This window comes from Mustela nivalis, assembly GCF_964662115.1.
Source record: "Mustela nivalis genome assembly, contig: HAP1_SCAFFOLD_1951, whole genome shotgun sequence".
NCBI classification, from domain to species: Eukaryota; Metazoa; Chordata; class Mammalia; order Carnivora; family Mustelidae; genus Mustela; species Mustela nivalis.
Genome location: NW_028134713.1, coordinates 1 through 72,089, shown reverse-complemented (window position 1 = coordinate 72,089; position 72,089 = coordinate 1). Strand labels below are relative to the sequence as shown.

At 37.5% G+C, this 72,089-nt stretch overlaps 1 protein-coding gene across 1 annotated transcript; it reads right to left on the bottom strand.

The window, feature by feature from the left end:
• Positions 1-24,712: 24,712 nt before the first annotated feature.
• Positions 24,713-69,824, bottom strand: LOC309858164 (mitochondrial ribonuclease P catalytic subunit-like). Its single transcript, XM_082750854.1, has 3 exons — positions 69,780-69,824; positions 68,955-69,087; positions 24,713-24,898 (listed from the first exon to the last, which is right to left on the bottom strand). The coding sequence occupies exons 2-3, from the start codon at positions 69,057-69,059 to the stop codon at positions 24,728-24,730; spliced, it is 276 nt and encodes a 91-aa protein (XP_082606980.1). The 5' UTR covers positions 69,060-69,087; positions 69,780-69,824; the 3' UTR covers positions 24,713-24,727.
• Between the last annotated feature and the right edge of the window lie 2,265 nt (positions 69,825-72,089).

Here is a 72,089-nt window from a genome sequence, read left to right as displayed (position 1 = left end):
AGGCCTTGCAATTACATAAAACAACTGGATAGATGGGCCAACTTCACTAGCACAGGTACAGATAACAATATTAATACAAAAATAACCAAAGATTTTGAGTACATTGGGTGTGGGGGGAAAGTCCTTAAGTTCCAAAGCATTTCAAACCACAGAAAGGGTAAGTTTTTTTCTTTGCATTTCCACTGGTTCTAAAAATAAACCTTTACTATTTTCCACATTATAAAGGAAATGTAAGTTTGTTATTTTAAAAAATTCTAACACTACACAAATATGTAATATAGAAAGCCAATGTTCTATATAACCTTTCCCTTTGGAGGTAACTAGTGTTTACCAGTTGGGTACCAGCCACTTTCTTTTTAAAATTTTTTTTATTACTTGAGACCTAGTAATAGAAGAGTTGCTTTGAATAAGTTTATACTGATGATTTCAGTTTCTCCTTTGAGCTGTACCTTTGCTACTCCACTGCTAAGGAAACAAAAAAGGAAAAAGAAAAATCCAAAATACACGCTGATCCTCCAAAACAGGCAAGTTACAAGCAAGACTAACCCCTGAAGAAAAATCAAAGGTGACTGGACAAAACTGCTACACTAAGTGGCAGAACCAAATATTACTTGATATTGAAAAATGGAGTAAAAAAAAAAGTACTGACCTTTCTTATTATTCTCGGTAATCAAAAACGGGGACAATATCTTTTCCTTCATAGAAGACTGAACCAGCCTACCTAATTATCTATGTTTTTTAGTTTTTAAAAAAGAACGGTGTACAAATAAGGTTAGGAAGTGCTCAAAAAACTGCACAATCAAGGGGAGGGTATATCAAAGAGACAGGAGCCAATAAAAAGCTTGTAATTGCCAAAGCTAGAATAATGTGAACAAAATAAGTACTAGATTATAACCCAAAGTATAAAATAAAATATCCATGAGTCCATACTACTATAAATAAAGATTAAATAAATAAATAAATGGGGGAGAATATACAAATTTCCCATGGAGAACTTAAAATAACTTACGTGAATATCCTGCCTCCAAGGAGGTAGAGCCTAACTTTCCCCCTCTCTATGTATAGCTGCACGTGGACTTCCTTCCAAAGATTACAGCATGGAAACAGGAGAGAGAGAATAACTTCATGCTGGAGAAACCTGACAAACCCTTCCTCAGCAGGTAACAGAAGTTAGTATCAACAGGGTAAGTCATGTTGATATTATGTACTTTTTATATGATGTTATAGGGCTGGTACTTTACCTCTATGGTCTTCCTCCCCAAACCTATTACTCCAGAGTAATCATGAGAAAAACATCATACAAATCCCAACTGATGGACATTCTACATATTACCTGCACATCACTCAGCAAAACTATCAAGGTCTTCAAAATAAAGTCTGAGAAACTGTCACAGGGAAGAGGAGTCTAATGAGACACGATGACTAAAGATAAGGTATTCTGGGTGAGAGCCTATGGCAGATACTATGATATCTCTATGTCATTTTTTTTCTCTCTGATGACATGTCAAGAGTGACAACCAGGGAATGGACATTGAAATGGAATTAATAAAACTAAATACTGGTGAGTAATTAAAAATTTGGTATACTTAGGATTGTTTTTACACCCATGGAACTACGTGGCTTTGCAATTTTCACTTTCAAATTCTTATTCTGGTAAAAGACTGATATTGATAAAACACTTTATGAATATTTTGCAGGGTTATTTTGGGCTATTTGAAGAGGAAGTGCTGTTTCCATTTATCTTCTCAGTTTAAACCCAGTAAGATTGCCTGTTACTTCTTTCTTAAACTGATGAGAAAATTTTTAAGTCGTTTTCCTGCTGTTTATATCAGAGTACGTGAAGATCTTTTTCAGGAGAGGGAGATCTATAATAATTGGAAAGCTTCAATGTAGACTAATTCTATAATTTTATGTACACAAGCAAGTTCTAGGCATTTATGATTTACCAAAACTGAGTGAGAAAAATGCTCTGCTGATTAAATTAAATGTTGTTGAGTTACAAACTTCTTTTTCCACATTAAAGAAATCACATTTGGGGTACCTGGATGGCTCAGTGGGTTAAAGCCTCTGCCTTCGGCTCAGGTTATGATCCCGGGGTCCTGAGATCGAGCCCCGTATTGGGCTCTCTCAGCGAGGAGCCTGCTTCCTCCCCTCTCTGCCTGCCTCTCTGCCTACTTGTAATCTCTGTCTGTCAAATAAATAAAAATCTTTAAAAAAATTTTTTTAAATGGCATTTGCCATAATTACTTAACAAAAACCAAATGCAATTCTGATATTTCAACTCACCTGTGCATCTCTTTAAATCTTAAGAGTGCTTACTACAAGGGAAACATATTAGGAATATATACTTCCTGGCCAGATTTTTTAAAAACTGCAATAAAATGATAAGTTTTTAAGAAAAGATCTAGTACTGCTATGGATTACTGTAAGTCAGAAGGGAAAAATCGGAAAAACCTATTTTCCGAAGAGGTCAGAAATCAACAGTCCTGCTACCAGGCCTCTGGCCACCCTGAGACAGCATTAGAAATACTGAGTTACTGAGGCCTGTTCTCCCAAGCTCACAACTGTTCTTCTGACACTTTTACTGCTGATGCTTACACAATCTATTTGCTTGGACCAATAAGAAGGCTGTAAAGAGCACTCAGAGTGCCCACATAAGAAATCTCTTTGGCTTAAATATTAGGAATAATGGTACTTTCTCTAAACAATTTGTTTCCATTTGATCTTGTGAATTATGTGAATCCCCCAAATCAATGACTCTTACAGTAGAAATAACTTCCTTAAGAAGTGCACCAGAATGATGTGTTTTCAAACTTCTCCACTTTCTGATATATCTTAACTCTCCCCAAACCCATCCCAGACCCTTTGAGAATCTCTTTAGGTAATGAGAGTTTTTATAAATGGCAGTGTGGAGTGCTTATGAATGATGTGTAGGGAGATAAAAGGACGAACCCCTGCTCTTCGGCAATCATGTTTTCATCTTCAAGTTTGTTGATGGAATTTATAACCACATTACTAGAGCACTTCATTGGTATGAATTTTGTGAACCAAACTCAAACCTCTTATTCTTCCTAAGTTTATTTGCCCTTTGTGCTCTTACTTTAATTTTATTTTAGCTTATATTAAGTTTATTTTATTTTATTTTTTGCAATGCATACATCATTATAACCATCTTTTATCTCACAGAACCAAGCAGGACAGAAACCATCTACAAATAAAGAGTATCTACTTTGGATTTGGGGGATGAGTACTTGAAGGAAATGTATACTCTTCCTATAATATCTAGGAAAGAAAATGTCTAAGTGAAATACTGCAGGAAAATTTAAGCTCTAAATTAATCTCAATTGTATTTGAGAGAAAAATCAGCCTTTCAATAGTTAAAAGTCTGAAATAGAAACTTTTAAAAGGAAAAAGACCTGTTATTTTAAAATAAATATTTTAACACAAAATTAATGACTAATAAAGTATTACCACTGTAATACTCATTAGGGACAAATTTATACAACTTCAAAATTTAGACAATTTCAAAAATATGTTTGAGTAAATTTACTATTCCTTCTGGAACTGCTGTGTACCTTACAGATTTAACAATATATATTTTTACATTTTGGCTCAAGTGGGTATTTTACTTTCATAGGTAGCTCTACCTAGCACATTCCTGAGAAGCATGTTTTAAAATACTGTCATAGAAGCAAGGTATACACAATAATGATTCACAAAGACAATCTCACCACACCCCAAACAGTTATCACACAAACATTATGAGTGGCACATCAAGAGAAGAATCAACTTGCCATTAAGATTTTGTCAGCGAGAAAACAGATATGGGAGCCTGGCAACACTGTATTCCTAACAATGCTGTTCTAAAACACACAATCATTTGACTGACTAATGCAATTGGGGAAATTTTGTTTCCAATACTATGCAAAGTATACCCTTTTGGGGATATCCTAGAAGAAACAGATATGAGACCAAATTCATTACAGCAAGTTTGCCTGGCTTCATTCATCTTGTACTTATTCTCTTGATTACTTCACCAAAAATCCACTTATGTGACAGTCCATCATTCACTCCATTAGCAATCAGTCCATGCAAGAATAATTCTGAATCGTATAGACTATTTCAGTAATCATGTGACAAAACAGAAGTCTTACAACATGTGAAGCAGGTGGAGCGGGTGGAATTGCACATGGATAAAGGAAGTCCCCAGCCAGTCTGGCATTATTTGATCTAGGGTAATGTGACTTCATTGAGTTACCGTGTCATGAAAGAAGGAGAGTAAGAAAAAAAAAATTTGCATGTGTTTTTCAGTAAACTTCTGGATTGGCATTCACAAACACCTATTTATTTTTCCAAGTCACTTACATCACCTCTGACTATCCAGATGCAAGTATTTTTAAAAATAAGGAATCAAGATTAGATCTACTTTTCCACTTCATGTAATAATAAGTGTACATGGGTGCCTGGGTGGCTCAGTGGGTTAAGCTGCTGCCTTGGGCTCAGGTCGTGATCTCAGGGTCCTGGGATGGAGTCCCACATCGGGCTCTCTGCTCGGCTGCTCGGCAGGGAGCCTGTTTCCCTCTCTCTCTCTCTCTGCCAGCCTCTCTATCTACCTGTGATCTCTCTCTGTCAAATAAATAAATAAAATCTTTAAAAAAAAAAAAACAAGTGTACAGATTAGAGAACACATGTCAGTCCTTCTTAAATCCTAATGAAATCAAACTTAAATGCTGCTACCAAGTTCTCTGCCTTAATATCCATAGTCCAAGTTTATAGTTCCAATTGTTTTTCTTCTTTCCTTTTAAAAAAAAATCTTAGGCTGACAAATACATACTAACAATGACTTATTTGGGTGATTATTTCAGACTTCCTCAAGAGAAAAAAGCAATTCTATGGGTTTGATAATCCACATAATCACTTTTAGTCTTGGGCCTTCCTCAATCAGCACATTCCCTTTGGCTAATTAACGTTTTTTAAAATTCATACTCAGGTACCTTAAAATTGTCAAAATGCTAATAAACTACTTGATAATATAATACTTATTATAAATATTACATATAAGTATATATAATATATAATTATAATATATAAGTATTATATATAATACTTATTATATATAATAAGTATTATATATAATACTTATATAACTACTTGATATATAATACTACTTGGTTATGGAAATATGGCAAACTTCTATTTTGAAAGTGGAAGAAGTATATTATTCTTAAGACCCAGTTTCAGTACCTTAAAATGAGTTTCATATAGTCACTTAAAAAAAACAGATTCCCAATCCAAGATTAAGACGTCTAATAATTTTGAGTGTTTGACTTTTATAAATTGCTTATTTTTGTAAAGCAGTATGAACACACTTCTGAGACACTGTTTATATAATAATGGTTCTCAAAATGTGGGCCCCCCAACCCAGAAGCATCAGCATTACTTAAGAACTTTTTAGAAACATAAATTCTCAGCCCCACCCCAGACCTTCTGAATCAGGAACTCTGAGTATAGGGCCAGCATCCTGTTTAACAAGCATTCAAGGTGGTTCTGAGGCACACTGAAGTCTGAGAATTGGTATTCTAAAGTATAGCAGAATCTTTAGTGGTTCAGTTTATAATACTACATATTTATTTATCTTTAAGAATATCTTAAGAATGGGATGCCCTGGGTGGCTCAGTTGGTTAAGCCGCTGCCTTCGGCTCAGGTCATGATCCCAGTGTCCTGGGATCGAGTCCTGCATTGGGCTCCTTGCTCATTGGGGGGCCTGCTTCTCTCTCTGCCTCTGCCTGCCACTTTGCCTGCTTGTGCGCTCTCTCTCTGACAAATAACTAAATAAAATCTTTTTTTTTAAGATTTTATTTAGTTATTTGACAGAGAACACAAGTAGGCAGAGAGGCAGGCAGAGAGAGAGAGAGAGAGAGAGAGAGAGAGAGAGAAGCAGGCTCTGCACTGAGCAGAGAGCCCGATGTGGGGCTCGATGCCAGGACCCTGGGATCATGACCTGGGCTGAAGGCAGAGGCTTTAACCCGCTGAGCCACCCAGGCGCCCCTAAATAAATAAAATCTTAAAAAAAAAAAAGAATTAAAAAAAAAGAATATCTTAAGAATATGTTAGTTTTTTCTAAAGAAACAGAATGAGTACTTGCAAAAATATATAAATTGGATAAAGTAAAAAGTGTTTTCCTGGATGAAAGTTTAAGCTAGAAATAACTGGTTTAATAACTGTGTCTATAACTCCTACCCTTAAAAACACTGAAAGAACCATTAAAAAAAATTTTTTTTTTAATTTTAGAGAGAGTCAGGGAGAGCAAGCACAAGTGGGAGGGGCAGAGGAAGAAGAAGAGAGAATCCCAAGCACGGCTCTGTGCTCAGCACCGAGCGTGACGCAGGGCTCGGCTCAATCTCACGACCCTGGGATCGTGACCTGAGCCGAAACCAAGAGTCAGTTGCTTAACTGACTGTGCCATCCAGGTGCCCCAAGAACCACTTTTTAAATTCCACTGGAAAGAAACTATTGTTAACCAGCTGACTAAAATTAAGAAAATATTTAGAAATAATCTTCAATCACTTATTTCCAATCATTAGTAATCAACAAAACTTATGAAAGTAAACTGGGAAAAATGACAAGTTTTTGATTCTAGATTTCAGTATAGAAAAAATTACTCACCTTCTCAGAGCAAACATGGGGCCAGTATATGTTCTTTGAAGGCAAGTAGCAGCATGACATCCTAGTTTTGAGACCAAAGGAACAAGGCCTTCTACCTCTACACCCGGCCCTTAAGAACTAGTCTTAAGCAGGAGGAACAATTATATAAACAAAAGTATTGAAAAGTTAAGGAGGTTTAATAAAAATACTTCAATACTTAATCTAACATTTGCCACTGCACACACAGTAAGGTATTTAAGAGTTTCTTTGCTACTTCAACATTATTGAAACATAATTTCAAGCACAATTGGTGTTAAAGTCCATAATATTTCTAGTTTGGGCAAAAAGAAATATGTCCAAGATTAAATACACACACACACACACACACACACACACACACACACACCAAACATAAGAACATATCTTAGGTTCTTTATGGTACTGAAACATTTCTAAGAGGTTATGTAAATCAACAGAAAGAAATAAAATAACTTGGGTGGCAGGAGAAAAAAGCGAACTCATTGCCAAGTAAATGCTACTGCCAAATGACCTTTAATGACTAAAACCCATGTTTCCATTTTTCTCTCACTGTAGTAAAACCAACTAAAAGATGGCAATCAAAACAAATTCGGCAATGTTTCTACCAAACTACTTTCTATTCAATGCCCCTACCATGCCATAAGAAGGAAAGCATTCAGTGCTGATCTCTGGCCATAATTCTTTTAAATTACATTATAAATTTTCATTCTGCATAAGCTATTTTAACCAATTCTCAGTTATCTACAAAAATTGGTAGTAGAGTTTTGAACAGCTAGCAAGATTATCTAAAATGATGTCCTTTTTTTCCTATATCCCCTCTACTAAAGGAGCTTATGAACAACTGAAAATCCAAAACGTAAGCTGCAAAAGGAGCAAAGAACAAAGGCACTAGGACGAATTATGGGTAGAAGTGTGTGTGTGTGTGTGTGTGTGTGTGTGATAGAGAAAGAGAGAGAGAGAGAGACAGGGGAGACAATGAGAAAACTCAACATAAGAAGCTTTCCACTTTATATCCTTTTGTTTTTTAGATGAAAGGTTAATATGGTGTCCTTGTCTCCTCAAGGCGATCTCACATTGTCAATTATTTTTTTTTAAAGATTTTATTTATTTATTTGACAGAGAGAGATCACAAGTAGGCAGAGAGAGAGGAGGAAGCAGGCTCCCTGCTGAGCAGAGAGCCCGATGCAGGACTCGATCCCAGGAGCCTGAGATCATGACCTGAGCCGAAGGCAGCGGCTTAACCCACTGAGCCACCCAGGCGCCCTCACATTGTCAATTATTAATGATGAATTGGTGACTCAAAAGAAAAACCCATCTTAAAAATGAAAGTTGTGAAAGTATATGTAAAATATGAGTCATTGAAACTTCAGAATTTCTACCTGATCACTCTAGAAAAAAACAATCAAAAACAAATGCATCAGTTCTTTCCACATAAAACCATGGTGAAAAAAACTGCTATTGGAAAAACAAACAAACAAAAAAAAAACCCAAAAAACCCAAAACCTGAGCAAAGTCAGTTTGCATGGTCATGTTGAAAACTCATTTCTAGCTCCCAGGCTAGACCTGACCCTTATATCAAACAAGGCACCACCAATCTGTGTGCCAGCCATTAGAGCTGTTCAAAAACAGTAATTCTCTTTCCTTCTGTGTACATATCATAGGACTGCCTCCACTATCTTGCTGAACTCAGGTGTACCTGCACAGCTTGTATCAGCTGCTAATTATGGGCAGAAGTGATAGGTATCAAATCTGAGCAGAAGCTTTATGAGTCAGTGTGTACTCTGCCATTGTCCCCTTTCTCTCTGCCACAGTGACTGGCAATATTTCAGAAAGTTATTCTGTGTCCTGGAATGAGGATGATGATGATGCAGAAGATCCACAATGAACATGTAGCATGAACAAGAAATAATTTGTTTGAAGCCACTGAAATCTGGGGTTTATTACTGCAGCATAACCTATCTTAATACTAATACAGTCTTTTATTTTCTCTATATGGTTAATGTATTTCCTATTTAAATATTTTGCAGAAAAGTTAGCCATTAATTTAGAGAACTTGGGGTACCTGGGAAGTGCAATTGTTAAGCGTCTACCTTCGGCTCAGGTCATGATTCCAGGGTGCTGGGACTGAGCCTCTGTGTTGGGCTTCTTGCTCAGTGGGAAGCCTGCTTCTCCCTCTCCCACTACCCCTGCTTGTATTCCCTCTCTCACTGTGTCTCTCTCTTTGTCAAATGAATAAATAAAACCTTTAAAACATTTAAGGACGGGGCGCCTGGGTGGCTCAGTGGGTTAAAGCCTCTGCCTTCGGCTCAGGTCATGATCCCAGGGTCCTGGGATCGAGCCCCACATCGGGCTCTCTGCTTGGCAGGGAGCCTGCTGCCTGCTGCCCTGCCCCCGCCCCCCTCTCTGCCTGCCTCTCTGCCTACTTCTGATCTCTGTCTGTCAAATAAATAAATAAAATATTAAAAAAAAAAATTTAGGGACTCAAGTTCAGCTAATAAGCATCAGTTAAAAAAAAATGAAGACTCCCCAAACTAAAAAACTCAAAGAGGAGACTATCCATTATATTTAAATTAGGAAACTAAACACAACATAAAAAAAGACCTCGCTGTTGTTCCTACAAAGTTAAGGCCATGGACAAATAAATGCACTCACAAGGTGACTGGTTGTTGGTTGTTGTTGTTGTTGTTGTTTTTTTCCCTATTAAAATGTATTGGACTATGTGCCAGGTACTGCAATAAGTGCTTTTCAAGGATCAGCTCATTTAGTCTTTACGTAAGGCATGAGGAAGTTAAGAGTCTTAGCTGAGATCACAAAGCTAGCAAGTGAACTAGGGTACAAAATGGTGAAACTCAAGAAGTCTTTCAGAATTAACCCTGAAGGAAAACCAGATGCTATTTCTACAGGTCATACAATGTACTTTATATCTATTTGTTCACTGTTTCATTCATTTACTAAGTATCTACTATGCAATTTATTATGTGCAAGGCCCTTTTCTCAGTATTCAGAATCTAACTGTGAACAAGATGCACAAAATCGTTTGGAAATTTAATAAAGTAAGCAACCCCACGCATATGTAGTGGTAGCTACAAAGTGTTGTGAAGGAATTAAATAAACTATTGCTGTATAATTAACTACCTCAAAACCTGGATTAAAATAACCACTTATTTTCTCAAGGTACTATGGGTTGCCAGTTTGGGTTTGGCTCAGCTAGACAGTTATTCTGCTCTACATGGTACTGTTTAGGCCAATCCACATGTTCAAAATCAGTTGGCAGATCCCAGATGACCTTACTCATGTGTCTGGAGTCTTAGGGGAGATGGCTGTGCACATGCTTTCTCTTGTCCCCTTTCTCCTTCTCCCTCTCTTTTCATGTGGCATCTCATCCACGAAGAGACTAATGTGGGATTGTTCACAAGGTGGTAGTTCCTATAGAGTGACAGCATAGCTGCATGGCCTGTGGAGCCCGTGCTTGGAAGTCTCATAATGTCATTTATGCCACATTCTACTCCTCAGACCAAACCATAAAGCAAGCTCAGATTCAAGAGATGGGAAATAAGACTCCATTTCCTGATAAGAGGAACTGCAGAGAATCTGTGGCCATTTTTTAAAATTTATTTTTTATTTATTTTCGGCATAACAGTATTCATTATTTTTTCACCACACCCAGTGCTCCATGCAATCCATGCCCTCTATAATACCCACCACCTGGTACCCCAACCATTCATTATTTTTTCACCACACCCAGTGCTCCATGCAATCCATGCCCTCTATAATACCCACCACCTGGTACCCCAACCTTCCACCCGCCCGCCAATTCAAACCCCTCAGATTGTTTTTTAGAGTCCATATTTAATGCACCACCCAAGAAAGTAAGGTGGATATAACTGAAAATATACACAGAAGGTAGGAGAGCAAACTGCAGTTACTTTAGAAGAATTAGGGAAGACATATGAGGTGCTGATAAAGAAGAAAGAACATTACAGGCTGAAGGAATAGCAAGTACAAAGACACCGAGGCAGGAAAAAGTTCGGTATGCTTGAGGAATAGGAAAAATTCTAGTGTGTCCATAATTCAATGAAAGAGGGAAAAAAAAAAAATAAAGACATGAGGCTAAAAAGAGAGGGAAAGTTCAGGTGATGAAAGGCACAATACTCCATGATCAGGAACTTGGATCTTATTCTAAGGGTAAGTGAAAGTCACTGGGACAAGGGTGAAAAAGCAAGGAGACCACTTAGGAGATTAGATGAGAGATGATGTTAATGGAGATAGAAAGAAATAGTAAGATTATGGGATATACTTAGGGGTTATGACCAATAAAACTTGCTAGTTAACTGGATGTGGGGCAAGTGAAAAAGAACAATTGAGGTTAGGATCTTTGGTTTTTGACTTGAACAATTAGGAAGCTGGTGGTGCCAATTACCTACTCACTTAAGCTCTAAAAAACACAATTTAATTTTTACTTCTGATTATCTATGCAATGCATTTCCTCAGAAGTATTATTAAGAGTCAAAACAGTATGTTGTTGGGGGATGGCTGTTCATAAAAAGATTCATGAACTTAAAACTGCTCTAAAGAGATAAGTTTATTAAAATAAAAGAAATGCAACCTAAGAAAATCCAAAATACTGTATCTTGCAGCAGGTAATGTGAACGTGCTACACAAAGGTTGATCAAAGGTTCAAGGGTACAAGAGTTCACAGCTGACGCTTTAAATTAGTAAAAATATAAAATTTAGTCAAATTTGACTTCAAATTACAACATATACTGGAGAAATGAATGTTATGAAAACTGTTTTACAATACTTATTTATTTTTTTAATTTTTTAAAAATAATTTTTATTCATTTATTTGACAGAGACAGAGCACAAGCAGGCAGAGTAGCAGGCAGAGGGAGACGGAGAAGCAGGCTCCTCACTGAACAGAGAGTCGGATGTAGGGCTCGATCCCAAGATCCCAGGATCATGACCTGAACTGAAGGCAGCCACTTAACTGACTGGTCCACCCAGGTCCCCTGTAATACTTACTTAAAACAAATTCTTATCCAAGTATTTTGGGTAAACACTATTCTCTATTCTGACATTTTAGGCAAATTTTTTAAAAAAGATTTTATTTACTTATTTGAGAGAGAGAGAGAGCACAAGTAAGCAGAGCAGAAGGCAGAGGGAGAAGGAGAAGCAGGATCCCCACCAAGCAGGGACCCTGGGATCATGACCTGAACTGAAGGCAGATGCTCAACAACTGAGACACTGAGGCGCCCCCATTTTAGGTAAGTTTTTAAGAAAAGAATCATATACAAGGATCACTATTAATAAACAACAATGTGCACAATATACTACGAATGTCTTGTTTAGATAAGGTGACCATTAGTCTAATCATGTTAGCATTAGACATTAGCATTAACATGGTTAGCATTAACATGGTAATCATGTTACCATTAGTCTAATCATGCTAGCAATTCCTAACATTTTTGGCCTAAAGACATATCCTCACATTTTAAAACTGTATCTGGCATGGAATAGGTGCTCAATAGACAGGAACTGAAGTTACATCGTGATTCCCAGCTAGGACGTTCTGTCCTCAAACTGGAGGTTATATAATTAATCTGTTGGTGATTCAGAACACTTCCCTCTTCTTCAAAATAAAAATATAAACCAGAACCTTTCTCCTTCAGAAAATTTGAAACTAGATATATATTTTTAAAGCAGGATATACTTTATACTTGAAAAACATCTATAAGGTTGGTAGCAAACCTTCTAGAACTCTTAGAAGAAAACAGAGGAATATATCTTCATGATTAGGTAATGATATTTTTAGATATGACACCAACAATGACAGGCAACAAAAGAAAAAAAAATAGATAAACTGGACTTCATCAAAACTAAAAACTTTTGTGCTTCAAAGGTTACCACCAAGAAACTGAAAATACAATCCAAATGGGAGAATATATTTGCAAATTGTATGTCTGATAAAGGTCTATTATTCAGAACATATAAAAAATTACAATTCAATAATAAAAAGACAAGTAACCCTATTAAAAAATAGGTAGATTGGGGCGCCTGGGTGGCTCAGTGGGTTAAAGCTTCTGCCTTCGGCTCAGGTCATGATCTCAGGGTCCTGGGATCTAGCCCTGCATCGGGCTCTCTCCTCTCTCTCTGCCTGCCTCTCTGACTACTTGTGATCTCTCTCTCTCTGTCAAATAAATATATAAACTCTTTAAGAAAAAAAAATAGAGGATTTTAAGAGCTATGTCTCCAAAGAAAAGACACAAATGGCCAATACACACGAAAAGATACTTAACATCCTACATCATTAGGAAATGCAAATCAAAACCCACAAAAGATACCACTTCATATGCACTAGACGGTTATAATAAAAAAGACTGATGATAGCAGATGTTGGTGAGGATATAGAGAAACTACAACTCTTAGATACTGCTATGGAAATGTAAAATGGTATAGCTGCTTTGGAAGTTTGGCAGGTCCTCAAAAAGTTAAATAATTACCATATGACCTAGCAATTCTACCTCCATGTGTATATCCAAAAGAACAGAAAACATGTCCACAATGCAGCAAAAGTGCATTGCAAGTTTATAGCAATATAGGCCTACCTCAAGAAGCAAAAAAACAAAACAAACAAACAAAAAAAAAACCTCAAATAAAAAACTTAACCTTATACCTGAAGGAGCTAGAAAAAGAATAAACAAAATCCAGCAAAAGGAAGGAAATAATAAAGATTAGAACAGAAATAGGGGCATCTGGGCACCTACCTTAGTCAGGTAAGTGTCTGACTCTTGGTTTTGGCTCGGGTCATAATCTTCAGGTTGTGAGATCGAGCCCTGAGCTGACTCCATGCTCAGCACGAAGTCCGCCTGAGATTCTCTCTCCCTCTCCCTCTGTCCTTCCCTCCACTCATACTCACCCTCTCTCTCTCTTTCTCTGAAATGAACAAATAATATTTCTAAAGAGATTAGAACAGAATTAAATGATATAGAAACTAAAAAAACAATACAACAGATTAATGAAACCAGGAGCTAGTTCTTTGGAAAGATCAACAAAATTGATAAACTTCTAGCCAGACTCATTAAAAACAAAGAGAGAGGATCCAAATAAACAAAATCACGAATGAAAGAGGAGAAATAACAACCAACACCACAGAAACACCACTGTAACAGGATATTATGAAAACCTATATGCCAACAAACTGGATAACTCAGAAAAAATGGGTATATTCCTAGAAATACATAACCAAAAACAGAAAGAAATAGAAAATTTGGTCAGCAGCCAACTGTCAGCAATAAAATTGAATCACTATTCAAAAAACTCCCAACAAACAAAAGTCCAGGACCAGATGGCTTCAGAGGCGAATTCTAGAAAAACCTCAAAAATGAATTAATACCAGGGTGCCTGGGTGGCTCAGTGGGTTAAAGCCTCTGCCTTCGGCTCAAGTCATGATCCCAGGATCCTAGGATGGAGCCCTGCATCGGGCTCTCTGCTCAGCGGGGAGTTTGCTGCTTCATCTCTGCTGGCCTCTCTGCCTACTTGTGATCTCTGTCTGTTAAATAAATAAATAAATAATCTTAAAAAAAAAAATGAAAGAAAAGAAAAAGAATTAATACCTATTCTCCTCAAACTATTCCGAAAATAGGGGCGCCTGGGTGGTTCAGTTGGTTGGGGTCTGACTTTTGGTTTCAGCTCAGGTCATGATCCCAGGGTTGTGAGATAAAGCCCCGTGTCTGCTTGAGATTCTCCCTCTCCTTTTCCCTCTGCCCTTCCCTCACCCTCTCTGTCAAATAAATAAAAGTCTTAAAAAAAAAAAAACTATTCAAAAATATTGGAGGAAGGAAAACTTCCAAATTCATTCTGAGGCCATTACCATTCTGATACCAAAATCAGATAAAGGCACCACAAAAAAGGAGAACTAGAGTCCAGTATCTTTCATGAATATAGATGCAAAAATCCTTAACAAAATACTAGCAAACTGAACCCAACAATACATTAAAAAGACACCACGATCAAGCAGGATTTATTCCCAGGATGCAAGGGTGGTTCAATATTCACAAAACAATCAATGTGCTTTGTCACATCCCAAGAGAAGGATAAAACCACAAGATCATACTAATAGATGCAGAAAAAGCATTCAACAAAGTGTAACACCCAATCATGATTTTAAAAAATGAAGGCCTTCTGCAAAGTAGGTCTACAGGGAACATACCACAACATAATAAAGGCCTTATGTGAAAAACCCACAGCAAACATCACACTCAATGGGGAGAAACTGAGATTTTCCCTTCAGGTCAGGGACAAGACAAGAATGTCTGCTCTTACCACTTCTACGGTACTAGTACTTAAGTTCCAGCCACGGCATTTAGACAACATAAAGAAATAAAAGGCATCCAAATTGGTAAAGAAAAAGTAAAACTCGCACTATTTGTAGATGACATGATAGTACATATAGAAAATCCTAAAGATGCCACCAAAAACGACTAAACCTGATAAATGAATTCAGTGAAGTTTCAGGATACAAAATCAATGTACAGAAGTCTATTGGTTTTCTTTACACTAATAAGCAGCAGAAAGTGAAATGAAGAAAACAATCCCAAGTACAACTATACAAAGACAATAAAATATTTAGGAATAAACTTAACCAAAAAGATGAAAGACTTGAAAACTATAAACTATTGATAAAAGAAACTCAAGATAACACAAAAAAATGGAAAGACATTCCACGATCATGTGTTTGAAGAAAAAATACTGTTAAACTGGCTATACTATTCAAAGCAATCTAAAGATTTAGTGAAATCCCTATCAAAATACCAGTAGCACTTTTCATAGAACTAGAATAAACAATCCGGAAATTTGTATGGAATCTTAAAAGACCCTGAATAGCCGAAGCAATCTTTTTTAAAGATTTTATTTATTTGACAGAGAGAGAGGGATCACAAGTAGGCAGAGGGGCAGCAGAGAGAGAGGGGGAAACAGGCTCCCTGCTGAGCAGAGAGCTCGATGTGGGGCTCCATCCAGGACCCTGAGATCATGACCTGAGCCAAAGGCAGAGGCTTAACCCACTGAGCCACTCAGGTGCCACGAGCCAGAGCAATCTTGAAAAACAACCAAAACTGGAGGTATCACAATTCCAGACTTCAGTCATATTACAAAGAGGTAGTTATAAAACGGTAAAGTAATGGCACAAAAACAGACACATAGATCAATGGCATAGAAAACCCAGAAATAAACCCACAATTAGAAAACCCAGAAATAAACCCACAATTATATAGTCAATTAACCTTCAACAAAGGATGAATGAATATACAATGGGAAAAAGACAGTCTTTTCAACAAATGTTGCTGGGAAAATAAGATAGCTACATGCTAAAGAATGAAACTGGACCACTTTCTTATACCATACACAGAAATAAAGTCAAAATGGATTAAAGACCTAAATGTGAGACCCGAAACCATAAAAATCCTTAAAGAGAGCACAGGGAGTAATTGCTCTCACATTGGCCATGGAACATTTTTCTAGATAGGTCACCTGAGGTAAGGGAAATAAAAGCAACAATAAACTATTGGGACAATGTTGAAATAAAAAGATTCTGCACAGTGGAGGAAACAGTTAACAAAACGAAAAGGCAATCTACTAAATGGGAAAAGACATTTGCAAACAACATATCCCATAAAGGGTTACTATCTAAAATATATAAAGAACTGATACAACTGAATATCAAAAACCAAATCATCCAATTAAAAAATGGGCAGAAGACACAAACAGACATTTCTCTAAAGAATATACACAGGTGGCCAACAGACACATGAAAACATGCTCATAACCAGTGATCATCAGAAAAACGCAAATCAAAATTACCATGAGATATTACCTCATAACTGTGAGAATGGCAAAAGTAAAAAAACACAAAATCTGACATGTGCTGGCAAGGATGTAGAGAAAAGGAACCCTCTCACATTATGGGTGAGAATGCAAAAAGGCACGGCCATTGTGGAAAACAGTATGAATATTCCTCAAAAAATTAAAAACAGAACTACCCTACAAACCAGTGATTGCACTACTGGGTATTCACTCCCAAAATACAAAAACACTAATTCAAAGGAATACATGCACCCCTGTGTACATTGCACCATTATTTATAATAGCCAAACTATACAAGTAGTCTGTGTCCATCTCCATCAATAGATGAATGGATAAAGAAGATGTGGGCTCTGTGTGTGTGTGTGTGTGTGTGCATGTGTGTGTGTGTGTGTGTGTGTGTGTGTAATGGAATATTATTCAGCCATAAAAAGAACATTGTCATTTGCAACAACATAATAGAGCTAGAGTATATAATGCTAAGCAAAATAACCCAGTCAGAGGAAAACACTTACAATTTCCCTCATTTTTAGAATTTAAGAAACAAAACAAATGAGCAGAGGAAAAAAATAGAGAAAGACAAATGAAGAAACAGACTCTTAAACTACAGAGAACAAACTGGCTACCAGAAGGGAAATGAAGGCAGTGGGTGAACTAGGTGATGGATATTAAAGAATATACGCATTGTGATGAAAAAATATCAAATAAAATTAAAATTTCTCTTTAAAAGGGGTAGTTCATTAAATATTCAGTTTGTTCGCTAGAGTCAGCTATTTTATTTTCTGTAAAAAGATCTGCTTTTCTAAAGCTGGACTTTGAATCAAGACTAACCTTTCTAAAAGCCTGTAACCCTAAAAGGTCATTTAATCTATACCCATGCCTTGGGGTGCCATTCAGGAAGGTAATTCCTCAGTGTCGATAGAGTTCTCTGTGCAACTTAAAAAAAAGAAAGAAAACACATCCACACAAACGCCTTTATGTGAAATGTTCCCAGCAACACTATTCTCAATAGCCAAAGAGTAGAAATAACCCAAATGTCTACAAACTATGAATAGATAAATAAAATGTGACCTATCTATTCAAAGGAATATTATTTTGCAATAAAAAGGAATAAAATAGTGATTCACGTTATAAATAGATGAACTTCGGAAACATTATGCTAAGTGAAAATATGAAATGTCCAGAACAGGCAAATCCATAAAGACAGAAAGCAGATTAGTAGTTGCCATGAGACTAAGGGGAAGAAGAAACTGGAAGTGACTAATGGCTATGGTGTTACTTTGGGGAATGAAAATATTCTGGAATTAGATAGTGGTAATGGTTGCAAAACTTTGTTGAATATACTAAAAAACCACTGGATTGTACATTTTACACTTGATCTTAACTAAAAAGCCAAAAATTAGTTGGACTATACACTTTATACATATTTTTAATTTTAATTTTTATTGTTTTATTTTATTTTAATTTTTAAAAAGATAGGCTCCATGCCAGGGTGGAGCCCAAGGTGGGGCTTGAACTCACAACTCCGAGGTCAAGACCTGAGCGGAGATCGAGAGTCAGAGGCTTAAAGGACCAAGGTACCCAGGCACACCTGGACTGTATACTTTAAAAGGCTGATCTCAATAAAATAAAAAGAAAACTAATGCAGATATGAAAGAATTGAGGTAGGACTTCATCAAGACCCTAAATTATGGGCGCCTGGGTGGCTCAGTGGGTTGGGCCACTGCCTTCGGCTCAGGTCATGATCTCAGGGTTCTGGGATCAAGTCCTGAGTCAGGCTCTCTGCTCAGCGGTAAACCTGCTTCCCTCTCTCTCTCTCTGCCTGCCTCTCTGCTACTTGTGATCTTTCTCTGTCAAATAAATAGATAAAATCTAAAAAAAAAAAAAAGACCCTAAATTATGCCTAAAGTAAAATCTAATCATGGATTTTACAGCTCCATTTTCATTTAGTATATCCTGCATGTATATCCTGTATTAAGACACCAGCAACTGAAGGATAAACACAGTCTAAATATTTATTTAGTAATAACTTTTCAGCAAAAAACTTCTTTTTCAGTAAACAACAAAATCATATATTAACCCATACCTTTCAATACCATATTCTTCTTTCAGATTCATAAGTAACATTTAAATACAAACCTTCACATCTAAGTTAAATGCTCTTTTGAATCACTTTTGGCTATAAGAGCTTGTATAGTCTCATGGTGATAAATTACATACCATTCTCCTTAGAAACTGTGTTCTTCATCTTTACTTCTTAGATCACTTTTAGGACCAACAGCAAAGACTGAAGAATAAGGGGGTATTATCTGTATTCCACATTGATTACTGCTTTTCTTTCAATGAATTTTGCTATTCTGCCTTTGTTTACATGTGTTGTAAACATTTTTTTTTCTTATTTACCAAGCAAGGTAATCGACTTGAATGTCTATGGGAAAGTTTTGCCAGGCAGAAGTTTGTTGCCTGAGTGACAACTTTTTAAAATGCAAAAATCAGTTATAACAACCTCTCCTTGCTTCAAAATTCTGTACCTCATTCCAAAAAACATGTCAATTACCATTACCTTTTACTGAAATGTTAGAAAACATTCAGGAAATACTTAAAGTTCAGATTAATGTTAATATTAAACTGTGTAGAGCTGCCAATTCAACGAACTCAACTGAGGTCACAAGCAGATAGACCTATGTTATGTCCCTACAGCTAAATTCACACGTACCCATGCAATGCCAACTGCCAATAAGTCTCAACTCCACATGGCAACTGGCAAGGTTCTGCTGACATCCTATATAAGACATAATCTGGCTTCAGAAAATTAAAATACAAGAAAGATATATATAAAAATTGAAAGAATAAATTCTTAAGAACTTATTTTTAGCTCCTTGACCTCTGTCACTACTAAGCTATACGCCCTGAGACCAAGATATGCAATCCCTCAATAATGAAGGTAAAAATGGTCTTTTCTTATCTATGAGCTGACTTATGGAGAACACTGTTAAGATTCGTAATTAGCAATTAATGGAAAAAGACCAAGAATTTGTAACGTATTATACATAAAGTTCATGGCAAGAACATAAATGATCTCTGCATTACGCCACAGAAAATATCCAGAAACTTCATCACGCAGATGAAAAAGCTTAAGGCACACAGAAATAGGATTCCTAGTATTTCCTTTACTCCTACTTACAGGTGACTATAGTAAGAGATGGAAATAAAGAGGACATATCAAGAATATCTTGACAAGCCAAGAATATTACCTTTCTGGACTATTTAATTTTGTTAACAAATGTTTGAAATCTAAAAAATGGGGGTGGGGGACTGTCCAGCTCTTTTCATGTAACAGATTCACAGCACAAATGTAGCTCAATAGTTGCAACAATCATGTAATAAGCAACCTTGAAGAAACTTCAATTTGGAGGCTTTGCAGGAGTATAAATTGCTACAATCATTTTGGAAAGAGCTATTTGGCAATATGTACTGAGGCCTTAAAATATCTACACTCTTTGACTTCCATTTCTGAGAATCTATTTTAAAGAAATCATCTGAAAGCGGCACAGAGATGTCCCAAACATTATTTACTGGAGTGAAAAATGGAAAACAATCTGATATGCCCATCAACAGTGAAATGATTAAAGAGCTGTGGTACATCCATAAGATACAAAGGATTATATAGATATTTTAGAATATTTACCAAGAATGCCTCATCATTTTTTTTTTAACCTGATGGTGGTTTGCTCTTTATTTTAAAGTAATACATACTCATTGTAAATTGAAAAAAAAAAAAGAAAAACTGAAATCCTCTCATTTTCTTATATACTATCTCCACTTCCAAAAGTTTTTTACTCTTAAGATTTTATGGGTACTTTCTAGAAAATTTCTGGGCATATACAAAGTTATCTAACGAACTTTTATACAGATAATCCTTTATTTTGTTTTAACATAAGTGGGGCCATATAAGCTTTTATTCTTCAAACTGCTTTTATTCTGCAAATTGCTTTTTATTCTTCAAATTGCTTACTAATTTGGCTATTATTCTATATCAGCATGTACAAATCTACCTCATTCATTTAAAATAGATATTTCAAAAGAACAAATTCATGGTTATCAGAGGGGAGGTGGATGGGGGATGGGTGAATGAGGTGAAGGGGATTAAGAGTACACTTATCATGATGAGCATTGAGTAATGTATAGAATTGTTGAGTCAGTACATTGTACACTTAAAACTAATTTAATACTGTATGTTAACTATACTGGGATTAAAACTAAAAAATAAATAAAATGGATGTTTCAATTTATATCAGGACCTAGACTGATATATATTTAGGTTGATTAGACTTTTTTGTCTACAAATAATGGTTAACTTACATACATGGTTAACTTTATGTGTTTGTGTGACTACATCAGTTCCTACAAGGAATATTTCAACATTTTAGGTATTCAAAGTTGTCAAATCACCTACCCAAAATACTGTACTGATACTCTTCTCCCTACCTTTCCAAACCATTCAAAATATTGGATGCTAACAACTTTTTAAAGTCTGCCAATCTGGAAGACAAATATTTTTTATTTGCACATCTATAAACATGAATCTACTGGATGGTTCATCTTTTTCTTACGGCTTATAAGAGACAATGGTAGTATCAGAAAATTAGCCCTTTGCCACATGTGCTATAAAGAATTTTTTCTCCTTGTTGTTATCTTTGAACAATGTTTACAGTATTTTTTTGTGTCGAGTATAGGACTCCTATACTTTGTATACGCTTCAAAGGTGCTTCTATCTCAAAATTTTTTTTTAAGTTTATCCATTTATTTGACTTTTATTAGACAAAGATCACAAGCAGGCAGAGAGGCGGCACCCCTATCTCAAATATTTTAAAAGTACATGTTTTCTTCTACTTCTTATATAGTTTCATTTTTATTGAGAGCTTTCAACAACTGTGAATTAAAATGTTGATATACAATTATTTACAAAGTTGAAGCTCGACTAGGTAAGAAAATGGAAAAATGCTGCAAGAAATAAAACACCGACAGTGGTTATTGTTCCATGATAAAGCTGTATATGATTTTCTTTACTGTAATTTCCAGATTTTCTATGTGCCTTACTTTTATAATCAGAGGAAAATAAAATTTCTTTAAGTCATATTTAAACTTTTTCTTAAGTTTTTCATGATACAGGCTTCACTTCTCAATTATTATTTGAGTATCTTACCTAGATTGAGTCTAATAAGGGTAGAGCTTTGTATTCCTTTTAATTCTATTGAATAGGCAACCTGACAGGAAAAAACTACCAAATAAGGGTCTACTGAAAGCAAGAATTACAGTTCCAGTTAGGAAATTTATCTGAATAGTAATCACAATAACAGTTATACCTATTAGATATTTACAACATCCAAAATGCTTACATATACTAACTCATTTATTCTTTACAACACCTTTGTGAGATAAGTACTATTGTTCTCTCAATTTTACACTGCAAAACTAAGGCACAAAGAGGTTAAGCAATTTGCTCAAACCATGAACACTCTTAAAAGTGGAAGAGCCAGGACTGGAATTCAAAAAGCCTGACTCCAGAATGCTTATTTTTTTTTTTTCCTTTTGAGAGAGAAAGCGATCAAGCAAGGGTGGGGAAGAGGGGGTGGAGAGGCAGAGGGAGAGAGAAGGCTCCACGAACAGCACAGAGCTAGCATGGGGCTGGATCTCAGAACCCTGAGATCACGACCTGATCAGAAATGAAGAGACGGGTACTAAGAGCCCCTGGATGGCTCAGTCAGTTAGGCTTTTGGCTAAGGTCATGGTCTCAGGGTTCTGGGATCAAGTCTTGCATTGGGTTCTCTGCTCAGTGGTGTGTCTGCTTCTCTCTCCCCCTCTGTGATCTCTCTCGCTCTCTCTTGAATAAATAAAAACATCTCAAAAAAAAAAAAAAAAAGAGTTGGATACTTAACTTACTGAACCAGTCAGGCACCCCTAGAATCCTTATTCTTAACTGCTAAACTAAAATCCTCTTTAAAAGATTAACAGAAAAACTGGGAAGCTAGTTCTGACAAGCTAGAAAGTGTTAAAGAATAAAAATAAGCCACAAAAGGGCCTAACAATAGATTTATCCAAAAAAAAAGGAGAGAGAACAGACTATGAAAAATACAATATATCTTTATTTTTTACCAATCTCTAGCTTCAGAGATTTGAGGAAAAAACTTGAGAAGGAGATGTTTTCTGTCTTCCTTATTCAGGTGGCTTCTCTAAGCTGAGCCTCTGAGCTGTGGTTTTCCAAACATAATGTCAGTGGAGCTGTCACAAGATAATGGGACTTTGAAGAGCTGAGTAATACCAATTACCTATCACATAAAGTGTTGCCCACATTAAATTATTTTGAAAGTAAAAACTAAAAGCAGTGACAGATGCCTATGATCTCACTGGTCAATTATTTGTTCTTTTCCTCTTAGTTTGCCACAATCTGCTAGGATCTTTCCAAATGTGCAAATTTTTCTCACATAATGCAAGGGAATGTATCTACTACATCATTTTCAAAGTGCTACTTTCCCCAAAAATGTTCACCCAATTTAGGGAAGTCAATTTTTAATACTTTATGTGAAGCTGAAAGTCAAAAGGTAAACAAATACAAAACTTTACTTCTCACAGGAACTTTTTAGAATGAGCCCTTCTGAGTCTGAGCTCCATCATACATTAGAGACAGTAATTTTATGTTTCATTTTCTGATTTTGCCCTCTTTAAAATTACTGCCTCAAAGATCCCTTCAAGTACCTAAAAGACAAAATATTTTCAACTTGCTTTTTTTGTTTTTTGTTTAAAAAAAAAAAAGGATTGAAAAGTATATACTTGACCACGAAAATGGATGCACAAACATAAAAGAAACGCATATAAAGAAACTTCTTTAAATCAACCTTATACTTTGTGTACTTATAAGCTTTTCTAAGTAAAAATGGTCAAAATGGACTAGTAGCATCTCTGAGAAACAGCTTTTAAGTTGGCAGCAATTTTTAAGAAATAACACTGATTAACTACAGATGAATGGCAAAAAATTATGAACAATAAGAACCATAAACTTGGTGGTGCCTGGGTTGGCTCAATCAGTTAATCATCTGAATCTTGATTTTAGCTCAGGTCATGATCTCAGGGTTGTGGGACTGAGTCCCATGTTGGGCTCTGTGCTCAGCGGGGAGTATGCTGGAGATTCTCCCCCTCTGCCCCTCTCCCTACTCTATCTCAAATAAATAAATAAATCTTGAAAAAAAAAAAAAAAGAGAGAGAGAGAACCACAAGCTTGAAACCCAGGAGCTCTCTACAGTTGAACTTCGATGTTATGACTACTTTCTAAGGATTTGCTATACAAAATTCATTTTACTTTTCTAATATTCTAATCTATAAAAAGGGGTCAAAATAATTGCTCACTACTGCTATGAAAAACTGTGACACTTATAAACTCACAGAACAAATGATCACTTTACAAAAAAAGAACTATTTAGATTTATTTATGAGTACACAATGTTTGGAAAAAACAAATATATTAATATCTCTTGATATTTTATGTTGATAAACATCAAACAGACAATGTAACACAGAGAAATGATAGAGTCATTTCTCTATCAAGCCAAAGAAGAAATGCAGATGTAGAAAAAAGGTCAGTTAAAAATTATATATGGAGGGCGCCTGGGTGGCTCAGTGGGTTAAGCCGCTGCCTTCAGCTCAGGTCATGATCTCAGGGTCCTGGGATCGAGTCCCACATCGGGCTCTCTGCTCCGCAGGGGGCCTGCTTCCCTTCCTCTCTCTCTGCCTGCTTCTCTGCCTACTTGTGATCTCTGTCTGTCAAATAAATAAATAAAATCTTTAAAAAAAAAAATTATATATGGAAAAGGTCTGAAATGGCCCTTTATTAAGTAGACTTTTTTTTAAGAAGGCTCTACATCCAGCATGGAGCCCAACACAGAACTTGGAACTCATGACCCTGAGATCAAGACCTGAGTGAAATCAAGAGTCAGATACTTAATGAACTGAGCCACCCAGGTTCCCCTATTACTTGGACTTTTTAATCACTCTTGGCCAGTCTAGAAGAGCCACTTACTTGCCCGAGACGAAAACAGTGACTCTTAGATAAGGAGTTAGTTGCTGGGACACCTTCTGGAGCTTATTTTTAGAGGAAGGAAAAATGGGGAGTTAAAAAACCCAAGGAAGATCACAAACAAGTACGATAAATATTCCTAGAGATTTGGAATAACAATATAAAACCTGTACTTACAACTTGAGATTCACGAACTTTAGGAAATGTTTTGGCAACATTGAGCCCATCAATGACGATATCGAAAGGAGGGCAGCATTTTACAAAGCTCTGAAATCTCTTGAGTTCCTAAAAAAGAAAAGCCAGACAAAATATTAATAAGAATTTAGCAAGGACTTTATTATAAGCTCATTGTTATGACTTTTATTATTGTTCTGGTAAGTAAAAATACCCCTTAAAAATACAAACTCAAAAATAACTTTGAAATGAAATCTGAAAAGACCAGACTATGAGATGAAACTGCATGAAATTATTTGAAATGCTTCTTCACACTTCATACAGCACTTCCACATGCTAATTGCCTTTGATCCATAATCAGCTCTCGCCTGCTAAACTGACTCAACGTGGCATTCATGATGAAAATGAAATGTCAGAATCTATAACCTGCTCTTAAGCCAAGGAGATGTAAATCTCAAATATGCTAGCCTACCAGTGCAACAGTGTTGAAAGAACAAGGCTCTATAATAGCCCCTCTTTGGTCATCAAGACTATTTTGTTTACTTTTAGCTATTTTGAGGAGTTGAAATAGGCAACAAATATTTGTGGGGCATCTACTATGTGCCCAGCAGTTACTAAAGAGACAAAACTCTAATGGAGCCTGCATTTTAGTGGAAGAAGACACAAAATAAACCAAATAAATCAGTTAATAAATTATTTTAAATGTCAAGTGTGATGTGTACTATGGAGGAAAGAAAAGGAGAAGTGGGAGTTTCATCACTGGTAATGATAGTGTACTCTGTACTGGACTATCACATAACATAAATTCTATATGAAAAACAACTATTTGAAGGTATTAGAAAATGACCAAAAGCAGGCAGAAATTCAATGGAATGCAAAAGTTGAAAGACAGTGTGGCTCCCTGATAGTCCAACTGAGTCCCATCCAATAGCCAGCATCAACCATCAGCCCCATGAGGATGATGAAGAATTCAACACTTCAGCCCCCTTTTAATTAGAATGGTAGAATACCCTAGCAAGAGCCACACAACTAGAGTCTAGTCAAACTCAAGAACTATGAGATAATAAAAATAGTAAGCGTTTCTGTTTAAACCCACTGTATTTGGGTGGTTTGTTATCTACCTGTGGATGACTGTACCCGGTGAAATGTGCCTGTATATGGCTTTTTCCCAAAGGGAACTCTCCAGTTCGAATGGCTGGCAGAGGTGGCTGGAAATCAAGCAGAAAACTGCAGACTTACTGGTTTGAGAAATCAGAACACAGCATTTAGGTATGTCAGAGAGGCTGGGAAGTGAGAAAGTGGATGCTACAAAGGAGGGAATCACAAAAGTCTGCATAATTCTGCCCAAATCCTTGGCTAACTCTTATTTATACATGCATGGAGAAGACTCCATGGGCCCAGGAAAAGCAACCAATGAAACACTTAAAAGACTTGAGCAGAGATTTCAGTTACTATCCATTACGAAGATGACAGAGTTTGTAGTCAGTCTAACCAACTATAACACCCTGGCAAAGCAAAAAATTAATAACCTCTGGGAAAAGATAACAGAATCTTTAGCCTTTGCATTGTGTTCCCCACAATGTCCAATATACAATTAAAAGATTAATAAACAGGGGCACCTGGGTGGCTTAGATGGTTAAGTATCTGCCTTCAGCTCAGGTCATGATCTCTGAGACCTGGAATTGAGCCCCACGTCGGGTGCTCGCTTCGGCAGCACATATACTAAAATTGGAATGAGCCCCACATCGGGCCCCCTGCTCCGCAGGGAGTTTGCTTTTCCCTTTGCCTCTGCCTCTACCCTCCATAGCTGCCCATGTGCTTGAGCTCTCTCTCTCTCAAGTGAATTAAGAATATTTTTTAAATATTCCAGAAGAATTAGGAAAATATGATCATGGTCAAGAGAAAAAGAAGTGAACAGAAATCAAGCAAGGTCTGGATGCTAGTCAGCAGGCAAGAACTTTTTTAAAAAAATTAACATATAATGTATTATTTGCCCTAGGGGTACAGATCTGTGAAGCATCAGGCTTACACATTTCACAGCACTCACGATAGCACATACCCTCCCCAATGGCAGGCAAGAACTTTAAAGTAACTAGCTCTTCTAAATATATTCAAGAATTTAAAGGAAAATAAAATCAAAGAAGGGAAATAAATAATTATAATATAATCATAGTTATAATAAAATCAAAGAAGGGAAAACAGAAAAATGTAAACCATAAAAATGAACACTCTAGAACCCAAAGCATGTATGTGAAATAAAATATTCACAAGATGGATATTAATAGTAGATTAGGGATCGCAGAAATAAGAATCACTGAACATGAATCACAAAGCAACAGAAATTATATGACCTGAAGAAAAAAAGATTGAAAAAAAAAAAGATAAAGCCTTGGTAACCTACCTCTGCAATAATGTCAAACAGACTCACATGTGGGTAATTACAGTCTAGAAGGAGAGGATAGAAAAGAGAGTAGAAAAAAAATACTTGAATAAAAGGCCAAAACGTCCCCCAAGTTTGGTGACAAATGTAACTTACAGACCCAAGAAGCAGAGAAAACACAAAGCAGGGTGAATACTAAGAAACGCAAAGTAGAATAAATCATAGGTAAATAAAACATGCAGATGTGGTATGGGTAACAACAGCAGCACAAATGACAAGAAGTGGTAAATGGAATTCTACTGCTAGGTACTACTTCTTTTTTCTTTTCTTTTTTTTCTGTTCTTTTCTTTTTGCTAGGTACCTACATTTTATGTAAAATGCTATGATCTAAATTCTAAGTCAACTAGATTAAGTTAAGGGTTTTGTCATCTCAAGTCATACATTTAAAAAATAACAAAGAAAAGGTATAGATAAAAAGTGAATGGGGGGCACCTGGGTGGCTCAGTGGGTTAAAGCCTCTGCCTTCGGCTCAGGTCATGATCCCAGGGTCCTGGGATCGAGCTCGGCATCGGGCTCTCTGCTCAGCGGGGAGCCTGCTTCCTCCTCTCTCTCTGCCTGTCTGTCTGCCTCCTTGTGATCTCTGTCAAATAAATAAATAAAATCTAAAAAAAAAAAAAAAATTTTTTTTTTTGATTAGCCCAAAAGAACATGAAAGGAAGGACAAAAGGATAAAAAATATTTTGGATAAATAGGAAATAAATTACAAAATAAAAATATTTAAATTTTTAAAAAAATTTAAATTCAACCCTATCAAAAATGTTGTTTATAACAGACATAATATAAATATGAAGATATGGATAAACTGAAAATAAAAAGTAGGCGGAAAATATCATGTATCAGTAAGCTTAAGCAGGTTGCAGTGACAGAGGCGCCTGGGGGACTCAGTAGGTTAAGCATCTTCCTTCATTCCACTCAGGTCCTGGTTCTGTTCCTGGGATTGAGGACAGCCTTGGGCTCCCTGCTCAGTGGGAAGTCTGCTTCTCCTTCTCCCTCTGATCCTACTCCCTACTTGTGCGTGAGCGCTCTCTCTCTCTCTCCCCATCTCAAATAAATAAATAAAATCCCTTAAAGATAATAAAAGGACCAGTTGAATTGTTCCCACTTTTGGAAAATTAGGAATAAAGATAAATAAAAAAGACAGTTGCAGTGACATTAATGTTAGACAAAATGGATTTCAAGAAAAGGAGTATTGTAAAAAATAAAAAGGGAGACTCCTGTTCCTGCTCTCTCTAATAAATAAAATCTTAAAAAAAATAACCATTGATCAAAACATAAAGTGAACTCATATAACTCAACACCAAAACAATAATCCAATTTAAAAATGGGAAGAGAACCTGAATAAATATTTTCCCAAAGAAGACATACAAATCGCCAACAGACACATAAAAAAATGCTCTGTATCACTTATTATCAGGGAACTGTAAATCAAAACCACAGTGAGGTATCACCTCCAGCCTGTCAGAATGGCAAGTATCCAAAAAAAAAGAAAGAAAAAAAAGAAAGAAAAAAACCCCAAAAATCACAAATGATGGTGAGGATGTGAATAAAAGGGAACACTCATGTAATGCTGGTGGGAATGTAAATTGCTGCAGCCACTATGGAAAGGAGTATGGAGGTGACTCAAAAAATTAAAAATAGAAATATCATGTGATCTAGTAATTCCACTTCTGGGTATTCACCCAGAAAGAAAACAAAAAGCTGAATTTCAAAAGGATACATGCATCCCTGTTTACTGCAGCACTATTTACAATAGCCAAGACATGGAAACAACCTTAGTGTCCATCAGTAGATAAACAGCCTGCTGCTCCCCCTGCTGTGCTCTCACTCCCGCTCTTTCTGACAAATAAATAAAATCTTTAAAATTAATTAATTTAATTAAATAAGCACTGATCCATATGCATGCTTGCATTTCGCAGTCTGCCTGTCCCTCTCCTTCCCTGCGCTTGCAGCCACGCACACTCTCTCTCCCTTTCTTTCTTTCAAATAAATAAATAAATAAAATATTTTTTTCAAAAGCCACTGAGTAGACCATGCTGATAACGAATGACAGAGAAAGAGCTGACCTACTGTGACAGCATACTAACTACACATAGGAAAATATAAATCTGCAAGCGTAACCGTTTTAATGGAGGGTAAATTTAAGTAAGTATTTCTTTCTAGCACTGCTGCTAGATTGTATTTGATTACAGACTGTATAATGATCTGGGCAATGAAAATCCACCAATCTTGGATTAACAAAAGAAGTTCTTTTGGGAAAAAAATTTATTGATATATAATTCACATACCATACAATTCACTCATTTGAAGAATACAGTTTATAGGTTGGTGCTACATTACCGCAATCTAATTTTAGGATATTCTGGCTTTCCTACTAGATACTCCATACTCATTAGCAGTCAATCTCCATTTCTCTACCCTACTACATAGCAACCACTAAACTATCTTCTGTCTCTATAGATTCACTTATTCTGGACATATCATATAAACCAAATTACAGAAACATGTGGTCTTTTGTGATTGACATCTTTCACTCAACATAATGTTTTCAAAGTTTGTTAACATTATAACATAAATGAGTATTCCACTCTTTTTTATTGCTAAATAATATTCCATTGTATGGCTATACCACCTTTTATTTACCCATTCATTAGTTGATGGACATTTGGATTATTTCCACTTTTTGGCTATTAAGACTAAACACTACTATGAACATTTGTGTACAAGTCTTACATGGGAAACTGTCATGAGTTACAATATGTAGTAACAGTAACTCTAAGTTCAACTTTTTGAGCACCTACCAGACTATTTTCCAAAGTAGCTGCACCATTTTACATTTCCAAATGCAATGTATAAGGCTTCCGATTTCTCCACAGGCTCACCAATACCTGTTATTCCATGGGTTTTTTATTACAGTTATGCTTGTGGGTGTCAAATGGTACCTCATTGTGTTTTGATGTACGCTTCCCAAATGACTAATGATGTGGAGCTTTTTCTCAAGTACTCATTGGCCTAAAGGAAATTCTTCATTTTTGTAACATAATAGGCTTTATAAATTCAATATACAGTTGAATTTTAGAAATTCCATAACAGTCACAACTTCTATTGTTTTTACCCATTTTACACTTTTAAATTTAAATCTGAAAAGTGTTATTGCACAGGAATTATAAATACCATGACTTGCAACAGAGTTTGTTAACTCAAATGCCTATAGGGATTAGGCAAGATTTTATAGAAAAAGATCTTAAAGATTAACAAACTAGAGAATGTAGGTCTCTTATAAAGGGAGTAGCCCAGTTCTTAGTTCAGCTAATTGCTGCCAAACAAAAGTTAATACCCGGGTTTTAGAGTTAAAATTTTTCAAGGAAAATAACAAACCTGGAATTCTGAAGTATTATCAAATAATTTTTATAAAGAGTAAAATACAAAGATGAATCTTCAAACAAAAATATATGGATATGTTCCACCCATAGACCATAAGTTTGTAATACATTCACTTAGTCAAGCAATAGATTTTAATTAAACACCTACTCTGTGCCAGATAATGTTCTTACTCCTAGGAACAGAACTGTGAACACTTCATTGAGCTCAAGAAATTTACATATTAAGAACGACTGGGTGGCTCAGTCAGTTAAGCATCTGCCTTCAGTTCAGGCCTTGATCCCAGTGTCCTGGGATTGAGTCCCACACATCTGGCTCCTTGCTCAGTGGGGAGCCTGCTTTCTCCCTCTGACTGCTTATCCCTCTGCCTGCACTTCCTCTTTCTCTCTCTCCCTCTCTTTAAAAAAATTTACATATTAGTAGAGGAAACAAAACCAAGATAACAACTACATATTTAATTTTAGGTATGGAAAAAAAGTGCCTTGATGAAAAATTAATTGGGTTATGGTGTTAGCACCACTCTTCCTGGCCCCTCTCTAAGATATGGTGAAAAGAAATGGCCTTTCTAATGGGGTGACATTTAAACAAAGACTTGAATGAAGTGAAGGAGTCAATCATGCTTCTGAGGAAGAGCCTTTTAGGCAGAGGGAAAAACTGCCAAGGCCCTTAGCCAAACACCACAGAACTTTGCATGTTTGAGGATTAACAACTAGGCAATCTGAAAGCTGAAAGAATAAGTATAAAGTCTTTGTGTATTATGTTTTAAGTTTAAATTTTAAAAAGCCAGTTCTTGTTTTTTATTACCATATGGGAAAGAGTAAATAAATTTAAAACAATTCTGAAACAGCTAATCAAATGTCTTACATTGCCTATTTTATTCAACTTACTAGGAACAAAGAAGCAGAACTGGTATTTGTTGTTTTATAGTTGTTACCTAATCACAAATGAGTAGCAAAATGATCCAAATATGTGCAGCAAAAGAGAAATAAAAGAATGGAACAGCTAGGGCGCCTGGGTGGCTCAGTGGGTTAAGCCGCTGCCTTTGGCTCAGGTCATGATCTCAGAGTCCTGGGATCGAGTCCCGCATCGGGCTCTCTGCTCAGCAGAGAGCCTGCTTCCCTCTCTCTCTCTCTGCCTGCCTCTCCATCTACTTGTGATTTCTCTCTGTCAAATAAATAAATAAAATCTTAAAAAAAAAAAAAAAAAGAATGGAACAGCTTATGCCTTACACGTGACACATGAATTCTAGAGGTGACCCCAGCACTTGCCATCACAGAGCTGATCTCGTTAATTTTAAGTGACTCTCAAAACATACATAGCAGTAAAAATTGACTCTGCTATTTATTCCTCTTCCTACGCTATGGATGAGAAGGCAAAGAGGTTAATCTACTGATTTTTCTCAACAGGTGATATTTGAAAACATGCTAAAACTTCCTTTCCACCTTGCCACTTAGAAGAGGTTAAAACTCTTCCATTTTTTGGAATGATGGTCTGTGTTTATGATAGTTTACTTCTGAGACTGTGATACAAATCTCACCAGGAAATTCAAAACACATCTCTCTCATTTATTTTATTGAGTTAACATCCTACTCTAGAATGGCAACTAAGGGGAAACACAACTACAAAATGTATACTCAAAACTTTACATCATAAAAGAAACAGTGAACTTAACAAGTTAATTATATCCAACGCACCACAACAATCAGATTATATTTTCCAAAGATCAGAAGAAAGGGAGTATTAGAACAACTGGCTTTAGTCATAGCGGATATGGAAAAACAGGGGAATACCAGCTATTTTGGTGGCAAGCACTGCTCTTCACATGGGAACCACAATACAAAGTCCAGCTCTGCATCTAATGGCAACATTTCTATGTGCGCCTGCGTTGTACCATGAAATACAAATAAATTCTAAATTAAAAGAAACTAAAATGATTGCCTTAATGTAGCCAGAGAAAAATGAAATCATATGTCTAGAAAACACTGCTGCAATCAAACAACTAATAGTCTTAGAAAGCTTAGACTTACCTAATAGCAAGCCATGTTTTAGAAGATATTTTTCACTTAGTAGTTATAGCTATAATTTCCATAGTATACTATCTTATTTTTAAATACTTATAATCTTATCTGAATTTTCTGATTCCAGTAAGATGAAAACAAACCTTTCCTGCTGTGTCTAAATACAGTCTAAAAGGCTGTATAAATTGCAAAAAATTACCTATGAATGGATGAACTTGTGAGAAAGAAAGAAAGAAATCTCCCAGTGCCAGAGATGAGGCCAAATCTGAAAATCAGAACGGGAAGGATAAAGGTTGATGTTAATGTTGTCTAGAAGAGAAGAAAAGAAAGGGAATGGATGTTAGCAAACAGGAGCTTGGCTTTTGATATCCCCATGGGAGCTGGAGATATATCAAACCTCTCAATGAAGGGAAAAATTGCAAGTGAACTCCTGAATGAAAGAGGAACCTTTACAAATAGGAACACTGTCATCAAAACACGATACACCACCTTCTCTATCTCTACCAGGGATCTAAGTAGGGAAAAACAAATCCTTGAACAAAAACTTACTTCAGGCTTGTGTTTTAAATAGGCTGGAGTACAAATTTAGACAAACTATGTGATACAAAACTCATGATGCTCCACCAAGAAATCACACAAAAACTGGTTGTGAACCAGGGGTGCCTGGCTGGCTCAGTCGGTAGAGCATCTGACTATTGATCTTGGGGTCATGAGTTCAAGTCCCACGCTGGGTGTAGAGCTTACTTAAAACAACAACAACAAACACAAAACACAAAACTGGCTCTGATCCAGTAATATACCTTGGACACATGGCAGAAGCTAAGAGAAAACCTCTCCAGAGAGACACTATCAATAATCCAGACAAGAAAGGAATTCTCCCAGGAAAAGCAAGTCCCTCTAAAACTGAACTTATCAATTTAAAAAGCGTAAAACACAAGGGTAAACAATCTACCATGTGTGAGTCCTCTGACACAACAGAAGGATTAAATCCCAAAAAAGTCAGGATATAGAATAAAGAAATCTAAAAGGTAATAAAATTAGTTTTCATACTTAGTTTAAAACATAAAAAAAAAAAGAATCAAACCTGTAAGAAAAGAAATAGACCATGAAAGAATGAAGAAAAAAACTTGAAAGAGAACTTATAAAATTAAAATTTTAAAATAATGGAAACTAAATGGATGGGAAAAAATTCAAATGTCCATCAGGTGGTGAATAAACAAACTGTGAGGTTTGTTAAGGACAAAAAAAATTACAGATTAGATTCTATTTATATGAATCTTTTAGTAAAGGCAAAACTACAGAGACAGACAGCAATTCGGTGGTTGCTGGGGTTAGGTGTAGGAGCAGGGATTGTCCTCCAAAGGGTATGATGAAAGTTTGTGGAGTGAAAAAAGTATTCTAAAACTGAGTCATGTTGATAGCCACACAAGTTTATAAATTTACTCAGAACCATTGAACTGTACACTTAAAATGGTGAATTTTGTGGTCTGTAAATTATTGAAAAAATGGGGGGAAAACCTGTAAACAAATGGGTAGAAAGAACAGACACATCTGAGGTAAGAAGCAGTGAATTAGAAGACATATCTAAATGTGCTACCCAGAATGCAATTCAGAGATACAATGACATGAAACATATGAAAGAAAGAGTAAGAGACATGGAGGAGAGTGAAAGGGTCCCACAAAAGTCTAAAAGAATTTCAGGAGAAGCAGTACTTGGAAAATACAAGGGCTGAGAATTATTCAGAAGTGATTCAAGATATAAAACCTCAGATTCAGGAAGCTTAGTGAATCTCAAGCAGGAAAAATTAATACATTTATACACACACACACACCATAATGAAACAACAGAAATGAAAAAAAAAATGTTAAGAGCAATGAGGAGGACAAAGATGATCTATAGAACAAAACTTGAACCAAAGGGGTGCCTGGCTGGCTCACTTGGAGGAGCATGGGACTCTTGAACTCAGGGTCATGAGGTTCAAGCCCCACAGTGGGTATAGAGATTACTTAAATAAATAAAAAAACTTCAAACAAACAAAGAAACAAACAAACAAAGGGTGGGAAGCAAATGTCTCAACCATAACTAAAATAGAGACCAGAAGATATTGTGATACTATCTTCAAAGTGTTGAGGGAAAATATTAAATTCTATGCAATTAAACTATCATTCAAATAGACATTTACAAAGAATAAAAAACAGTTTACCACTCTCATCCTGTCATTGAAAGAATGTTATTCAGGAAGATGCCCAACAGGAAATTTGGGGTTTGGTGAGAATGTGAGGGCTGGAGGTATATGTATCTGTGAATCATTGGTGCACAGGCACTAGAGAAAACCAGAGTGGGTCAAATGGCCAGATAGAATGGGTGGTGCAGCAAAAGAAGAGGGAGGAAGTCCTCAGAAACAACAAAAACTCAGGGGATTGAGGATACATTTTATTATTGTTTATTATTGAGGACAAACTCAGTTGCATCTATGAAGAAAGAGCAATAAGCTTTAAGGAGAGAACTGCAAGAAATGCAAAGGGATCTGGCAAAAATAAAATAGAAATGCAGGGGCGCCTGGGTGGCTCAGTGGGGTAAGCCGCTGCCTTCGGCTCAGGTCATGATCCCAGGGTCCTGGAATCGAGTCCCGCATCCGGCTCTCTGCTCAGCAGGGAGCCTGCTTCTTCCTCTCTCTCTTTCAGCCTGCCTCTCTGCCTACTTGTGATCTCTGTCTGTCAAATAAATAAATAAAATCTAAAAAAAAAAAAAAAAAAAGAAATGCAAAAAAAAGAAAGAAAAGAAATTCAACAGCAGAATTTAAATCTCCAAAGCAGTAAAGATCAGAAGTAATTTACTAAAATATGTATTTGGTGAAATGCAGCACAAACGCTGAGAAATTCTACTAGAATGCGGCGAAAAAGAAGAGAGACTGCTAAGAGAAAACAAATTATAGATACAAAGGACAGAAAGTAGAGACAACTTAAGACACAGTGAGGAATAAACCAGAACAAAAAGATGAGAACTAATCATTTTTTAAAAATAAGCAACTTTCTTAATATTAAAAAAAAAAAATCTATGTCTTTCAAAGATTCATGAGACTGAAGGAAAACTTAATGAAAATATTCACCTAGTTCTCTTCTCACAAAATTTCAAATTTTGAGGTTAAAGAAAGAAATCCTACATACAGCAAGCCAAATAATAAACAGAAAGACTTTTATAGGGTTTTCCACGTACCATGTAGATCACAAAGTACAGAAAAACAAGAATTCTAAGTGCTTTTCATTTAACTCTCTCACTCCTAAAAATGATTAGGAACTGAACAGATTAGGAAACTAAAGCACAGAGAAGTTAAGCAGGTCACAGAATCAGTAAGTGGTGGACTTGGGATTTAAAACCTAGAAATCCATGCTCTCATGTGTGCCACTATACCTCAGAGCAATAAAAATCAAGCTAGGAACCACAAAAGCCAGAAGACAACAAAACAGCTATGTTTGAAGATAGTCCTCAGGTGGGCCTGAACCCCCAGGCACCAGCCCTGTGTCAGTTTTTCCTTCCTCCTGGACAGTACATACTAATAAATTATGGCCTATGCTTTTTCCAGTTTTATTGAGAAATGAGTGTCACACACCACTGTGTAACTTTTAGATCTACAGTATGACGGTTCAATTTACATATATTGTGAAATGACTGTGACACTAGGTTTAACTAACATCATTTCACATAGGTACAATAAAAGGAAAAAAGTTTTCTCCTTATGATGGGAACTCTTAAGATTACTCTCTTAACAAGTTCCCACAGATCCTACAGTAGTGTTAGCTACAGTCATCATGCTATATATTATATACTTAGTACTTATTTATCTTATAAAAGGAAGTTTATATCTTTTGACCATCTGCCTCCAATTCCCCTTCTCCCCACCTTCTGCCACTGGTAACCACAAGTCTGATCTCTTTCTTTGAGTCTGGTGGGTTTTCTTTATTTAGATTTCACATATATGTGAGATCATACAGTATTTGTCTTTGTCAGACTTATTTCATTTGGCATAATGTCTTCAAGGTCCATCCATGTTATTATAAATGGTAAAATTTCCTTGTTTTCTAATGATTGAATAATATTCCCATTGTATATATATGCCACAACTTCTCTATCCATTTATCTATCAATGGACACAAGTTGTTTCCCTGTGTTAGCTACTGTAAATAAAGCTATGAACATGGGGGTTTAGATATCTTTTTGAGCTAGTGTTTTCATTTCCTTTGGATATATTTCCAGAACTGGAACTGCTAGATCATATGGTAGTTCTATTTTTAATTTTTTGAGGAACCTCCATATTCCATACTGTTTCCCACACTGGCAGTGCCAATTTACGACCCCCCCAACAGTGCACAAGGGTCTTCTTTTCTCCATATCCACTCAAGCATTTGTTATCTCTTATCTTTTTGATGATGGCCATTCTAACTGGTATGAGGATATCTCATTGTGGTTTTAATTTGTATTTCCCAATGACTAGTGATACAGAGTATCTTTTCATGTACCTGTTGGCCATTCACAAATTTTCTTTGGAAAAATGTCTATTCAGATCCTTTGTTTACTTTTCATAAAATGATGAAAGAAATCTAAGATGATACAGATAAATGGAAAGGTATCCTGGGTTGGTAAATTAGAAGAATTAATATTGTTAAAATGTCAACACTATCAAAAAGCCATATGTAGATCCAATGCAATCCCTATCAAGTTTCCAAGTGCATTTTTAAAATAGAAACAGAAAAAAAAACACTCCTAAAATTTATATGGAACCACATAGACTCCAAATAATCAAAGAAATACTGACAAGGAAGAAGGAAGAACAAGGTAATGAAGGAGCAGGAGGCTGGCTGGGGACAAAGCCAAAGCTGGCACCTTGCACCCCCTCTCCACCTGCTCCCCTCAGTAATATGTGTGACATTCCTCAGGCACCCCTGACTGCCCTAAAAGAAAAACAAATAGTTAACTTGCAGAGATCACAATCCTGCAAGACATGAGTCTCCCTTGGTTTACAAATGTCCTAGAGATTTACAACAAAGAAGTTACCTTATCAATAGCCCAATTTCCAGAGGCACATAACTCAGTTCCTCAAGCCCTAACATCACCCTCCCCTCCATAAAAACTGAAGGAGGATGAGGCAGAAGGAAATGTAAATAAAATTAAATTTCTTCTAAACCCAAATCTCACTAACAAGGACGCTTGATAGCAAGAATGTGACATTCCACCAGGAAACTCCCAATTGTCTTCATGCTAGTGCCTCATTAAAGGGAAAAACGGCCTTGGCTTAATAATAACCAGGACTTCAATATCCTGACAGTTTCTTTATCCTGATAGCCCTTCTGAATATCCCCTTTGTCCTCACCTACCCTATATATACCTGTGTATATAATCAGCCACTCCTCACATCCCCAAGGCAGCAGCTCTTTCTGCCCATGGGTCCTGTCCCCGTGCTTTAATAAACCACCATTTTGCACCAAAGATGTCTCAAGAATTCTCTCTTGGTCATCGGCTCCGGACCTTACCCCACTGAACCTCACCTAGGTTCTAGAACTTCATCAAAAGGATCATACTTCCTGGTTTCAAGATATATTATAAAGCTATAGTAATTAAAACCACGTAGTGTTGGCATAAAAACAGACAAACAGACCAATGAAACAGAATGGGGAGCCCAGAAATAAACCCAACCATATATAGTCAACTAATATTTAACAAGGGACTCAAGAATACTCAATGGAGAAAAGACAGCCTCTTCAATAAATGGTGCTGGGAGGGGTACATGGATGCCAGAGCCGGTTAAGCATTGACACTTGGTTTCAGCTCAGGTCATGATCTCAGGGGTGAGATCAAGGGCAATGTCCAGCTCCATACTCAGCATGGAATCTGCTTAAAGACTCTCTCTCCCTCTCCCTTTCTTCCCTGCTCACTCTCTCTCTCTAAAATAAAGAAATCTTTATAAATAAATAAATAAATAAATGGTGCTGGGAACACTGGATATTCACATGTAAAAAAATGAAACTTGACCCCTATCTTATACCACTCACAAAAATTAATTCAAACTGGATTAAAGGCTTAGAAGTAAATCCTAAAATCATGAAACTCCTAGAAGAAAATAGGAAAAAAGCTCCTTGACATGGGTATTAATAATAATTTTTTGAAAATCATATCTAAAGCAAAAAATATAACAATATATGCCACATCGTCTTTATCCATTCATCAACTGGGCTACTTCCATATCTTGACTATTGTAAATACTGTTGCAGTAAACATAAGGGAGCATCCATCTGAATTAGTGTTTTTCTATTCTTTGGGTAAATACCCAGTAGTGTGATATCTAGATCATAGGTTAGTTCGTTATTAACTTTTTTTTTTAAAAGATTTTATTTATTTATTTGACAGAGAGAGATTACATGTAGGCAGAGAGGCAGGCAGAGAGAAAGAGAGCTCTGCTCAGCAGGGAGCCTGATGTGGGACTCGATCCCAGGACCCTGGGATCATGACCTGAGCTGAAGGCAGTGGCTTAACCCACTGAGCCACCCAGGCGCCCTCGTTATTAACTTTTTGATGAGCCTCCATCCTGTTTTCCACAGTGGCTATACCAGTTTGCATTCAAAAGCCTATGCTCTGCAACCCTCAGTTTGTTTTGTGAGATTAAGAGTCACTTATGGTTTGTCTCCCTCCCAATTCCATCTTGTTTCATTGATTCTTCTTCTACCCACTTAAGCCCCACATAGACCTGTACCCCTGGGGATAAAAATGTATGTTTATAAAAAATAAAAAATTAAAAAAAAAAAAAAAGCCTATGCTCTGATGCAAGGCACACCAGTCAACACTATTGACCTCCCCCCTAACGTATTTACAAACAATGGGAAAGAAATGCAAATCCCGGAACGCCTGGGTGGCTCAGTTGGTTAAGCTGCTGCCTTCGGCTCAGGTCATGATCCTGGGGTCCTGGGATCGAGTCCCGCATCGGGCTCCTTGCTCGGTAGGGAGCCTGCTTCTCTTGCTGCCTCTGCCTGCTTGTGTGTACTCTCTCTCTCTGGCAAATAAATAAAATCTTAAAAAAAAAAAAAAAAAAGAAATGCAAATCCCTTTTCTGAGTTCTTTTATAGAGAAATCATACTTGCCTTGAAGTAGTCTTTTTTCCTTATTTAGGCTGAGATATTCCTCCTTCTCCTCCTCCCTACCCCAAAAATGACTACTCATAGACTAATGAGATTTCACCTGCATAGAGAAGTCTAATGGAGTATTTTTCAACTGTAGGTCACAACCCAGTACTGGGTTATGAAATCAATTTAATAGGTTGCAACCAGCATTTGGGGAGGAAAGTAAACAATTAAAATAGAATATAACACATGCAAACAGATTTACAAGTAGAGTCTTCTAAAAGACAGATTTACAAGTATATTTTTCTTTCTTGCAAGAAGCAAGAAATTTTCAGGAAAAAAAATACAAGTGGTTTTGAAACCTATGAAAAGATGCTTGACTCGTTTAAAAAAATGTAAGTTAATCCTATACTGAGATCTATTTTTCACTTCAGAGAGGCAAAAATCAAAATGTTTGATGACACTGAAACACAAAGGTGTGGAGGAACAAGAATTCTCATACTTTCCTGATCAATGTGAATGTATACTGATAAATTTCCATGGCAGCCAATCAAAACTGATACATTTTCACTGCCCTAACAATCCCATTTGCAGAAATCTGTTACAGCTGTCTTGGTGTATGTGAGAAATTACAAATGTGCAAGGAGATTCACTGTGGCATGTTCGCAATAGTAAGACTCAGTTTAGGCAACCCAAATATCCTTTTATAGAAAACCGATTAAGTAAATTACAGTCATTCTGTTAACTCCATGAAAAGGGAAGTGATTAAAATCTAAGAGAGCTGAAAGCTATCAAACAGAGGGGACCAGAGAGGAGGCAAACCATAAGAGACTCTTAATCTCAGGAAACAAACTGAGGGTTGCTTGAGGTGGGGGCAGGGATGGGGTGGCTGGGTGATGGACACCGGGGAGGGTATGTGCTTTGGTAGTGCTGTGAATTGTGTAAAACTGATGAATCACTGACCTGTACCCCTGAAACAAAGAATATATTATATGTTAATTTTTTTTAAGTTAAAAAAAAAAAAAAACCACTAAGGAAAAGAAAAAAAACTTCATTTAAAAATGTTTGTGCGTGGGTGGTCACATTTATGTATCAAAGATGTGTACCTTCAGACTTTTATATCAAAACAAAAAGAAAAGCTTTTAAACAAAAGCAAAAACAAAAAAACAAAACAAAAAAATGGATGGGAGAACAAGAAGGGATACAAGTAGGGAAGGAATGTGTTTTGTTTTGCAGAATCAATAGTTCCAGCCGAGGAGACACTCATTAGGTGTTCTACCTGATAGCCCCTTTCTGTGTCTGGCCTGATATAGCCCCTTACATGTTAGTCGGTTTGAACTGGACTGGAGTTGAGAACCTGTGCAGGGACTCCTGGGAGCTGACCTGAAGTTACCTTTAGCTCATTAGAATACTAAGATCTCCTCCTATGGGCAGAGTTTTCTGCCTGTTTTTGAATATACAATGTATATTCACATGCCAGGCATGAGCAATTGAACAAGTTGTCTGTAAACTCCCTGCCCCGCCCCCAATACACTGAATAAAAGCTTCCTGTAGCAACCCCACAGAGAGGTAGTGCTTTTAAAGCTATCTCCCTGTCTCCTTACTTGCAACAAGTAGTAAAAAGTCCTTTGCTGTCCACATTTACCTTGGGTTGTGTTCAAGGCGTGTTCTCCAGCAGCTAAGTATATTTACAAGTAGATTCGTCTACTAAATATCCCAGAAAAATGGTATTTACTCACAAGTTTAAAGTTATTTCCTGCATGGACTTTGAGGAAATAGATCTTGTTCAGTTAAAAATAGTTAGAAATTATATTTTTAGGCAGAACAAAAAGCCATATTCTTTTTAATCCCACTCTTTCTGTTCCCATCCTACCCTGACTTACAAAGAAGGGCTAAAAGAAAGGCAAAAAGGCAATACATTTCTTTTAAGGCAATACATCTTTTAATTGCAGAATCTTGCTCCCAAATTAGAAAGGAACACATTACACAAGGAAAGGCGATAAACATGGCTCCCAGAAATGCTATTAACCACGTTTCGTTTGTTTGTTTGTTTTTTAATTCTGCTTTCAGTTAAAGGAGTTCATCCACGCTTACACGTTCTGGAAATCCCCTCTGCTTTACACACAACCAGGAACCAGCTCTAAAGCATAAACACTGTGCTAAACTTCCCTCCTTCCTTGGAAGCAAACACACAGAAAATTTAAGTCCTTTCACTGGATGATCCCAAACCAAAACAAAATAAAAATATGCAGAGCTGAAACCCAGTGGAAAAACGCCCTCCCCCCCAAATCATTAAGTAAACACTTTTCAAATAAGGGAGAGAAAAGTTTTGAAGAAAAATTTAGTATGACACATAGAACCTGAAGCCCTCAAGAAGAATTCCCAGAGAAAAGCAATTACAGAGCATCGTCCAAGGCTCATTTTCAGAGTCTTTATAGATTTTTCATTGTCCACCCTAAAAAAATAAACTCAAAATGTTTCCTTTAACAGTAACTTTGGATACTGTATCATTATTATCCTTCTCAGATACAAGCACAAGCCCTCAGAGGAGCTGTGAATGTGCTAAAGGAGTGTGAACTAGCCATAAGTCTATCTGGATTTGCATCTTCTCTGCCAGAAGAAGAGAAGATGCCTCTTAACGACTTTGGTCACTTTTCTAAGCCTCAAGGTTCCTCTGGTATAAAGTGGGGCCACCTACCTGCTTCAAAGGGTTACCGTAAAGACTCGATAAAATTAAATGATTTGATTAGCATTTGAAAAGCATCTAACGTGTGCCTTAGGTAAGTAGTAATAACAGCACAAGTTTTATCAGCAGTTTGTCACTATTTATAACTCTTTGGGCTATAAAGGAAAATAACTTTCCCTGCTCCGGTGGTAGGATAGATGGATCCCTGTAGGTACCAATAACCTGCCTCCATGTGTGTAAGAAAAGCATGTCTATACTTCATTTTTTCCCAGGTGTTCCAATTCAAGGGCCAAAGAAACCATACAGCTCATCCCCTTCAGAAGGGCTCTGGACTGAGACTAGATCCACTGCCCAAGCACTACACAGGCACAGATGATTCATAAATCAAGTCTTTTCCACTAGGACTGCCTGTTATGCTTCCTTGAAAACTACTTTATGCTTTACAATGGGCATATACCTTCTGATTCTGTCCTCCAAACAATGCTGTGAGGAAACTGAGATACACTGGGAAACCAAGTTAATGACCACATAAAAAACACAGAACCTCTATTTCTAACTCCTACTTAACTCATTACTTTACTGAACCGAATAAGCTTTTGTTTATAAACCAGAAACAACATTGTATGTGCAAAACCCATCAAAGGTTAACATATTCTCACTAGCATCGAGGCAGAATTTGCTGTCATCTATACTCATTTTTTTAAATTTTTTATTTTTTATAAACATATATTTTTATCCCCAGGGGTACAGGTCTGTGAATCACCAGGTTTACACACTTTACAGCACTCACCAAAGCACATACCCTCCCCAATGTCCATAATCCCACCCCCTTCTCCCAAACCCCCTCCCCCCCGTCTATACTTATTTTTATTGTTAATTACAAAAGAAAATGGTCTGGGTTATCATTTTGTCCTCTTTTTTCTTTTTTTAAAATTTTATTTATTTATTTATTTATTTAACAGAAAGACACAGCGAGAGAGGGAATGCAGAGGGAATGCGAGCTGGGGGAGTGGGAGGGGGAGAAGCAGGTTTCCTGCCAAGCAGGGAGCCTGATGTGGGGCTCAATTCCAGGACCCTGGGATCATGACCAGAGCCGAAGGCAGATGCATAATGACTAAGCCACCCAGGCACCGCTTTTTGTTCTCTTTCAATGAAAAAAAAAAAAAAAAAAAAAAAAATCAAGAATAGAAAAGGGAGAATAGAGAAGGGAAATTTTTCAGTTCCTGGAATTTCTAGTGTCTGAGTAAACAATCCTAAATCTGACTATAACAAAGTAAGCATATGGTCAAGCCTTGTGCATCACAGTAATAAAAAGTAGCCTCCTAAAGCTGTCTACACGGAAGGCAGAAAGGAACTGGGAAGTGGTTTCATTCTGAAAGAAATTCAAAAGATGAAAGAGTCAAAAGTAAATTGGAGAGGCAAGAATACACAGGCAGACATCTTGGGGCTATCCCAGGAACAGTCATAAGCTCAAATGACGTGGTTTGTATATCTCATCAGCAGTTTTCTCTCCCATGTCCAACTTATACAAATATTGAATAACTTAAGAACAACGTACAACTGGAAGATGAGTCATTCCACCAGTAAGCAACGAGATTAAGGGGAAATTCTATTTTCCTGTGAACCCTGACACAGTTTGCTTGGCACTGTTTGCATCTATTTGCCTTAGCCCTGTTAGCAACAACTGCTAATCCATGCTGGCACACTTCTTCTGCTACCATTAATCAAGCAAGTAATAGCAAGGTAGGTGTTAAGCACTCTTCCACCCCCCCCCAAAAAATACATCAAACTAATAAGTAGAATTACTAGTAAGTGTAAATGGCGTGTATAATTGAATCCAAAGAGCTAAGTGTGAATCCTGACTTCATGACTTAAACAGTGTGGCTTTCATAAGTTACTGAAAATTATTATTGTAAAGATTAAGCAATATAATTAAGTACAGGGTAGCTATCACATAAGAAATATAAACACTGAAAAAAGAAATATAAATACTGTATGATAATGTATAATACTATACAAAATTTCCGTAAAGATTAAGCAATATAATTAAATACATGGTAGCTATCACATAAGAAATATAAACATTGAAAAAAAAGAAATATAACCACTGGATGATAATGTATAAAAACAATATTTCCTGCATGCCTCCTTGATGCCAAGCCTCATGGAGAATACAAAGAAGGGTTCCCTGTCCTTCAAAGAGCTTGTAAGGTGGATGACGAGACATCAGATACCAATGTGAAAACCTAAGCACTAAAACAAGAACAGACGGTATAGGGTAAATAGCCAAGTGCGTGCCAGGGTTCAGAAATGCTCCAAGTTCCAAAGAAGAAAAGGTCCGTGCAGATTAGAGAGGCCTTCATGGCAGAGAAAGGACTTGAGACAAGCCTTGAAGAAAAAAAAAAAAATGTGAAGACAAGTGTACATTTTAGAGGAGAAGAAAAAGCAGAGGAACAGAAAGGGCAAAGCAGGCCAGAGTCAGTGAGCCATCAGCTCTAGGTGCACTGTCTGCCTGTGGAGGAGAATGGTAAGAGATGAGGCTTTAAAAGTGGGCTGCGGCCAAAGAAGGAGTTACTTTTAGGGTAGGAATGGGAAATGCCACAAGGGTTTCAGGCAAGGGAAAAATGTAATCAAAATCTGTTCTGAGAAAACTGATCTGGCAATAGTGTGAAAGTATGATGGCAGGAGAGTGTCGACACAAGAAAAACACCAGAAGGTAACAATGGAAGCTGAGGTTGAGAAAGGATCTAGTGGAGGGATGAGAGCTGTGGGAATAGAACAGCAGAGGCAGATAAGAGAAATACTGCCCAAGAGGATCTGTGACTGATCAGACACAAAGGAGAAGAGAGGAATCAAAAACAGTTCTAGTCTCTTCAGTCTGGGTGGCAAAGAGCAAAGTCACAAAAAGAAACTCAATGGTGTGTGATCAGAAGCCAAAACGGAAGGAGCATTTGTGAAGAATTTGATTTGTGACACACTGAATTTGAGTCCATAATGGCATAATCACATATAAATGTCACACAGACAGGTGATTACACTGACCTGGCATTCGAAAGAATAGTGAGGATTAAAGAACACAATTTGGGAGTCACTGGGACAAAGGAGCACTGCAGCTGAAGGGGAAAGAAAAAAAAAAACACCTCTGGGACTCCATAAAGACTTTGGGTCTTTTTCCAGGAGAAAAATGCATTCCACTGCAGGGAAATGGGTTTTCTCCTCCAGGGAGGAGAGGACATGGGAGTCCAAGAGCCCAATATTCCTAAAAGTCTTCTTAAAGGAGGCATCTAGATAGTGGCGTTAAGTCTTTGTAAACAGTGGTATCAGCCTAATACAAAAAATCTGTAATGCAATGTGAACTAAGATAGGGAGATCCTACCTTGAATGGCCATTGTCACTGGCTGCTCAACCCACTATGGACTCCAGTGACGGAGGTAAAGTCTGTTGAAATACCCTGCACCTGTTTCTTCTATATTTAGCCATTTTCAGATAAATGTTGATGCCCTTAGCTATAGGAAATTTAATCTAATTTTATTCTGGATAGATGTGTGGTATCTACCTACCAATCCAAAACCCATCTGAAACACTGCACACATATTTACACAAAATTCTACTGAAGCTTCTGGGAGTTCAGAATCTCATGGAACAGAACCTAAAAACCATCAGAGTTAATTACAAAACAAGAGAGAAGAGTTATGACATCTTCCTCTCCCCTCAAAACCTACTATCATTCCTTTACTTTATAAAGGTATTCTACTTTAAAACTTTTATTTTAATACAATAATGTTAAATTAAAAGTAAGCACTTTTGGATTTAAAAACTACTTTAGCTTCCCTGATAACATAGCTGTCAGGAACAATGAACGCTGTGTTTTGGACCTGATCATTCAGCTCTGCTAGTTCTGGAAGTGATCTGTTAGGTTATTCTGGTACTTTATATAATAATAATTTCCTTACATATATCACAACACTGTGTTGCACCCCTTAAATTAATATGCTACATGTCGGGACGCCTGGGTGGCTCAGTTGGTTCTCTCTCTTTCTGATAAATAAATAAAATCTTTAAAAAAATATATGCTACATGTCACTTATATCTCAAAAAAGTTGGAAAAACAAACATTTAAAAATAATAACCAGTTCTTACTTTCTAATAATCATCTGGGGTTTCTCTGATTGCACAGAAGCCTGATACTATTAACACAAACTTAGTGAGAGTTGCAACTTGGGAAGAGAGCGCTTCAAAAAATTCTATATCCAAAGGTCTGGCCCATGTTTATATGTGGTACAGGTCCTCAAATATATTTTGAAAAAAATGAATCACAGTTATTAGGCCATGAGATATTGCCTGCAGAAAAGGTATTAATTTATGATAATGCCTTTCACCTTTCACCTAATGTTTAATAGCACCTGAGCCTTCACTCTACTAATAAATTCTTTTCAATTCTCAGCTATATTGGACCCAGGCACAGTACCTGACACAGCCTTATCCTATTTTCCTGAAAAATACCCTCTTGCTTTTCTCATTTTGGGGAATTTATAGGTTAAAATAATCAGTTCAACCCCAAAGACAAGCATTTAGGGGCGCCTGGGCGGCTCAGTCATTAAGAGACTGCCTTCAGCTCAGGTCACGACAATCCCAGGATCCTGGGATGGAGCCTCCTGGGATCCAGCCTGCATCTGGCTCCCTGCTCCTCGGGAAGCCTGCTTCTCCCTCTCTCACTCCCCCTGTTTGTATTCCCTCTCTTGCTGTCTCTCTCTCTGTCAAATAAGTAAATAAAATCTTAAAAAAAAAAAAAAAAGATAAGCATTTATACCGTATTAATCTGCAAAGGAGATAGAGCATTTTTATTCATACAGCAGAATGCAATTTTGCCATTCATAGTTTTTCAGTTAGTTTGCAAAGAGGCATATAGTTAATTAAAACAGTAATCCATGAATGCCTGCCTCTGAGACAACTGAGTTACCTGCTACTTCAAATCATCTGAGCAAACCTACCACTGGCACGAATGCAGTGAACTTATAAACAACACAAATGTTTAAATCAACTGCGTAGGTAGCTCAATCCATAAACATTTCACTCTTCCCATTATAAATCTCCAAAAGTAAAGCCAGCATTCCTAAGTGCAGGAAATCAGATTTTACTACCCTGCAGCTGCTTCATAGCTCAGGAAAATGCAAAAACAAAGAGGAAATACGCCTGGAGATCTTATTAACAAAGAGTGGAAATCCCCTTACTCCACATCTTCCAATTAACACTGCTGAGAACATAAGCTCTCGGGTTCAAATTTCCCTTCATGGAAGGCCTAACCACACCAGAATTAATCTGCAGTTGCCACCTGGATTAAAGACAGGGGTAGATGCACTCTGGAACATTCCACACTGCCACTTTGGCTATAGTTTTCACTACAGAATGAATTAACATATAAAGGATTTTTTTTTTTTTTAACTCTAGAGCAGACATTAATCTTTTTGCAAAGCGAAAGCAGTGTGGTTCAACAGAAATCTCTCTCCTGCTCTTGATCTAAATTTCATCTTTCATGCATTTCCTAAATGCAAAAGAGAATATTTATCATGCGCAAAAGACATGACAATTTTCAGTATTTTTAGACATTTGATTGAAGAAGAGAATTTTCACTTTCTATAGTGACATTTCTAAACTATTTTCACATTTTACAATGAGTATAGATTTGGGGGAAAATATAGAAAGATGTTGCCTCTGCATGAAATTCACTAATGATACATTGTTTTATTAATCGCTCTCTTCATAATTTCTATCCTGAAAGCATGCATGTATTTATTTGTGCCAACTTTAAAAAAAAAAAGATTTTTACAATAGAAATGTCAAACATATACAGAATAGAAAATATAATAAATTCCAATGAACCCATAAACTAATTTTATCCACTCAGAGTCAATCTTGTTACTTATACAAATCCTTCATTTCCCAGTTATTTATTTTTTTTAAGATTTTATTTATTTGAGAGTGAGCAACAGTGAGTGACAGAGAGCACAGTGGGGAGGAGGGGAGAAGCAGGCTCCCCTAGAGCAGGGAGCTGGATGAGGGGCTCGATCCCAGGACCCCAAGATCATGAGCCAAAGGCAAAGGCTTAACCAACTGAGTCACACAGATGCCCCTCCCAGTTATTTTTGAAGCATATCTCAGACATCACATCATTTCAACCATAAATATTTCAGTGCACAGCTCTAAAATAAAAAGTTTTAAAACATAACTCACTAGTATTATTACACCTAAAAAAAATAAATAAATAATAATTTCCTAATATTTCCCACAACTGGTGTTCAGATTTCTCTGATTGTTCAGATCAGGAATTAAATACAATACAGTCCATACCCTGCAAATGACTGATAGAGTACAAATTGCTTTTGATTTACAGGTCTCTATCTCCTTGCAACTAACTTATCAGAAGATCCAGAGTTGTCTCACTGAGTTTCCTATGGATCTGGTATTGCAGTCTTCAGGTGTAATACACCCCCTATATTTCCTGTAAATTTGTAGTTGGCTCTACATGCTTGATCAGATTCAAGTTTGACACTTTCAGACACCAGATTCTTAACTCTTTTATCTCCTATTTCTTGCAACCTAGTGGGAGAAGAACCACTGGCTTAGTTTCAGCCCAATGCTAAAAAGTACTGCTGAACATTAAGGAGTGTCATGCACTCTGCTCAAAACTTAACTTTGAATTTCCACCTTTGAAAGGCTCTTTGAGAGGTAAAGAGCTTCACCCCACTGAAACCTCAACAACGGTTTGATTCATTCCTTCTCAGGACTGACATTGTGCTAGATACGCATTCTGCATTTTTATTCATCTAAATCACAACTTCCTCTTCTACTCTACTGTTTTCAGGCTTCCACCCTCACCTCTGCTCCCACTAGGAAAGGAAATGGAGAACAAGAATCCAGTAGTCCCCCTATCTACAGAGAATTTATTCCAAGACCCCCAGTGAATGCTTGAAACTATGAATTGCACCGAACCCACGTACATTGTGTTTTTTCTATACATACCTACCTATGATAAAATCTAATATGCAAATTAGGCATAGTAAGAGATTAATGACAATAACTAATAACAAAATAGGACAGTTAGAACAACATACTGTATAAAAGTTACGTGAATATGGTCTCTCTCTCTCAAAATATCTTTCTTGGACTATACTCACCCTTCTTGTGATGATGGGTGTGATAAGATGCTGATGTGATGAGATGAAGTGAGATAAATGACAGGCACTGTGACGCAGCATTAGGCTACTACTGACCTTCTGACAATATGTCAGGAGGAGGATCACGTGCTTCCGGACCATGGCTGACTACAAGTAACTGAAGCCATAGAAAATGAAACTGCGGATAAGCAGACACTACTGCAATGAAATAACTTTCCAGTGGTCACAATAAAGATGATGTTGGGGCGCTTGGGTGGTGTAGGTGGTTAAGCATCTGACTCTTGGGTTTTGGCTCAAGACATGATCTCAGGGTTTTGAGATCAAGCCCTGAGTCAGGCTCTGTACTCAGCCTGGAGTCTGCTTGGGATTGTCTCTCGCTCTCCCTCTATCCGTCTTGCTGGTGCTCTCTCTCGCTCTGTGTGTGTGTGAAATAAATAAAATTTTGAAACAAAAAAAGATGAGGTTAAACGAGTTATAGTTGTAAGGTACACACAATAGCGACTAATATATAATAAACCTTATATATATGTATGCTTTATTTTTATTTATTTATTTATTCATCAGAAAAAGAAAGCGAGCATGAGAACAAGCAGGGGAGCATAGACAGAGGAAGAAGCAGACGTCTCAGGAGCCAGGAGCCCCATGTGGAACTCAATCCCAGGACCCTGGGATCATGACCTGAGCCAAAGGCAGCTGCTTAACCAACTGAGCCACTCAGGTGTCCCTATGCCTTATTTTTTAAAAAAACACAGTTAAACCAAATTAAAAAACAGAGTATTTTTAAAGATCTCTTGAATTTCTTCAAGAATATAAATACTCCGTTCTACCTTGCATTTTGAGGGAATAATGTGTTCCACATGTAAGTAAATGTTCCAGATAACTGAGGCATGCCCCTTTAAATATCCAACTTTATTCCATTTTAATCTTTTAAAGTCAAAATAACCCAAGACAGAATTATTGTTAGAAATGTTACACACTGGGCGCCTGGGTGGCTCAGTGGGTTAAGCCGCTGCCTTCGGCTCAGGTCATGATCTCAGGGTCCTGGGATCGAGTCCCGCATCGGGCTCTCTGCTCAGCAGGGAGCCTGCTTCCTCCTCTCTCTCTCTGCCTGCCTCTCTGCCTACTTGTGATCTCTCACTGTCAAATAAATAAATAAAATCTTAAAAAAAAAAAAAGAAATGTTACATACTTTCCTTTATCAAATGAAGAACACCAAACAATCTTGTTAAATTTCTTTTTTTTTTCTTTTTTTAGATTTATTTATTTGACAGAGAGAGACACAGCGAGAGAGGGAGCACAAGCAGGAGGAGTGGGAGAGGAAGAAGCAGGCTTTCCGCTGAGCAGGGAGCCTGATGCAGGGCTCGATCCCAGAGACCTTGGGATCATGACCCGAGCCAAAGGCGGATGCTTAATAGCTGAGCCACCCGGGCGCCCCAATCTTGTTAAATTTCTTAATGACCCAGTATTTCATTACGAACATTAATGAATAGAACACAGATTTTAGAGATGGGTTCTAATCCTAGCTCAGTTGCTACTAACAAACTTGGCGTGGCAAACTCACTTAACCTCTCTGAAGCCTAGCAAATAGAGACACTGTTTCCTTGGAGAATTATCAAATAATTAGAGATAAAATCTAGCACAGTGCCTGCTACACAGGAAGCATTTAGTAAATGGTAACTATTATTCATTAATTCAACAAATTGAGCATTATTTATGCCAAGGATTGTTTTAAGTTATGGCTATACCAGAGTTCAAACGGACAAAAATTCCTACTTTCATGGAGCTTCTCTTCTAATATGACAAAAATATAACAAAAGCTAATAAAATGGGGTGCCTGGGTGGCTAGGTTGGTTAAGTATCTGCGTTCAGCTCAGGTCATGATCTCAGGGTCCTAGAACTAAGTCCCACATCACATCTCCCTGCTCAGCGGAGAGCCTGCTTCTCCCTCTTCACTCCCCCTGCTTGTGCTCTCTCTGTCTCTCTCTGTCAAATACATAAAACTTTTTTTAAAAGGCTAATAAAATGTAGAGTATGCAGATAGTAGTAAGAGAAAAATAAAGTGGAAATAGAAGACTTGGGTGAGGTGTGAGGGTATATATGCAATTTAAAATGTGATGGTCAGAAAGAACCATTCCAAAAATGCCATACTTGAGAGCTAAAAGTGGATGAATAATCATGCAGATGTTTGTACAAAGAGGAAATAGCAAGTACAAAGGTCCTGAGGTAGGAGTATATGTAGTAAGTCAAGAAATATGAAGGAAAAATAAAGAAAAAGAAAAGAAAGAAACACAAAGCCATCCCACACAGCTGGAATACGGTAAGATCTGACAGGCTAATGGGGCTAGATTGCAAAGGATCTTGCAGGTCGCTGTAAAGACTGAGTTACAGGGTTGCCTGAGTGGCTCAGTTGGTTAAGTATCTGTTTTCAGCTTGGGTCACGATCCCAGGATCCTTGGATCAAGCCCCGCATTGGGCTCCCCGCCCAGCAGAAAGCCTGCTTCTCCCCCTGTCTGCCACTCCCCTTACTAGTGCTTTCTCTCTCTCTCTGTCAAATAAATAAATAAAATATTAAAAAAAGAAAAAAAGACCGAGTTTCAGCCTTAGTGACATGGAAAGCTCTTGGAGAGTTTTAAGCAGAGAAGTGACATGATTCAACATGGATTTAAAAGGATCACTGGCTGAAAACAAACTTGGGCATTAGGAAACAGGGAAATCAGTTAGAAGGCTATGACAATTGCTTGGTCTAGAGATCATGATGCCTTGGATCAAAAACTTGGTAGCAGGGGCGCCTGAGTGGCTCAGTGGGTTAAGGCCTCTGTCTTTGGCTCAGGTCATGATCCCAAGGACCTGGGATTGAGCCACACATCGGGCTCTCTGCCTGGCAGGGAGCCTGCTTCCTCCTCTCTCTCTGCCTGCCTCTCTGCCTACTTGTGATCTCTCTCTCTCTCTCTGTCAAATAAATAAATAAAATCTTTAAAAAAAAAAAACTTGGTAGTAGTGAAGGTGATGAAAAATGGTCAGATAGCCTTTGAAGGAAAATTGACAGGATTTTCTGGTAGACTAGAGGTAGGGTATAAAGGAAAGAAAGAAGGAGTCAAAAATGAGTGACATTTTTGATATCTGAATAACTAGAAAGAGAAAGTTCTATTTACTGAGAGATGAAAGACGGCAAGAGGGGCATATTTACAAAGATGAGGAGTTTGAACCTACAGAGAATGAAGGAGGCCTTTACCCTTATTCTCAACATTTCTGCAGCTGCCACTTCACAATGATAGTTTTCTCTTCCCTCAGAACTAAATAGTCTTCAGTTACCAACTTGTTATTGTTTCTAATCTACCTTATTCCCCATTCTATTCTCTAGGAAAACCAAATGAAAACATATTAAAAACTGATATATTACTCAACAGTGAAAAATAAACTGAATCAGAAATCTGAAGCAGCTTTTTCTAAAAGTGGGGTCACTAAAAGAAAAGAAAACTAAAAGTGGGGTCACTCTGGGTAGTACCTTACTTCCAACACATTATTTCCAAAAAATCACTTACAGAATGGTTATTTAGAACTCAAAAATCTTTCCCCAAGTACAAATTTATTAGAAATGACTTGGTTTCCATGCCAAACTACATAATGGAGCTACGTTATAACAACAGCAGTGCCAGCCTGAATCCAAGGGAGAAAAATCACAGGGTATAAGAGAGACCAGACTTTTTTGCCCTTGGCCTAAGAATAAAATAAGTTTCTCCTTTGCACACTCCCACCATGTTTCAGTCTCCCACACTAAAGGTGCCTTTATCCTCTGCCTCTAGCACTGTAATCTTCAGGAAACCTCCCATTCTAGCATCCTCTTCCAATATGTCAGGAAAAATGTTCTCCATGTCTAAAAATTGGCCACCCAACTCTAAAACAGCAGCAACTAAACACCCACATCCCATGCAATTCTCTTTTCCTTGTAAAACAATACTCAGCAAGGCATCAGAAGGAAATGCACAGCTTAAAGCTAATTCTAATATAAATGACATGATATCAGTTGGAAGAATTTCAGCAAGTATTATATAAGAGAAAATGAAAAAGAATATGGAAATAATGGAAATATTTGACATTGAGAAGGCTATGGCAAAGAATCCATCTACTTCTCTTTATATGTCTTCACCCTTCCCGTACTTCCAAATTCATTGATTTTTCTGTAAGTTTCATCATAATTCTTGCACCAATACCCTGGACGATCTAGAGATTACATGCCTATTTTCCAGTTTTCAGTTGTGGAGCTAAAGAAGAGGGAATGGGAAATAACGTTAATGATTAATTACATATGCGTTGGGTAAAATGTTCCGAAGTTAAGGACTAGAGTCATTAAGGGACTTTTACAAACTACATGGATTTAAAACTCCACTTAGCATATAATTACATTTCTTTCTCAAGTTTTTTTCTTAAACTACCAAACCTCTCAAGTTTGCCATTTGCCATTCAACTTTTTTTTTTTTTTTTTTTTAATCTGGGGGTATGGAAGAACCTCACAGTTCATCATAGAGATAACTAGGGCTTCAAACCCAAAAAAGATGAAAGGGCAGAGCTCTGAAGACTATAACCAAGGGTTCAGTCAGCTCACATTGTTCACATTTGCAGATGCCCTTTAAACTAAAAACAAAACAGCAACAACAACAATAATAGATGCCTACGTTAGATCAGTTCTCATACTGACATTCATTTGGGTGACATGTTCTGTCTTAAGTCTGTGGTTAGAGAAACACCAGAAGGTCTCCCTTCTGTCAATTAACTCAAGAGACATCATCAAGCGGAACAAATGGTCTGATTTAAACTTAACCCTACAAACTTAATTAAATGCACTATAGGCCATTTGCCTTCCTCTAATTTCTTTTTCAGAAAACAGAATCCCAAGTCATTAAAATTTTATTTAAAGAATTCTAAATCACAGGATTATGAGGTCTGCTGTTGGATTAAAGTTTCATTAAGAGTTTAGAAAAGAGGGGTGCCTGGGTGGCTCAGTGAGTTAAAGCCTCTGCCTTCAGCTCAGGTCATGATCTCAGGGTCCTGGGATCAAGCCTCACATTGGGCTCTCTGCTCAGCAGGGAGTCTTGCTTCCCCATCTCTCTCTGCATGCCTCTCTGCCTACTTGTGACGTCTCTCTCTCTCTGTGTCAAATAAATAAATAAAATCTTTAACAAAATTTTAAAAAAAGAGTTTAGAAAAGAGTCTCATTAAAAGCTCAAAATGAGGACCATGATTATTTCCTTCATTAGAACTAACTATTTTGACTGAATTTTTTTACAATTAAAAAATATCATTTTTGTGATTAGAACAAAAACACTTCCATTTTGGAAAGAGACAGATGGTGATGAAATAAGTCTCAATAAGAACTAAAAGAGAGGTGCTTGGGTGGCTCAGTCAGTTAACTGTCTGACTCTGGATTTCAACTCAGATCATAATCACAGAGTCATGGGATAAAGGCCCATGTAGGGCTCCACACTCAGGGGGGAGTCTGCCTAAGAGGCTCTGTCCCTCCCCCTCTGCCCTTCCCATTCATGCACACACTCGTTCTCAAATAAATAAATAAATAAATAAATCTTTGGGGGGGGGGGACTAAAACAGAAGACACTAAATAGAAAATACACTGAAAAAAAAAAGGCTGTAGTGAGATTGTGTTTGTTTTAACTTCTTTTGTTAATATTTGTATAATAAAATTGAGAGAAATAAATTTTATTGAAACTTTTCAAAAAGAAAAGGGAAACTCCATCTATAGCACAGTATTTCTAGAGCAGTGGTTCTCACGCTATGGTTCAGGAAATCTGTAAGGTTTTAAAACTATTTTTATAATAATATTAACACATTACCTGCCTTTTTCATTCTCATTTGCTCACAAGTGTGCAGCAGAGTTTTGGTATTATGCCATAAAATAACCACAATTATCTGAAAATGTGAATAAAATAATCTCACCTTTTCTAACTATGTTTACCTCTATGAGTCTCCACTTTTTTCATATGCTTCAGCCAAAATCACATACAACAGATTGAGTACAGAAGCATATAAAAATTCACTTGTCTTCCATCAAGCCATGTAATTAAAGACATTTACAAATATGTAACAATGCCTCTCTTTTCACAAACTGTTTTTGTTTTAGACAACAGTTACTACTGAAGAAATGCTATTTATATTAACATGTAATAGTTTTGTTATTTCAAACAAATTAATACATATTTTTAAAGGTTCCCAGTTTTAATTTCTAACGTAGTAATTACCAATAGCTATAATCCCAAAAGCTCTCAGAAGTCGTTAATTTTTAAGAATGCAAAAGGGTGGGCGCCTGGGTGGCTCAGTGGGTTAAGCCACTGCCTTCAGCTCAGGTCATGATCCTAGGGTCCTGGGATTGAGCCCCGCATTGGGCTCTCTGCTCAGCGAGGAGCCTGCTTCCTCCTCTTTCTCTGCCTGCCTCTCTGCCTGCTTGTCATCTCTCTCTCTGTCAAATAAATAAATAATCTTAAAAAAAAAAAAAAAAAAAAAAGAATGCAAAAGGGTCACGGCGCCTGGGTGGCTCAGTGGGTTAAAAGCCTCTGCCTTTGGCTCAGGTCATGATCCCACAATCCCGGGATTGAGCCCCACATCAGGCTCTCTGCTCAGCAGGGAGCCTGCTTCTTCTTCTCTCTCTGCCTGCCTCTCTGCGTACTTGTGATCTCTATCAAATAAATAAATGAAATCTAAAAAAAAAAAAAAGAATGCAAAAGGGTCTTTTGGCACCTGGCTGGCTCGGTCTGTGGACCCTGTGACTCTTGGTCTCCAGGCTTTAAGTTCAAACCCCATGTTGGATGTAGAGATTTTTGCTGTCCTCAAGTATTTCTTAGTCTTTAAGAAAAATCACTCTACAAAGGCATATATTTTTTTAAGATTTTATTTATTTATTTGAGAGAGAGAGAAACAGAGAGAGCATGAGAGGAGAGAGGTCAGTGGGAGGAGCAGACTCCCTGCTGAGCAGGGAGCCCAAAGTGGGACTCGATTCCAGGACTCCAGGGTCATGACCTGAGCCAAAGGCAGTCGCCCAACCAAATGAGCCACCCAGGCGCCAAACAAAGGAGTATTTTTTAAGGTAAGAGAAACAAGTGAAGTGAATTTAAAATTTGCGGGGCAAATGATTAAGATCAGATTTGCTTCACAATAATCTGAGGAGCAACGGAAGAACAGGTGGAGGTATAAATGAAGTAAGAATGGCCATGAGTTAATAATCATTGAGCGGGGAGTTCGTTATACTAGTCTCTCCTTTTACATATGTTTGAAATTTTCCCTGATAAGAACATAAAAGAAAGAATTGAACTCATATCTTAGCAGTTTAATTACAAAAAAAAAAAAATCTAATTGTAATATAATGTTATTGCTAAGGATGAAGGAAAATAAGGGGGAAAAAAATCTTACTAATATACAATTAACAGTATACCCATAGCTCCAAATGTACTTTTCGATCTTCACTGGCATTCTCTCAATTGGTTTCATATAGTTAAATCAGTAGGACATGTGTACTATTTGGAGTTCTGCTTTGTTCACTTAAGATTCACATATACAGTTTCCATTTTTATCTACTATCACTAACCAGACTTCAAAATGGCATAAATATCTATCAGTTTAATAATAGAAGAAACTTCAAACCCTTTAACCTAATCTTTGGGCTATAAAATGCAGAATAATTTTTACATGTTATACTACTGCCATCTGCTGGCTGTGATGTCTAAGTACAGTAAACAAAGATTTAAAGCAGAAAAGCTAAAAATTTACCTATGATGGAGGTTTTCTCCCAAAATTATCCTGTAGAAAAGAAGCTACTATACACTATTAGGGATCTTCAAAACCTCACTTTAGATAAGATGGGTGTTCAGGGTGGTATGATCATAGGCCAAAACCTCACATTAGAAGCAGTGGTTCTCAACCCTGGGCTGCATTCTAAAAATCACCTGAGAGCTTTTGAAAATCCTGATGTCTGGACCCCAGAACCAGAACAATTAAATCAGTATCTCTATTTTACAGAAATGAAAGGCAAGCCACAAACTGAGAGAAGATGTTTTCAGAAGACATATCTGACATAGGAGTTGTATCTTAAGACTAAACAAATTGTTACAACTAAAAAATATGAAAGCAACCCAATTTTTTTTTTAAATTTTATTTTTTAAGTAATCTCTACACCCAACATGGGGCTCAAGCCCACAACTCCCAGATCCAAGAGTTGCATGTCCCACCAACCGGGCCAGCCAGGCATCCGAAACAGCCCAATTTTAATAATGGACAAAAGATCTGAACAGGCACATCACCAAAAAAAGATATATAGATGGCAATTAAGCACATAAAAAGATGCTCTACATCATCAGCCATTGGGAAAATGTAAATTAAGACCACAAGGAGATACTACTTCAAATCCATCAGAGTGGCTAAGGTAAAGAGACTGACCATAGTAAGTACTCTCCAGGATGTGAAGTAACTGTAATATTCATTTACTGCTGGTAGGAATGCAAAATGGGACACCATTTTGGAAAATGGTTTGGCAGTTTCTTAAGAAGCCACACACACACCTATTATAAGACCCAGTCACCCTACTGCTAGATATGTACCCAAGAAAAAGAAAAGTTGCAGGAAGTTAGTATCCCTTCTGAAATTCATGTCCACCCAGAATGTGGCCTTATCTGGATGCAGATGTAATTAGTTAAGATAAGATTGTACCAGAATAAGGTGGGTCCTAAATCCAAGGACGGATGCACTCGTAGGAAGAGTTGGAACACAAAGAAGAGGCAGAGAGTGAAGAAATATGGCTGAAAGCCAAGAAAAACCAAGGATTATCTGAAGTGAAGCTTGGAAAAGAGAAAGAAGGTCTCCCAGAACCTTCAGAAGGCGCATGGCCACATCCATACTTTCATTTTGGACTTCTAGCCTCAGAATATAAGAGAACAGATGTCTGTTGTTTAAGCTACCAGTTTATAGCGATTTGTTACAGCATCCTTAGTAAACACAGAAGCACAAAGTACAAAGACTTCTACAAGAATGTTCTTTTTAACTATATTTTTAATAGTCCCAAACTGGAAGTAACTCAAATATCTACCAACAGGTAAATGGATTTACAAGTTGTGGTATATCTACCCAATAGAACATTATTCAGGACTAAAAATGACTGAGACATAAAAACAAACAAACAAACAAACAAGAAAAACATGGAAGAACTCTCAAAATTATTGTACTGAATATTTAAAAAATAATAACCAGACAAAAACACTACATATGGTATGATTCTATGGTGTTTACCTGGGGTTGGGGCAGGGAAGCAAGAGTGAGGTACAGGAGTCATTACAAAGAAACTTTAGGAGGCGAGAGATACATTATTTATATTGACTGGGGCAACAGCTCCACAGGGGCATATATGTGTCAAAACTTACCAAGTTGAAGGGAACATGGTGGAGATGGAAACACCAAGAATCTGTCTCTCCCACCTAGACAACAATCACACTGACAGAAACTCTCTGACGTAACCAACTATTTTGGAACTCTGGAGTCTGTTGAAGGCTTGCAATTTGCAGGGGAGGTCTTAAATGACAAACTGTCCTTAATTTTGCTCAGTTTTGGGGCGCCTGGGTGGCTCAGTGGGTTAAGCCCCTGCCTTTGGCTCAGGTCATGATCTCAGGGTCCTGGGATGGAGCCCCACATGGGGCTCTCTGCTCAGCAAGGAGCCTGCTTCCCCCTCTCCCTCTGCCTGCCTCTCTGCCTGCTTGTGATCTCTCTCTCTCTGTCAAATAAATGAAGAAAATCCTTTTAAGAAAATTTGTTCAATTTTAGCCCTTAGTGCAGCAGCAGCTACCTATCCCTCACCCCAAACCAAATGGCAGGCAGCTGCCATGCTCCTAGAGCAGCTTGCATACCCATTAAGGGAGCTAGGGTGGACAAAAAGGATCCCTTCTCCAAATACTGGGGATCCACGCTCTGCTCATTGCTACTTTTGATCAGAGGTTCAGCATACTCACAAAGAAAAAAGAAAATCTGAATACACCTATATGTAGTAAGAAGACAGAATTAGTGAAAAACAACAACAACAAAAAACCTCCCAACAACAAAAGCCCTGGACTTGATGGTTCACTGGTGAATTCTACTGAACATCTAAAGAATGAATACCAATCCTTCTCAAACTTTTCCAAAAAACTGAAGAGGGACTACTTCCCAACTCATTCTTTGAGGCCAGTGTTACACTGATACTGAGGCCAGAGAAGACACTACAACTACAGACCAAGATCCTCCATAAACATTGATGTAAAAATCCACAACAAAATGCTAGCAAGCAAAATTCAGCAGTATGTTAAAAGGATTACCCATATGACTAAGCAGGACCTATTTCTGGAATGCATGGATGGTTCAACATATGAAACTCAGTGTAACAGGCCACGTCAACAGAATGAAAGGGGAAAAAAAAACCCATGATCATCTCAATTGAATGCAGAAAAGGCATTTGATAAACCCCTTTCATGATTTAAAAAAAAAAAACAACACAAAACTAGAGGAAAACTATCTCAATGTTTAAGAGAAACCCACAGCAAACAACATACTCAACATACTCAATGGTGAAAGACTAAAAGCTTTTCTTCTAAGATTAGGTCCAAGACAAGGATGCTTGCTTTCCACCACTTCTATTTAAACATATTGGAAGTTCTAGCCAGAGCAAGGTAAATAAGCAAGTAAAAGAAATAAAAAGCACCCAGACTGGAAAGGACAATGTAAAATTATCTTTGTAGATGATTTGATTGTATATCCAGAAAATCCTAAAAATTCCACACCAAAAAAAGCCACTAGAATAAATCAATTGAGCAAAGTAGCAAGTCACAAAGTCAACATACAAGAATTGGTTACATTGCTATTAATAATGAACGACCTAAAAAATAAATGACAAAAACAATTCTATTTACAATAGCATCAAAAAGAATTAAATACTTAGGAAGTAACTTAACCAAGGAGGTAAAAAACAATACAAAGAAAAACTACAAAAGATTGCTGAAAGAAATTAAAGACATAAATAAATGGAAACACATCTCGTATTTATAGATTGGAAGACTAAATATTGTTAAAACATCAAAACTACCCAAAGCAATTGACAAATTCAATGCAATTCCTATCAAAATCCAAGTGATATTTTTTGGAGAAATAGAAGAACTCATCCTAAAATTGATATGGCATCTTAAGAGACCCTGAATAACCAAAACAATCTTACAAAAAGAATAAAATTTATACTTCCTGATTTTAAAACTTACTACAAATCTGCAGTCATCAAAAGAGTATAGTGCTAGAGGTGTCTGGGTGGCTCCGTCGGTTAAGCATCTGACTCTTGATTTTGGCTCAGATTATGATCTCGGGGTCGAGATTCAGCCCTGCACCAGGCTCCACACTTAGCATGGAGTCTCTTTATTCCTCTCCCTCTGCTCTCCCCCCTGCCTGAGCTCCACCTCCCCTTCTCTGTCTCAAATAAATAAATAAAATCCTAAAGAAACAACCAACCAAACAAAAAACAGTGTATTACTAGCGTAAAAATAGACATATAGACCAACAGAATAGACATAAACCCAAACCATTTCATGTATGGTCATATGATTTCTGACAAGGGTCCCAAAACCATTCAATGGGGAAAGGACAGTCTTTTCAACAAATAGGTCTGGGAAAACTGGATACTGACATGCAAAATAATGAAGCTAGACCCTTAACTAACACCATATACAAACATGAACTCAAAATGAATCAAAGATCTAAATGTAAGACCTAAAAGAGTAAAACTCTTAGAAGAAAATATAGAACAAAAGCTACATGACACTGAATTTGACAATGTTTTCTTGGATATGACACCAAAGATACATGGTAGAAAATATAAACAAACTAGACTTGATAATATTTAAAAATTTTTGTGAAAGCACCGAATCCTAGCCACTAGACCACCAGGGAAAAAATTTTTGTGTATCAGAAGAGATTATTAACAGAGTAAAGAGACAACCCATAAGATGGAAGAAAATATTTATAAATCGTAGTATCTAATAAGAGACTAATATCCAGAATATATAGAAACCACCAAGAACTCAACAACAAAAAAAAAAAACCAATTCAAAAATGGGGAAAGGAATTAAACAGACATTTCTCCAAAGATAGACAAATGGCCAACAAGCACAAGAAAAGATGCTTAACATCACCAACCATCAGGGAAATACAAATCAAAACTACAATGAGATACCACTCATAGCCATTAGAATAGATACTATTAAAAACAAACAACAAAACAGGGGCACCTGGGTGGCTCAGTTGGTTAAGTGTCTGGTCATGATCCCATGGTCCCGGGATCAAGTCCCAATCAGGTTCCTTGCTCAGCAGGGAGCCTGCTTCTCTCTCTGCCTGCTGTTCCCTCTGCTTGTGCTCTCTCTCTCTAGCAAATAAATAAATAAAACCTTTTTTAAAAATTGAAATAAAAAACCCAAACAAAACAGTATGTGTTGGTAAGGATGTGGAGATATTCAAATCCTTTATGCACTGTTTGTGTGAATGTAAAATGGTGCAGCCACTGTGAAACACAGTTCCTTAAGAAATTAAAAATAGATTTAGCACATGATGCAGTAATAATAACACTTCTAGGTATATACCCAAAATAATTGTAAGCAGGGTTTCAAAGAGAGATCTGTAACCCAGGCTCATAAACAGCATTATTCACAGTACCTAAAATGTAGAATCAACTGGAGTGTCCACTGACACCTGGATAAATCAAATATGGTATATACATACAACGGAATATTATTCAGCCTTAAAAAGGAAGGAAACTCTGCAGTATGCTACAACATGAATAAACCTTGAGGACATTATGCTAAGTGAAATAAACAAAAAGGCAAATACCAGGGCACCTGGTGGCTCAGAGGTTGGACCTCTGCCTTTGGCTTAGGTCATGGTCTCAGGGTCCTAGGATCGAGCCCCGCATCAGGCTCTCTGCTTGGCAGGGACCAGGCTTCCCCCTCTCTTTGCCTGCCTCTCTGCCTATTGGTGATCTCTCTCTGTCAAACAAACAAATAAAACCTTTGAAAAAAAAAAAAAAGGCAAATACCTCCACTTATATAAGGTACTTGCAGTAGTCAAAATCATAAAGACAGGAAGTATTGTGGTGGTTGCCAGCAGCTGGAAGGAATTATGTTTAATAGTAGGGTTTCAGTTTTACAAGAAGAAAAGAGTTATGGGGATAGATGAGGTGATGGTTATGCAACAATGTTAATATATTTAATATCACTGAACTGTATGTACACTTAAAACCAAAATCTATAGAGGGTAGAGTCCAGGTGTCATTAATTTTTCAGTATCTCCTCAACTATTCTAACCAACAACCACTTCACCAAAGGGTGCTATTTCATTTACTCTGTTTTATCTACTTGATAAAAACATTTAAGCCTGAAATAATTTTTTTAAAGATTTTATTTATCTATTTAAGAGAGACAGAGAGAAAGGATGGGGAGGGGCACAGAGGGTGAAGGAAAAAGAGAAGCAGAATCCCTGCTGAACAGGGAATCCAATGCCTAGCTTGATCCCAGGACCCTGAGATCATTATCTAAGCCAAAGACAGATGTTCAGCTGCCTAAATATCTATTTAGAAACATCCAGGCACCCCAAGTCTGAAATAATTTTGATAATTCTCATTTTAGATGCTTACGGAGGTCAGCCGACATCATACTTTTTTTTAAGTAAACAAAGATGTGATATTTACTCCTTGGTTTGTACCTCAAATTCCTAAATTACAAGATTTAGAAAGCAATGTTGCAGCTACTTGCTCCCAGCACAAAATTATTTAAAATACAGAATGTGTTTTTGCAATGAATGGCAACATAGACTGAACTGCGACCACCTCAAAATTCATGGGTTGAAGTCCTAGCCCCAAGCAGTGCAGAATGTGACTGTATTTGGAGATAAAGTCTTTTAACAAGCAAGTAAGGTAAAATGAGGTCATAAGGACGGGCCTTAATCCCATCTGACTGGTGTCCTGAATACACAGAGATACCAGGGATGCTCAGGCACAGAGGAAGTCCATATGAAAATCAAGCAAGAAGGGGGAGATCTGCAAGTCAAAAAAGAAGCCTCAAGAGAAACGAAACCTGCCAGCACCTTGATCTTGGACATCTAGCCTCTAGAACTGTGCAAAAACAAAGTTCTGTTGTTTATACCACCTGGTATGTACTATTCTATTATAGCAACCATAATAGATTAATACAAATGGTGAGCAAAAACAAAGAAAAAAATAAATCTGGGAAATGACATTCTGGATCTAAACTTTACCCTAAAGCGCGTACCAAACCCTGACCATTGGATACTGGTTTTGGCCAGAGCCTAGAACCGCTCTTCCTGTCACATCTTAGCCTCAAATATTTCACCTGCTCTCTGACCTCAGCCTTCTAGTACTCTTTCCTTTATTCCCACTAAACCTTTTCTTCTACCCCACACTGAGACTGCTGGTCCCCTGAACTCTTCTAGAAGAGAGTGCTCTCTGGCCCTCCCTCCCCATCTAGTCTGAGCACCATAGCAATCATGTTCACTATTCTGTCAGAACGAACTTCCCTTGCTCTCCATCATACTGTCACACTTCACCAACAAAACCCCAAATTGGAGCCAATGCTACATTTTGTCTTCACTACTACCATTGCAGGCGAGCCAAGCTCTGTCAGAAAAAAATTACATTATACATTCATGTGAAGTCAAGTCTACAAATTACTGACTCAAATCTCAGCACCCACCCCCTGCCACAATCCTGTGAGGAGTTAGCATGTCCGCCATTCTTAACAACCATTCCAAACATTCTTCATTGTCTCTAGTGTTGACTATACTCCCATGTGGTGTCAACTAGACTTTCCACTTGACTCCAGCTTCTCACCTTCTACCCATTTAACACAGATGTCATTTCCCTCAAACTTCTCTCCCTCTACCTATATGCTTATATGTCTGCACCTATCTTCACTTTCTTTTCTACAGTCTCAAATGAGGCTCAAATTGCACTGTTTTTGGCAGCCCCTCCTATTTCTGAACCTTGCCCATTCATTATCCATTCTCTCTCCTACCTGTCCTGCTTATTCGACATTTGTATCTTCACTGACACCCTTTCTTCATCACCTAAACATGCACAAGTCTCTCCCACATCCCTACATCCTCCCTTGATCTCTACCATCCTCCAGCCAAACTATCCCATTGCTTCTTATTTTCATCTAAACTTCTCAGAAGTATAGCTTATTCTCAATGTGTGTTCACTGAGTTGTTCTAACTTGGCTGGCGTGGGGCCCCAATATACAACTGAAACTGCCCTTCCTAAAGTTATCAATAACTTCCTAGTTACTTAGTTCTTAAGTAACCCATGCTATAGGCCTGAGGAAAAAGAAGAGAGCCTCTTCTAGTACCCACTGCTCTTTCAAAGTCACTATGTCTTCACTCTTCACCTCATACCAGTGGTCAGCAAATTTTTCTGTAAAGGGCCAGACAGTAAACAGTTTAGGTTTTATGAGCCACATGGTCTCTTTGATAGGTACCCAACCCCAATTCTGCAAGGCAAAAGCAGCCACAGATAATACATAAATGAATAAGTGTGGCTGTGTTCCAATAAAACTTTATTTATATAAAACACGTAGTGGACTGGATTTGCTCTACAGGCCATAGTTTGCTGACTCCTCCTCTTTGCTAGCACATTGTGTCACCCCAGGCACTTCCACATTTATCAAGAATTTGCCACCTGACTCAGTTCTCCATCACCAGCCTAAGTAACAAAGCACATTACCTGGCACCTGGTAGGCATTCTATAAGCGTAGCTGCAATTATTATTTTTAAAAAATTATCATACAGACACACTCAATAAATCTGTGGGTGACCATCCAGCACTTTCAGCTCTGTTTCTTCATCTGCTTAACTCTGACACTCTAGTTTTGTCATCACTGCAGAGCACTCTACCTCTGAAATCTAACCTCTCCTATACACTGATCAAAATCTCCTGCTTGTCACTCTCACTCCTCTTATGCTTGCTCTTCAACCTCAGTGAGCCTCCAATCCACTTTTATCTCTATTCTCTCCTAATCCATGAGCTCCCCCCATCTTTACTTCCTACCAAGCTTGAGCTCATGGTCCGTTCATTGAGCCATCCTCTCACCTACACCCCCAGCAACTATTTTCCCACTGTACCAGACTAGCAAAATCCTGCATCATCCCATCTATCTGCCTTCTCTATTCCTACACCTGGATGGCTTAGGACTACTCACAGATCAATGCCATCACAAACTTGGACTCTCTGGCCTCAGCTGGGGTTCAGCACCACCCAGCAATACCTTCCCCAATCCTCTCCTTAAGGTCCCTTAGGCTTAGGCTATCATACTTTCTCTCATGTTCAAATGACTAATTTGCCCCGGATTCTTCAGAGAAATGACGAGGTGTGAATCTATGTTCTCAACTCTTTGCTGCACCAAGACACTTAACTTGTCCACCATCTTGAATTCCTTCCCTCTAGACCCAGAAAAACAGTTGCTTCTACTCCAATCCACCAGCAGTGTTCCGGATCCATCCCTGCCTCTTCTACCTCACCGATTCTACAAAAACCAAACCCTGAGCAAGCCAGCCACATCGTACGACTTTCTTCGCTGCTCTTTAACCATGGCTATACTGCTTAACCTGAGCTTCCCCATCTTCAAAATGGTGATATCCTTGCAAGGTTGTTGTGAGTGTAATAGATCTTGAAGTGCCTGACATTTGGCAGTCATTTCATAAATGGTAGCAATTATTAGATTAAGTTAATAGCCTGAAGGTGAAAGGCAGTGACAAGAAATGGAATACAGGGTTGGAGACCTTAGTGGTGGGGTGAGGGGTGGGAGAGGTGGGGAAGGGAAGCATACCTGGAAAGAGAAAGAGAAAATCATTTCCCTTAACCTAAAATGTTCCAGTCCTTCTATGAATATAACCAGTTGTTTTGTGAATTACAGTAATTAAATGTATGACCACTCTTTGCTATTCTCACCATAGTCTGGAGCCTGCAACTCCTCTTTTTTTTTTAAAGATTTTATTTATTTGACAGACGGAGATCACAAGTAGGCAAAGAAACAGGCAGAGAGAGAGAGGGGAGGAATCAGGCTCCCTGCTGAGCAGAGAGCCCAATGCGGGGCTCAATCCCAGGACCCTGGGATCATGACCTGAGCCGAAGGCAGAGGCTTTAACCCACTGAGCCACCCAGGCGCCCTGCAACTCCTCTTTTAGCATAACCCTCTCCAAGAGGAAGATGTGCTCTATGTTCTAAGGCTTGGCCAACAAGGAAAACTAACAAATCTTCCTTCTATTAAGCTAGAATTAAAGTGATATACATTAAAAAGGAATTATAGCCATGTTGAACCATTAGAGGTATCAAACAAAAGTATTCAATTTATGATTCCATTACTGGGACAGAAAGGTGAGAGCCTGAGCCATCTCATGCTTGAAATAAGCAAAAACTGGGGGCAAACACTGATGGGACAGTGGAGAAAATGTCAAAAGGACACAGGAGCTGGCCTGAAGGGGCTCCTAAAGGACAAATCCAGGACAATTTGAGCATCAAAAAGAATAACGATGGTGGTAACAGATTCTAGCACAATTAATCAAAAAGAGAAAAGAAAAAGTCCTTATGTCTGGAAAAGAAAATTAAAAAAAAAAAGTAGGAGCTCCAAAAAAAAAGAAAAAAAGAGAACTCTTCTACAGAATAATACAGTTAAAAAATATAGAAGGAATGAAAAAACTAGACAATCACCACTTTACAAAATCCAAAAGTAAAAATCATCCCCATGATACAAAAAACACTGCGTGAAGAGTTAACAGGCTATCTGCAAGAAGGAGAGAACATCTGCATATGCCCAACGTATTATTCCACAGGCTACTTAAATTTTAATTACAAAGATTGCCAAGGGAAAATGTGCCTTTATAGTGGAGATATCTGGCAGCTGCCCTCGTGATCAAGTGATGGAACTTAGCGTCAATAGTGAGAATAACCTAATGTTATGTGGCTGCTGGATGGCAATAAGCGCACAGCATCAGCTGTGCAGTGTACGCCCAAGAGTGGTCTACTGAATTAATGGAGGAGAAAACAATCAGACAATTAGTCCACAGTCTTACTGCTCAAAATGCCATCTAAAGACTAGAACCATATCATCTGGGGCTGTTCAAAATACAGATTCTCAGGCTCCCCTCCAGACAACTGAATCATAATTTACATTTTAACCAGATCCTCAACTGATTCACAGGTACAACATTTGAGAAGCTCTGTACAAGACAAAATACCTAGCCTTTCCAAAAAAATCAATGTCATAAAAATTTTAAATGTGGCCGTGTGGGAGGGTCTGTTCTCAATTTAGTGAGACATGACCACTAAAAGCAATGAGTACATTGTGATTGAATCCTGGAGCAGAAGGGAAAAATTTATAATAATACATTTCAGGGGGACACACTGGGAAAATATGAATGTATCTTTTATTATGTATTATTTATTATGTACCTTTTATTGAGAAACACTGAATTGGGTGCCTGGGTGGCTCAGTGGGTTAAAGCCTCTGCCTTTGGCTCAGGTCATAATTCTAGGGTCTAACTTTATCAATAAAACTAGCTAAAAGTTATTCCGTAAAATGAAGCTAATGTTTTTATGGACCACATTTTCCTTATTTTGAAGAATAAAGGTCTTCATATGATCCAAGGGCATTCTATGACAATTTTAAGTTAAAGTAAGAAGGCAGAACAATTTTCACTTCTTGTTTTTATTTGGTACCTTGAAGAAAAAGCGTTTACTAAGGTAATAAGTGACCTTTCCCCAAGGTAAAAGCATTTTAGTTCTTCAGTTTAATCTTAGTAAACCAGTATAAAGTACTGAAGATTAGCAAAATGAAGCTATTAAAAATGACTTACAGAATCAAATTCAATACCAAGAAAATCTGGAAACTCAAACTCTTTTCATTAGAAGAGTTGTGAGAAACCATGTTTCTGTGGGAGTTACTGAAAACAGTTTTCTGAAAGTACTTATACAAAAAATGAGCACCTATTTTTTTGGCTTAAGTGGACCTGTGCCTAGATAAAACAGGATTGACTCCAATAGATGGATGATAGTCTACCCCAATTATTCTGTTAAATCCAGCCTACAATGTATTTTCATAAATATAGTTTTAATGGAACACAGCGATGCTCAGTCACTTATGTACTGTATTTCGAGCTGAAAAACTGCAGCAGAGACCATATGGCCCACAAAGCCTAAAATACTTACTGTTTGGTCTTTTACAGAAAAAAAGATTGCCAATTCCTACTCTAGACAAGCAATCCATAAAAGGAATAAAACCTGTTCAGGACTCACCTGAGGTGTTGTCTTTTTGTATTGATCACCTCCATCTATCACATCCCTCATGATTTCTCCCTTAAGAAATTCATACTCTTCTGGACTCAAGTGAATAGACTCCATGGTTTTTCCACAGCCCGAACATTGACCACTGTAATTACAACAGTTTGTATTAAATGGTATCCTGGAAAAAAATTTTTCCTAAAATGAGTAATCCTAGGACAAGAGGAAATTGAAGAGTAATGAAAAAAGAACATTATAATCTTTGTGATCATCACATTCATCCAATTTTTTATAAAACTGATAATAACACATATTAGATATGCCAGAAAAACCCGAAAAAGTAGACTGCTGGGCACCCAGATTAAAGTTTTTAAAGTCATTCTCAAAACACAACTGGGTTCCAAATCTGTAGAGGAAAATATCTCTGGGGCTTCACACAAGGCTCATACTACTTTATGGGAAAAACATTTTGAGTACTGGAAATTCTCCATATTCCAAATATGGCTTTTTTTCTTAGGTGCTCTCTTAATTATTCTATCTCTAATGTATTCTTAAAAATTTTTTGATCGGGGCACCTGAGTGGCTCAGATAGTTGGGCATCTGCCTTCGGCTCAGGTCACAATTCTGGAGTCCCAGGATCGAGCCCCACACCGGGCTCCCTGCTTGGCAAGGAGTCTGCTTCTCCTTCTCCTTCTGCTCCTCCCCTTGCTGTGTTTGCTCTCTCTCACACATTCTCTCTCAAACAAATAAAATTTAAAAAAAAAATTTTTTTTTTGATCAGTAGCAACAAAACCTACTAAACTCACATCAAGAAAGTTAAAATTAAATTTTGGTCTTTACCTTTCCTTGATTGTTGTGAACTGTCCTTTCCATTGTTCTCCAGGAACACTACAAAAAAAGATTGCAAAACTAGATCAGTAGGAGGTCAGATTCCCACGCAACCAAAAGATAAGCATTTCATTTAGAAACTCAGCAGGCAAGAGCTCTGAAAAGTTCAGGATACTTCCTTACAATGGTTTAATCAGAAGAGTGGGTGACACACTGTGAGAGGGCTAAGGAGATAATGGTACCCTACTCTGGATCTCCTCCTTCCTTCACTTCTCCTTTGGTCATCCAACCTTTATCTTTATTTTTTTTTTTTAAGATTTTATTTATTTATTTGACAGACAGAGACCCCAAGTAGGCAGAGAGGCAGGTAGCGGGCGTGGGAGCAGACTCCCTACTGAGCAGAGAGTCCGATTCGGGGCTTGATCCCAGGACCTTGAGATCATGACCTAAGCCAAAGGCAGAGTCTTAACCCACCGAGTCACCCAGGTGCCCCAACCTTCATCTTTGTATCTAAATCTGCCTGACATTAATAGTGTAACCTATAAATCAGACTTAACTCTTAACCTTCTCCATTGAGCTACCAGAGACTGTTTCTCCCCAAAGTAATTTCTTCCCTTATACTATCTTCTTATGTACTACTATAAACTGTCAAGTATTATATTTCCAATTAGGTTGTGAATCCCATCTTAGTAGAACTTCTATCACCAGATGCCCACAGTGCCTAGCCAAATGGAGGCATTCAAAACTACTTCATTTATTTGCTCAAATTATCTTTTCCTTCCTCTTACTTATACTACTGTCAGCTTCTACTGATTTGATTGCCTTCTCTCCTTCCCTAATTAAATCAAGATCTCAACTTTCATTCAAACCTATAATTGCCTCCAAATAGATCTCCTTATTCCCCATCTTAACCCCTCTTCAATTTTTTTTTGTGTGTGTTGACAGTTACCTTTCTAAAACTCTACTCCAAGCTAACAGAATAAACCCCAAAATCCTTGTCATTCAAGATTTTCACAATCTAGCCCCTCTAGTGATATTCAATAAATTTGTCAAATAAGATAATTAAGCATGGTTGCTACTTCAAAGATCTGTAAAGAGAATATATAGCAGAAAGGAGAAAAACAGAAAACTAATTAAATTTTTAGGAAAAGAACCTAAAACAAATTAGTGTTGAAAAAAACAAGTGAATAAAAGACTGAAGCAATTGGGGTGCCTGGGTGGCTCAGTGGATTAAGCCTCTGCCTTTGGTTCAGGTCATGGTCTCAGTGTCCTGAGATTGAGCCCCACATCAGGCTCCCTGCTCAGTGGGGAGGCTGCTTCCCCCTCTCTCTCTGCCTGCCTCTCTGCCTACTTGTGATCTCTCTCTCTGTCAAATAAATAAATAAAATCTTAAAATTAAAAAAAATTAAAAGACTGAAGCAATAAATAGGCACAGAACCAGTAACATGAATAAAAACAAAGAGAAAGCAGAGAGCCTTGGAGAGAGCAGCTGGATGATGGAAAGATCCAAAAGGAACTGAACAATGAGATTTTCCATTTTTAACACTTGAATATCACTGATCACGGTACCTCCATCTGCTCCAACCATCCAAGTTAATGAAATGCATAGATTAAACAGATACCAGTCACTAGGTTTCTGAAGAACTTCTTAAATACTAATATGACCCAAAGACAGCTCCAGTTTTCTTGCTATGAACTCCAGCGACAAAAACTATTTGTAAGTATATCATACAGAACTCAGAAAAAAACAGATTATCCGGGACGCCTGGGTGGCTCAGTTGGTTAAGCAGCTGCCTTCGGCTCAGGTCATGATCCCAGCGTCCTGGGATCGAGTCCCACGTCGGGCTCCTTGCTCAGCAGGGAGCCTGCTTCTCCCTCTGCCTCTGCCTGCCATTCTGTCTGCCTGTGCTCGCTCTCTCCCCCTCTCTCTCTCTCATAAATAAATAAAATCTTTAAAAAAAAAAAACAGATTATCCTTCTACAAAGAAAAAATACATGAAAACATACAAGTGCTTGATAACTTCCCTATTATGTGATGAATGGAGAATAGAAATTGTTTATGTTATTACTTTTTTAAAGAGGAGGAAATTTTTCTTTAATTTTATTTTTTTAATTTTTTAAAAAAATTTAAGGATTTTATTTATTTGCCAGAGAGAGAGAGAAAGAGAGAGCAAGAGAGGACAAGCAGGGACAGTGGGAGGCAGAGGGTGAAGCAGGTTCCCTGCTAAGCAAGGAGCCCAATGCGGGACTCGATCCCAGGACCCGGAGATCATGACCCGAGCCGAAGGCAGAAGCCCAAACCCACTGAGCCACCCAGGCACC

Bases quoted from the DNA above. Each gene is read 5' to 3' on its own strand.
- LOC309858164 (XM_082750854.1), bottom strand. From the start codon at position 69,059: ATGGAGTCTATTCACTTGAGTCCAGAAGAGTATGAATTTCTTAAGGGA. The intron at 24,899-68,954 runs GTGAGTCCTGAA...TTTCTTTTTTAG, and splicing joins ACAAAAAGACAACACCTCAG to GAACTCAAGAGATTTCAGAG.